General features: G+C 53.1%; 1 protein-coding gene across 1 annotated transcript; it reads right to left on the reverse strand.

Annotated features, from left to right (window-relative positions):
- Positions 1–4,263: 4,263 nt before the first annotated feature.
- On the reverse strand, positions 4,264–55,757 carry HS3ST4 (heparan sulfate-glucosamine 3-sulfotransferase 4; the record flags this gene model as incomplete). The annotated part of the gene is made up of 2 exons (XM_084216616.1): positions 4,264–4,900; positions 55,123–55,757. 2 exons carry the CDS (start codon positions 55,755–55,757, stop codon positions 4,264–4,266), a joined length of 1,272 nt encoding a protein of 423 aa, XP_084072742.1.
- Positions 55,758–71,186: the final 15,429 nt, after the last annotated feature.

The following is a 71,186-nucleotide window of genomic DNA, read 5'->3' on the forward strand; positions in this document are numbered from 1 at the left end:
CAGGCACTGTCCGGGGCTGTGGGCACTGCCGGGGGCTGTGGGCACTGCCGGGGGCACAGGCACTGCCCGGGGCACAGGCACTGCCCGGGGCTGTGGGCACTGCCGGGGGCACAGGCACTGCCGGGGCTGTGGGCACTGCCGAGGGCAGGGTGTGGGCACTGCCGGGGGCACAGGCACTGCCCGGGGCTGTGGGCACTGCCGGGGGCACAGGCACTGCCCGGGGCACAGGCACTGCCGGGGGCACAGGCACTGCCCGGGGCACAGGCACTGCCGGGGCTGTGGGCACTGCCGAGGGCAGGGTGCCTGCCCGGGGGCAGATCCCACCCCACACTGCAGCGGGAGGCACCGGGGCAGCAGAGGAGCGACCCAGGGCCCGCTCGGAGCAGGGATGGAGGCGATGCAGGAGACGGCTGGAGCAGCGGAAGATGCGAGTCGCTGCCCCGGGGGACAGGAGGACACCGGCGCGGTGCCGAACCGCGGCACTGCTGCTGCCGGGGCAGCTCCTCAGGACATCGGCTCCTGTTCACAGGCGTTTCCTTCAAAGGCTGAATTGCATCGCACCGACACTCAAAGATTAGGAACCTGAGGTGTAATTGATCTTTTTATGGCTTTTTAAATATCTGGTGAGAGGGGGCTGCTTTCCAAACAGCAGAATCTGCACCAAAATGATCTTGATTTGAATAAGTATTCCATCCTTGTTTGGTAAATATACCCAGTGTTAATGGTGCTTAATGGTGCCTGTAATTGGTGTCTAAAGTTATTTAAAAGTAAATTTACTAGAAAATAATTAGCAATTTTATAGTTCACTACTTCCTAATTTTGTCGATAAAAGTTTTTCTGTGGTTTTTATCAGATGACACAATAGGACCATGCTGTGAAATAACCCTTTTTCAAACAAGCAGGAAATTGTGCGCACAAAATAAGATTAAAAAATTTTCCTCCAAATTTCTTACCCTGACAGCCAGCCCTCCCTCATCCCTCTCCTTTTATTAGCCACTGATTTATCCTTAATCAGGAGCAAGTGAACTCTCCCAGGTATTGCTGGGGGATTTGTTCTTTGTGACCTTGGGAGGTGCACCCCAAACTGAGAGGTCGGTGAGGAATGCTCTCCCCCACACGAGGACTTGCAGGCAGGCCCAGGTGCTCCTGGTCCTGGTCCTGGTCCTGGTCCTGGTCCTGGTCCTGGTCCTGGTCCTGGTCCTGGTCCTGGTCCTGGTCCTCATCCTGGTCCTGGCTGCAGCAGGAGCCTTGCCCAGCCCTTTTGGCTGTGGGGCCATGGCCTGTGGGGCGAGTCACAGCAGCCAGCTGGGCTGGGGTCACGGCAGCACTGTCCTGCTGTGGCTCCTGCTCACGGGGTGTTGGTGCTGCTGGGGGCCCAAGAGAAATGGAGCCGAGAAATGCAGCTGCTACAATGATTTATTGTTTAGTGCTGGGGGTTCCAGGGTTCAGTTCAGGACAGTCACATCATTCAGGTACAGAGACACTGACGGACAGAGACGCACTGGGGAGGCAGTGATAGCACAGCAATAAGATTCAGAACAGACCCACTCTCCATTTCCAGCCTCTGAACCAGAAAGTACCAGCTTTTCCAGAACAATGAATCACTCAGTCTGTGTATAAAATTAAATATAATTTATGCTTTGCTAATTGAAACCAAATACAAAATTCAATTTCCTGTGTATTCTAATGCTGACATTTGAATAGTTTTTTTTAAAAAAAGTGTTATTAACCTGACTCTCATTTGGCAGGCCTCTCTCTGGCCAGATAGAAAATAATCCCCCCATCCAGCCCCAGCTGCAGTGGGGCACGCATGGGGCGCATTTCCAAAGAGCAAAACAAAACACCACCACCCTCCAGCCCACGGCAGTCCCCACGCCCCCAGCCCAGGGGGACTGGTGTGCCCCTGCTCCCTCCCAGCCCCGCAGCACTGGCAGCACCCCAGCTGCACCTGGGGACAGGGCTGTGGGGCTGCAGGGTGCTGTCCCACCTTGCTGAGGGGCTGGGGTCCATGGAGCAGGCACTCAGGGCAGAGGAGCAGGGTCTCCTCTCCCAGTGGGCGCCCATCAGCTCCTGCCGGGCTGGAGATGGCGTCTGGTATAAAAAATAAACCTCTGAATATATGGCAGAAATGACAGGAGTGAGTGTGGGGGCAGGGTGAGGGGCACAGCAGGCACAGAGGGTCCCCAGCCCCCCCAGGAGCCCCCAGCCCCAGAGCTGAGCCCCTCTGCCAGGCAGGCAGAGCCAGTGCCAGCGCCCAGCCCAGCCACGCACCGTGCTGGGGAGCCGTGCTCCAGAGATAGGCAGAGATTCCAGATGGGGACACTGGGCCTGCAGCCCCCTGTCCTCCATGCAGCATCTTGCACCAAATCATGGAACAACAGGATTCATCTAGGACCTGTTCTGATATTTTAATAATGTGTGAAACATCATAAGATTATTCTTATTATATACTTCCGATTTTCCTGTAGTAATTTGGGAGTTTGCGGGTTTGTGAAAACTGTGCTATGTCAGGAGCTGTTTTTAAATCCAATCAGGCTGATGGGGACTGATGTGGTGTCAGCAGGGACCTCACAGTGTCCCTCCAGCACGGGCCATGCAGTAAATGGTCCAAATGGCTTCAGCTCTTCTCATCCAGTCCAAGGCATGGGCACCCTTTCGTGGCACAGTGAGCCACACAACAGGCCCTGGAACCCTGAGCAGGGTCAGCTTGTCACCCAATGAATGCAACAGTGTTTTGATCTGATGAGCTGGAGCTGTAGGGAGTTCTTTCACCTCAACCAGAACTGAGTCCTGGTCCTCCCACAGCAACCCCTTCCTGCACCTCTGCTCCAGACCTGCACAATGCAAGGGGGCTCTCATGTGGCTGCACCCCAAGCTGGAGGCAGCCTCAGCCCTCACCAGAGCAAAGAGAGCTGCCAGCAGAATCTGAGTGCCCTGAGAAATCACCATGTGAGGGACTGTTTCAGCAGCTCTGCATTTCACCTTTGCTCCCCCTCTGCCTGGCTTCCCACAGCAGTGGAGGTGGAACTGTGCAGTTCTGTGAAAGCTCTGCTCTTGCCTGCTGGGCCCAGCAAACAGCTCTCATGACACTGGGGGATCGAGTGGGAATAGGTTTATTCTATAGTTTCTACCAGGATTTGCAAATTTGGGTGACTCGGTCATTTCCATTAGAAAGCACAGGTTTTGTGCACTGAGCAGTGCTTGCCCTGGGAATTGATTGCTCTTTTGTAATTCTGAAGTAAGATGAAGGCTGCTTCCCTGTTCTGCGACCCCAGCTGTCCACTGCAAGCAGCAGGGATTGCATTTTCAAGGTGCAAACAAACGGCAGTGCCAGGGGTCCTGACTGTCAGACCCCGTGCCAGGGCTGCCCCAGCCCTCCACCCCTCGGTCCCCACTGGCAACACTGGCTCCAAACCATGGAGCAGGGCATGGCACAGCCTGGCCAGGAGGAGCTGCGTGGGCACCACTGTGCCTTGGCAGCCTGGCTGGGCAGCGGGAGCCTGGCTCACTCCTGGGGAGCCTGGGGTGTTCTTTCAGCTTCCAGGAGGGGGGAGACCTGGGGGGATCCCAGTTCTGATCTCACTGAGCATCTCAGCAAAGAAGGAACAACTCTCTTCCAACAGTGGAGGTGCACCCATCAGTCAGAGGAGAATTGAGACCAGGTGTCTGTGGCACTTGGTAAATTCTAGTTTTAGTGCAAGAAGTAATTGAAACGTTTGGTGCAAATGAAGTTCCTGTACATAGTTCCTTTGCAGCATAACTGGCTTTATTCCTTCCACGCATGAAGACCAGTGTGCATGTGAGTACACAAGGCCTGAATTTACCAGATCTGATGCTGCTGTTTGGGCAAAACTAAAGTGCAGGGAAGGAGAAAGCAAATCTATGGGTTTGTCCCAGTGCTGGGTTTTGGGAGCCACCCTCTTGCTGTGGCAGGAGGTCTGGACCTGCCTGCCTGGCTGCAAGGGGGACACCAGCAGCGAAACATTGACACAAAGTGCCCCTCACCCTGAGGAGCTCCCCCTGCCTCCTCCTCCTCCTCCCCCCACCTGCCCCTGACCCCCAGCGCCGTGGGGAGAGCCCGAGTGCAGCCCGAGGTGACAGCCACGACAGTTCCACTGCACATGTGGGGCGGCTTCTGCTGCAGCCCTGGCAACACAAGAGCCTGTTACACACAGGGCTGAGCCTCTGGCCCCAAGAGTTTTGGGTCTCAAATGATGATTCACATCCCAAAAACAAAAAATATTTTTTCCTGATTTTGTGGTTCTACTTATCACTTTCTTCCTGCTCCCACTGGAAATCTTGGCCTGTCATTTGGTAAAACATGACATTGAAGGGTTTGTAAAACTTCCGCAGTCTGTGGATGACGTCTGGGTCTATCTTGGGGTGAGTTCGACCCTTGGACTTGCCCAAACACCGGGGAGCACTGCTGTCCTCTGGCTTCTTTAGACAGGGAAACCCCTTTGTTTTATTAAAATAAAAATGCTTCTCTGTCACAATCCTCTTGAGGCCTAAGAAGTCCTGGACCTTGGCCATTTCCCCAGCTGGGTCAGTGATGAGCCTCTCACCACTGACAAACAGGATCTGGGAGAGGGGAAAATACTGGAGCCAGTTTTCCAAGTGCAGGGCATAAATCCCAATGCGGATAGCGCTCCAGGAGGCATCAATCAGCCCCAGGGTCCGGTTCTTGAAGGCCAGCACCTCGAAGGTGGGGATCTCTGGCTTTTTGGAGAGGGTCTGGGTGTAGTCCGAGATGGCGCGGGTGACGGGGTTGCGCACCACCACGATCAGCTTGGTGTCCTTGGCCATGGAGTGGATGCGCCGCGGGGCCTCGTTGGTCACAAAGTAGCTGGGGGTCTTCTCCATGGTGATCTGCCCCTCCAGGGTCTTGGGCATGACGTTCCTGTGTAAAAGCAGAGGAGGGGTTAGCGAGGGGCCAGGCAGGTGTGATGGGACGTGCACCTGGAGCAGGCGTGATGGGACACGCAGGACGAGAGATGCTGTCACTCCTGCGTCACTCCTGCGTGACCCCCAGACTCAAGTCCTGCTGGCTTTGTTTTTTCTCAGCCCCTGGCCATGGTGGGCACCCAAAATGTAAGTCAGCCTTGGTGACACATTCTGCAGACAATTTGCCATAGGCGTGTGTAGACCAAAGCTAATTGACACTAAACCTGCACAATACCTGGCTGTTCAGAAGCCATCTGCTCCCATTTGCTCAATTAAGCCTATTCACTCCAGAGCGTGTACGGAGCACCGCAGTTCGGATTACACAGGACCTTTTTGTTATGATGACATGCTTTTAAATGTCTCAGCTAATAAAACTTAATACAGAATAAGATCCCTTGCTTCTAGTACAATAATTAAATTTATTTACTATCTTGTGTGTGAGAAAGAATGACTTTTCTTTTATCTCTAATTCACATGCTCTGTCAATAATTAATTGCTGCTGGGTTTTGAGCTTCCTGTGCAAGCACTTTTATTAGCCAAAAGGAATTTGCCTACTGGATAAATTAGCATGTAGCAAGATTTTCCTGGATAGCGTATTACCATATTGTAAAATGAAACTGCAGTGAGATAGCAGTTATGTCTAAGAAAATGAAGAGGTAAATTCTTGTCCCAGTGCCACCAGTTAAGGATTATCGTAGCCAGCCAGAGGGTTTTAAGTGATCACAGAATCACAGAATAAGCTGAATTGGAAGGGACCCACAAGATGTCCCCTGCAGGAGTGTCACAGCCTCATTCACACCTGTTGTGCTGCCAGATGGCACGGGGGCTGGAGGCTGTGCCACGGGCAGGGGCCTGCCTGCTGCCCACCCCGTGGCCCTGGCCATGGGCAGCCCCAGCCTGCCTCAGTGCCAAGGACAGGAACGGGGTGGCTGCCCTGGGGAAGCACCCACGGCTCTGGGCAGATCTCCTGTGTCAGAATGGAGGATGGCAATGCCCATGGCCTTGCAGGATTATCCCTTTGTACTGCAGCTATTTTTAGTACAAACATATGGTGAGGAAATAACGTGGATAGGCTTGAAATGGCTCTGTGAGAGCACCTTGGGCAGCGACAGCCACAGTAATGCTGATGTCAAACTGCTGGGCCCCAGGAAGACCCATTTCAAGAATAACACAGCTGAAGCCTGGAGCAGAAGGAGATGATAGGCACAGCCTGCTAGATGTGCCTGTCAGTGTCACCTCGTATTTGACTGCTAAAGGCATCATCTGGCTTTAACGCCTCTGTAATTTGTGTATTCACCGCTGGTGCCATCCAGCCCACGAGGCTTGTTCTGCTGAGAACAGGGGTGGTGAGGGGTCTCCTGCCAAGGCAAGAGTGAGGGTGGGTTTGCTGCTGCCACAGGGCTGCCAGTGCCCTCAGCATTTTGGGTGAAGCGGCTGGCGTTCCTTGGCTGCCCCTGTCCTGTTGCAGAACCTTTCCTGTTGAACAGTCCTGTCGAAGTACCAGCAATGCAGCCTGCAGGGCTGCAGCACTCCTTGTCTCAGGGTCAGCATGCTGCTGGCCAGGCTCCATTGGGAAGCCCATCCCCGTGGCATCAGGTCCCACTGGAGCTGCCTTCCCAGTGGCAAGGTGCCTGCAAGCCTGTCTTCTGTCCAGAGCACTCTGGTGCTTCATGCATGCCTTGCATCAACCACTTGAATAACAGTGACATGAAGGGAGCAAGGATTAGTCAGAATGATGTATCTTGAGGTATTTATTTCTTTAAGATAAAAAATTAAGAGAAAAATTAAGAGGGATAGGAGCACTTGGGGACTGCAGATGCTGCAGAATTACAGACCAGCTTCCTTGGGGCATCCAGTACCTGAATTTAACAGCCCTGTGGGAAGGAAGCAGCTTTTATGGCTATGCACATCACAGCAAGACCCATAGATGATCAGAGATGAGCCCTTGGGTGCCCATGGCTGTTCTGGGGGGGGTAGGGGGGAGAGGGAGGTGCAGCCACCAGCAGCGCTGCTCCATGCCCACTCTCACAGCCCATGGCTGTCAGCTGGTGGGGGAGGATAGGGAGTGACCCACCTGCAGCAAGGACAACAGCCACCACGGTGTCCACTCCCCACAGCAGCACCAGATGCCCCAGGGCTTTTGGTTTGGTTTGTATAAAACAAACACACTGGGGGTTTATAAAAGAAGCATGAACAAACATGTTAATTACAACTGCCCCTTCAGATGAGGTTCCCATAATAAACAAGAGCCAAGAAATTGCAGAGCTAATAATCTGGAAGCATTGCCACATTTAAGGACTGTGTTTAACTCCCTGCACAATAAAGACAAATAGATGGATGGGATGGCCCTGAGGAGAGAAAACGGTGAAGCAGTGATCAAGGAAAAGAGGTGGAGAAGCAGATTCAGCATTTGCTGTAGAGTTTTAAGCATAAAGCTGGAAGCCAGAGTTTGTCCTCAGGACACCCTGGCCCTGCAAAGCCCAGAACAACTATGGCTCTGGGACATACATACAGAAAGGCTTTATCCCAAACTCTGCTGTGTTTCAGAATCCCCCCACGTGCTGCCCTGCTGGGACAGGAGCCAAGCTGCACTGTGCAGGTGAAGGAGGCTTACCCTGCAGCCCTAGGGCCGGGTGCCCTGCGTGCAGCCAGCGGCACGCGATAACTGCTGCCAAACAGAGAGCAGGGCACTGCGCGGCCGGCTCCTGCTGCTGGGAATAACAAGGGTGTTAAAGCTGGAGCAGCCGAGCCTCTGGCACGGCAGGAATGCTCCTCAGAGCAGTTAACCTTCACAGAGCTGCTGCCATGTGCTCTGCCCTAATTGCGTGTGTGCAGACGGAATTCTAACCAGCTCTGTGTGCTCAGGCAGAGCAGCGCTCCGCATCGCTCCCCTGCAGCGGCTGCTGCAGAGCAGTTTGCAGCATGGGGCTAGGGCTTTGCTCCCTCTGGAACACATTTTGGCTTTCCCTGCAGTGTTCGTGTCCCTTTTGAGGCCAGTCTGGCTGCTGAAGATGCACGGCCAGGGAACGACTGCACCTGACAAGTGTTGGAACGGGACATGTCTACTCATGGCTCTGCCACTGGTGTCTCCCCACCTGCACCTCTTCTCTCTTCATCACTGCTCACCTGAAAAAGGGGAGCAGTGACAGCAATCCACTGGCAGGAGCTCTGCTGACACGGGCATGAACAAACCCTCTGCTCCCTCACGGGACGGGCGTCATCCCCTTGTGCTGTTGGTGCAGCATCACTACACTGTGCAATGCCAAAACTAAGCTGTCATGCTGGCCTTGCACCCAGGAATTACCTCGTCCTCCAAGCAGATGATCCAATCTATATTATTGAGCATTTGCTTGGGCTTTGGATATTTCTCTCCTTTCCTATTCATTCCCCAGTGCTCCTCAGAGGCTGAGGAGGGGCAGAGTGCTCTGTGCACCCCCGGCCCCCCTGAGCTGCCCAGGGGCTTGCTGCTCTCACTCCAGGTTTTTGCCCTGTGCACAGAAGGCCCCCAACCAGGGCGGGCGGCAGGCAGGACAGCTGGCTCCTCATTGGGAAAATGTGCTCTAGTAATTGCTCCTAACTGCTGGTTTCAAACAAGCTCTTTATTTTCAAAGGATACATTTTATAAATTTGCGAATTTGCATGTTGCCAAAATCCCCTTGTGGTTTATTTAAATCCAGATTATCTTGTTTATTCCTTCAGTCACAGCTGTCATTTATCTCTGTGTAGGCAGCTTGTTCACCATGTTGCAGGTTTCCTGCAATCCCACTCAAAAGGAGTCTTTGTTAACTGTATTTTCATGTTCTCAACAAGAGAAAAAACTTCATAGCAACTCCCAGGGCTTGGAGAATCACAGAGGAGGACAAGGATTTGCACAGCTGCCATGGAAAGAGGAAATGGCCAGGTGCTGCAAGTGTCACCTGCCCACAGAGCTCTTCTCTGCTGCTCCTTGGGGTGGAGCAAACAGCTGCTTTTGTCTTCTGAAAAGACAAACATGAATCCTTTTTCTTTTTATTATTAACACATTCTGGTATAATTGCTTGAGCTGTCAGCTGTGACCTGCCAGTAATTCAGCAGGCGTGGGACTTTCAAGGGGAGAGCAGCATTGCAACTGAGCCCGCAGTAAGCATTAAAAGCAGAACCCATTTGCTATAAGCCCCCGAGTCAAATCTCTTGTTGAATTTGTTCAAACATAAATTTACAGCTGAATTTACATAGGTTTAATGTTTTATAATCTTTTCAGTCTGTGAATCTATATTCAAGAGTGAGTGCATTAGCTCAGAAATATTGTGCTTAACGCTGAAAATAATTTTAATCTCTCCAAAGTCCAATCCTTTGCACATCACTAAACCTCAGAAGCCAATCCCTTCTAATAAGAGACACAAAACTTGCATCTGTCGCTGCCTAATAGATTCACATTGCTCTAATTCAAACAGCTCACATATGTCTAAACACAAATTATAAAGCCCTTTCAGAGAAGTGGGTGCCAGTTCAGACTGGGGGCCAAAGGAATACAAACTACCCCCAGGAGACTCACTGGAAGAGTTTAATGGTTAGGAATCTGGTGGCTGGGAGAAGGGGGTGAGCCACCACTCTCTGTGACTTGCATTCTGCTTTTGCAGGGCTTGTAACCCCAAATTAGTGGCTGCCGGTACCACTGGTTTCCCTCTCCAAAACAAGGAGCTTTCCCTCTTCCCAGAGTTTCCAAAGCCATTCACTGTCCCTGCAGAACACTCTTGTGAGGGGCAGTTTGGGGTTGCAAGGACATGTCCTTGCTCTGTGCCAGCCATGTCCCTGCTGAGTTTCCCCCCAGGCCGTGCAGGATGTGGGAGCCCAGCATGCTATAGCCGGGGTGGGAGCAGCCCCGGACCCCAGTTCAGCCAGGGAACACGGAGCAGCTGGGGCTTGGGAGTGTCCCAGGGTCCCTCAGCAGGGCCAGCCCTTCTCCCAGTGCGTCCAGGGCTGCCTGGAGCCGTCCGTCCGTCCGTCCGTCCGTCCGCAGCAGGGCCGCATGGAGTGCGGTCCCGGGTTGCCATACCAACGCAGGTGCTAAGGCGTGTTGACTAGCTGGGAGCTGAGCTGATCAGAGAATGGCAGCTTGGGGTTGCCATGGCAACCGAGATGCCAAATTGGAATCCGTGTCAATAGCAAAGGTATCCGGGAGGCGGCAGGCGCGCAGGGGGCAGCGCCTGGCGGGGCATCCCCCTGCACCGGCTGCCGTGCCGGCTGCTCCTGCCCGCTCGGGCGGCTGGGGACCCCACGGCAGCTCGGCTGCATCTCAGCCAGCGCCCCCAGGACCTCCATCCCGTGGGGCACCGCTGCCTGCTCCCTCCCTCCCTGTGCCCTGTCCGCCGTCCTGTGCGGAGGGGTCGGGGCTGCCCCCGCGGCAATCCGCCAGGGCTCGGCTCCGCAGCGGGCGCTCGGTGCCTGCAGGGAGGCTGCACCGCTGCAGCCGCACCCCCAGGCCCTGAGGAAAGCGCCTTCGGAGCACAGCCGACTTCTAATGTGATTTTTCACAATATCGCCTAGTCTAGAGTCCAACAATCCCAATGAAAGGGCTTCTGTGTCTCCACAAAATGCAAAATCTTTAACGACTCATTGGCATGTGCTTAAGTTGGCCTGGATAAGAAGTTACTCCTGAGAACCTGCTATTGATTCTGTCAAGGATTCAAAGGTTTTATAGGTATCGCTCAAGATCTCTTTAGTACTCGTACCTTCTTAATGGCTCTCATCACCAATGGAACTGGAAACATCCCCCAGCACCCTGGGAACAGCTGTCTCTGCGCCAGGAGTCGGAGCCACGCTGCTGCCCAGGAGTGTGGCTGCCCTCCAGATGGCCGGGCAAGCCTCCTTGGCAACCTGAGAGGCTCCTCCGGGGTCTTGTAGAAGATGGGGCAGATACCGGGGTTGGGAAAGGGGCAGGGGGGGCAAACTGCGCCCAGGAAGTCTCCTCTCCACCTACCACTATGCAACAAAATCAGTGGGCAGGTGGCTGAATAGCAGACAAAAATATAAATACGCTCTGATTTCACTGGGACCATCTGGCTCAGGCATGATAGGTGGGTAGGAATGCTATAATCATGGAGCAGAGTACTAAGCTGATCCATTAAAGTCTTTTAGCAGAAGCAACTATGGTACCTATATTAATCTGGCAATGCTTTGTGAACAGACATCACAAGGTTAGATCCATTCAGCTGCAATTAAAACCAGCCCTCACTGATCAGGCTAGCTGGGAGAGCTGCTGCAGCATTGTGCTCCCCAAGGCTCTCATGAGTATAGGCTATTGATACATGTGCAATGTAATCTGAAATTATCAACCTAATGCTAAAGCTTGCTTTCTTCTGTTCTTTCCTCAAGTGGAACTCCTCTGGGACATGGCTGATGCCTTGTGCCCAAATCCTTTGCCTGCACAGATCTCACACAAATTGGATAGGCTCAGGTTAGTGCTTGGGGTTCCTGATGGGGAAGTGCCTGACATTGTTTGACCAGAGATAAATTTGGCCCAATCTCTCCAATTTTAGTGCAAGATTTATTGTTGGTCAGCGGTCAGCCATGGAACAGGTTGTGAAAAAGGTTGGAAATGCATATTTCTAGCCCCTCTGGTGTCAAAATTATTTTGGCAAAGTCTCACTACCATTCCCTACAGAAGGCCATGGTCCTATTCACTGGGAATCTCTTATCATCGTCTGCTGGATTTAGTTACTGTATTAGTCGTAGTTACAGCAAAGCACTGGAATGAGGACTCAAGGGCAGGCAGGGGTGAGGCCTGCCTCCTCTTACTGAGGATGTTCAAGTCCAGCTAGCCTGCTCCAGCCCAGATTTCCCTTCAACACAGGGTTTTAAGCCCTCTCAGTGCCAGCTCACTCACTTTCCACTGGTTCTTCTTGCCCCATGCCAGTGCTCGGCTTTGGGGCAGAGCTACATGAAATGCTGATGCACATGCAATATCTGCAGGACAGAAACCTCACTGAAACATGCAGTCCAGTGCCCCTTGCTGGCAGCAGCCACCCCACACATTCCCTTCCCACCCCCTTGGGATTCCCAGCTGGGAGATCAATACCAGCACGCAGCAGGACGAGCCCCCAGCGCTGCCGTGTTCCTCCTGCCCCAAGCAGAGCACCAGGAGCCCACACGGACACCCGTGCAGGAGGGCTCCCACCCAGCCCAGCCCTGACAAATGATGCCCGTGGGAGTTTCGAGACTGTCAATAACAGATGCTGTTGGCATTGCAGCCTGCAGTACCTGGAGCAGCCAGCTGGATGTGGGAAAGCTACAACCCACGGGGAGAGCTCTGTGCACACCGTGCAGCTGACACCTAACACTGATCAGACTCAACTGGGCAGTCAAATCACTCCAGTTTCCCAAAGATGGGATGGGATGGGCCCTTACAAAGAAGACCAGGGAAGTAAAATATTAAAATATAGTGGTTTGGAGCTGCATATCCTGAGGAGTCCTTTTTCATCTTCTGGGAAATTTAATTCTACCAGGAAAAACACCCTGGTGATAATGGCTGCCTAAGTGAAAGCACCACAGCTGTATCATACTAAAAGCTTTTCAGGGAAAAGAGTAAATAAATTCTATTCTTCAGATGTATCTGGATGTTATCCTAACGCAGTGCCAGAGTAATAGGTAAGCCATCAACAGCTAAAAGGCTGGGAATTGTTATGGAGGAGCAATGCTGCCAAAGAGGCTGAAAACAGCAGTAATCGTTCACACCCTGTGCTGAGCTCCAGCACCGCTGGCAGCCGGGGATGGGAGAGGCACTCCTGCCCTCCTTCCAGAGGGACCAGCATAAAAAGGCTGGACACAAAACCATCATTAAAGCTGTCAGAGGAGCCCCGGGCAGGTCAGAGGTGATGGCCAGGAGCATGACCCTCTGCACCTCCACACCTGCATTTTCCTGTTCCTTTTCTAGCTGTCAATGAGATGGATCCATGCAAGCCATCAGTGCTGCAGGCAGAGCAGCTGAAGGGGCAGGTGGGCAGGTCACGGGCTCTCAGCAGTTGCTGGAGCTAGCAAAGCCAGCTCCAAATCCCTCCACAGAGACACCGAGTGGTGAGGTCTTCCCAACGGCATTAGCCTCTCAGCTGTCCAAATCACAACATCCCACTTTTTAATCTACAGAGGACCAGTGTTTGCATCCAGCTTCCGGAGCCCAGCAGATGCCCTGGGCAGAGCCCCAGTGCTCCCCTTCCTATTGCAGGCAGCAATGCACACCAGTGCCCCAGCCCCTTCTCTGCCTCCTCGCCATGCAAGTGGGAAACACGTCAGTTCCAGCATCAGACAAATCCTGCAGTGGCCAAGGCATCTCCCAAAACAACTGCCAAGGACTACACAGATCCAAGACTTGTCCGTTCCCACCCCAGAGCTCCTGCCCCTGGAGGGAGCGATGCCAGCCAGGCTGCTGAGGGCACACTTATTTATTATTTGCTTCTGTTGATTATTTTTGGGTTTAAGTTCATTTATTATGTATGCAAGAATGGTAATACACTGGCATCTGAATGTCTTTTAGGCATACAATATCCTTATTATTCAAAGTGGTTTTTCCTCCATAATTGAATGGTTTACCTTATTATTACACTATGTTAATGACCCAGCATTTCCATTTTTCTATAGGATGCTTAATTGTAAGCAAAGTGCAATCAGAATCAGAGATGCCATCTGTAATTGACAGCATCATAATAACAGCCAGAATTGCAGGAATGAGGTACCAAAATAAGTAACAGTGGAGAGAAAGCTGCCCTGAAACCCCTCAGGAAGCTGATCTGGGCTGGGACAGAGCTCGCCCACACAGGATCCTCTCCCCAAACTCTGACAGTTTGGGCATTAACAGAGATAGAGCGCTATTGATATCAGTTTGTACATTTAATCAGTTTTTTTGCAGTTTTCAGCGAGATGTGAACTACATCCCTGTCCAAGGCATTTGGTTCAAATCAGCTGAGACAGAGAATAATCAAGATTTATGATTCTCATTCTGACTCGGATCACACAGTCAGTGCAAACGGTACTGCAGAGCTTCCTCCCTGAGCCCCAGTGACATCCTCTGCTGGCCCTCACACAGTGATTTAACGTCCATCCCAGGGACTGTCACAATGCCCCTGCAGCTCCAGATAATGGTGACTCCAGGTTCTCTCTACTGTCCCCAGGGGTGGCACTTGAGGGGCACCGCAACCCAGTTTGGGGCTGGTTGGCAGGAATCAGTAAACCAGCACTTTGCAAAATAAAAGGGGATTCATCTTGCTGTGCCTCCCAGCACAGCCTGGAGCAGCCTGGAGCAGGAGCAGCCTGTGGCATGTCTGACCTCTCTTACCCAGAGCATCCCTGCTGAGGAAGCACACCATGGGCTCCCACAGGTGAATCATACCTATCCCTGCAAGAGTCGGGGGCCCAGGAGCAAAGTGAGCACTGCAACTGCACAGGAAGGGCCAGGGATAGCTCAGGGGGCAGCTCCCAGCAGCAGCAAGGGCTGTCAGCACATCCTACAGGCACTTCCATTTCCAGGGGCTCAGCAGCAGCCAGGGAGCCAGAGCTCTCCAAGAGCTCAGCTGGGAAGTGAATGTTTAGATAAAAATTAAATGATCCAAAACCAACTCTAATAAAACCAGCCAGGTGATGGGAACAGAGCAATGGTGAGGCAATTTTCAAGTCATTTTGAAGGCAGCCGTGCTGTGTGTTGCTGGCTGGCCAGGGTGTGTTGTCGCTGGCTCCTGGGATGCTCTGGTGGGCTCCTGCCCAGACATCTGCTCCCATCAGTAGAGGATGGACGTGAGCCCAGGCCAGGCAGCCCGGCCACAACCGCGGAGGAGGGTCCTGGCACATCCCCACTGCCCGGCAGACCTGGGAGTTCCCCCTCTGGGCAGCACAGCCCCACATCTCAGCCCATAACCCCAGGTCACAGCTCTCCAGCCTGTGTCCATGGGAAGAGAGTGTTGTGGTCCTGCTGCTCCACGCAGGAATGGGGCCATGGGAGCTCCATCTGGCAGAGGGCTGGGACAGGCAGCACAGGCTCCTCTGCCTCCTGCCCTGCTCACAGTGAGGGCAGGAGCACCAAGGCAGGAGGGCTGCCCTGCTGGTCCTGCTGCCTACACAGGGGCCCAGCTGCATTCTGTCTCAGCAGGGTTTGCTCAGCCACCTTTCCCCACACGCTGTGTGCAGCAGCACTCAGGGTTAGCCGGGGCTCTCTGTTAATTCACACATGTAGTGTAACATCCAAGTGAGTAAAAAAGCAGCTGATGCCACTCCAGTCAATAGAGTAAACAATTCCTGGTTTGGATAAACAGAATTACTAGTGTTGAAGAGCTCTGGGCAGCACTGCACAGTCTGATTAGTGTAAATGCTAAACACAAACCAATTAACACTCTCTAAGTCTGCTTATCTCATGTCACTTAGTGCTAAAATAAAGGCTAACACTAAACACACACATTGATTTAGCCATTAAATCTAGCATCACTCAAAACAGCTCATTATATCACCGAGAAACAAATAAAGTCACCTGAATTTTCAGAAGATGCTGTATTATGAACAATGACTCAATTGCTCCATCCTGCACTAGGGAGTCACTGTTCATAGTCAGAAGAGACTGATACAGCTTCACCCACAAACCAAGGCTGGGCCACAAGCAGAGGTGACAGGTGACATCCCTGCAGCCCCTGAGGCAGTGCTGCTGTGGAAGCCCCTGGGGCTGGCCTGGTGCTGTGCCACCAGCTGCAGTGCCCGGGCACAAACATCACCACCACTAACAACAATTGCTTGGCCAGTGCCAGCCATGAATCCCAGGCATCCTTCAGCTCTGCTAAGGAAGAGGAAAGACTCCCCACGATCCCAGCAGACCCCACCAGATGCCAATGCCATTTTCAAGAGCAAAACCAGCACTGATATAACATCCACCTTAGTCCCTGAAGAACAAAAGCTACTTTGGGTTTGATATGGGCTTTATTTGGGCTTTTCTTCAATTAGAAATTATTGAAAGCTGGTATGAAGGAAGCTGATGATAGGAATAGCCTGTCTGGGGGTATCCTGCCCTAACAAGCACTGCTAGCAGGCAGGGAAGGGTGTGTGGATGTTAGCAGGCAGTGTGAGATGTTTACATTCCTAATTACAAGGGCTAATTCTTCGCTTTGGCCAGGTATCCCTTCTGCAGACAAGGTTAATGGGATGTGAGAGACCACAGCTGCCACAGCACCAAGTGAGGAGGACAGGCAGGAGACAGCAGCATTAATCAGCAAGGAGCCATGCAAAAATGGTTATCTCAAGCTGTTTGGAGGCACAGAGTAAAAATAAATCTCCCTGAGTTTAATATTCTGCCAGTCAGCTCCTTTTTGTAGGTGGAATCTATTAAAAATTATCTTTCTGCTAAAATGCTAAAGTGTTTCTGACATTTAACAGCTTGCTTCGAGCAAAAAGGTGCAATAAATACATAGGAGAGCTAATTGGCACCAGAACAGCCAACATCCACCCAGCACGAGCAAGCAGTGCTGTGTCAGCCCCTGAGGCCTCTGGCAGACCCCAGCATCTCCCCTGAGAAGGGTGCCCCTGCTCCCATGTGCCCTACTCACCTGGGGGAGCTGGGGAGGTTCCCACCATGATCCAGCACCTGCAGATGGAGCGGCTGGAGCCGAGGGTCTGGGGGACACCTGCTGCAATCTGGTCCTACCCAAGTCTCCACTTCGAGGTACTTGGTTGCTGCAAGATGCAGAAGGAGCTGTTTGGCAATGTGGTCTCAATAAAAATTAATGCTTTAACAAGAAGCCAAATAGCTACAGCTAATGTTCTTCTGAATGAGATCTAAATTTTATTCATAAGCATCAGTGTCAGGACTAAAATAACAGTTTTATGGACACTATGAGCATAAACAGCTCTGCTGATTCAAAAACAGAAACTGCATTTCTGAATGAATCAACGTGTTCATTTGGAACAAAAGCACTGTTCCAAACACATGCCTCAAATAAAAGAGAAAGCCAGAGAGTGTTCTCCTGGTGAGTCTGCTTCCAAGGAATGCACTGCAGAGGGGAAGGGAGATGAGGGAACGGTGATTGGGAATGTGCTAAGGAGAAGGAGCAGGGCACACTCAGGGACTCCTGGGACTGGCTGGAGGTGGGGTGGGATGGTGTTTCCACCTCATCTGCATGTGGAAAAGAATCACAGGTGAGAAAGAAGAGTGCTACACTCCTGCAGAAATCCCTGCTCAGCTCCAGCATTCAGGACTGGATGGCTCTGGCAAATGGTTGAAATGGCCTTTGTTTATTTGAGGTCAATGCCTCGGAAAAGGGCAAGAGCCATACGGCTAACAAGTAATTGATAAGAGATTTTTAGAAAAGTGCCTCTTGGAGAGTGGGCTCAGGCAGATAGAAATCAGGTAGCCCATGTGTGGCATGCATGTGTGGGCAGGGGGACGGCCACGCTGGCCAGAGACTCCAGAGCATGGCTGAAATGGGGGTGGAAACACATTGTATATTCAGGGAGGAGTTTGTTGTCAGGCTGCTAGTGGAGCCTCTGGACAATTTGTTTACTCTACAAAGCCAATTAAGGGTCATGTAAGAGGGATGCACCAGCTTCAGCATCCCCATTCCCACACTCCTTCTGCAAATGGGAGCAGGACCAAGAGGACTGAGCACGTCCAGTCAGCACTGAAACATCCCAGTATCATGATCCTTGCCCAGGCTCCTGAGATGAGGCAAGCCCAGTCCCCTGCACTGGGCAGCCCCCACTCTCCCAACAATCCTGTGAGCTCGGGTTCTGCAGGGAGTCTCTGTGTGGGAGAGCCTGGCTTTGCTGCTGCAGTGCTTCCCATAACTGGGGCAATATATCTGTGGCCACAAATGAAAGATCAATATTTATTTAACAGACACACTACCCTTTAGAGGCCCCTAATTGTAAATTAATCATCATTAACTGGCAGTAATTGAACACGCTGAAAGCTGTGATCGCAGCTATCCCCCACAGCAGGGTTTGGCTCCAGCAGAGGGGAGTGGGATGGAGCTAAGAGCTGGCAGGGGGACCCACAGTGGGCCCTGCAGGGGTGCGCAGGGACTGCTGCAGCCAGAGGTTTGCTCAGCCCACAGCCACCCAGCACTGGGGGGACAGAGTTGCGTGGGCTGGGGGCCCTCCCAAAACGAGGGGCAAACACTGGAGCAGGCAGGAGCCTCTCTGCTGCAGCAGCCCCACAGCCCTCAGCAGGACACACTGGGGAGCTTTGGCCCCAGCCTCAGCTCCAGCTGGAAAGGCAGCGTGCTTCAGGCCAGACAAGCCCCCTGGCCTGTGTGTCCAGCACAGGGGGCTGAGGAGGGAAATGAGAGGGGTGCCAGGCCCATCAAAGGGAAGGCAGACATGGCTCTGCTCTGCCTGCCGGGGGAAGCACCTGTCCAGCACCCGTCAGCACCTGCACAGAATTCTGATGCTGCCCATCTGCTCAGTGCATGCTGCCTGCCCGAGGCGCAGCTGGTGGCGGACTCTAAGCCCAGGGCATCCCTTCCCTTTGGGAGGGAGAAGCTGCGGTTTGTTTCTTTGTGGATTTCACAGGAATGCAGACCAGCATGCAGGCACCAGCTCGTCCTCGCCGGCTCTCAGAGCCATGGGGCATGAGCCTGCCCACAGGCTGCTGCCAGAGAGATCCAGGGGGACACGAGGAGATGCACAGTCACCAGCACAAGTGTTTCGGAGAGCGCTGCTTTTCAGACACCCTTGAGCGCTGGAGGGCTTTGGAGATGCTGGTGTACTCTCTAGTCTGGGGCTTTGGGAGGCTCTACCTTGTTTCTGGTGTCACCGTGATTAAGAAACAAAATCTAACATCGTCCTTGGTGTGAGCACAGGCGAGTGCCCTGGCCGCAGCGCCAGCGGGCTGTGTGGGGCGAGCTGGCAGAAGGAAATGCAAATTCTCTTTCTGTAAGGACGACAGTGGCACGAATGCTGACTTTATTAAAATGCAGAATTATTTCAGGGCCCTTTGTTTAGCTCAGAGCCCGGAGGTAATTTATGCGCAAGGATGGAGCAGCGAGGGCTGTGCTCAGCTGCCTGGCATTGCCAGCAGTTCTTGGCTGTGCTTCTGGTGTGAAGGCTTTCTAACTCTGGAGGGAAGGTCTGGGAAGCCACAGTCGCACTGCTTGTTCTTGCTGAAGAATTCTTCCTGTCCTCACAGCTCCTGTGTACAGCTGCTGTGGATGGAGGCTTTAACACAGAGACTAATTAAGTGCTCACTGATCAAGTCAGCTAGTCTTTTGTGCAGAGACATTCCCTCTCTGCCTGCCCTCCTCCTGCTGCCCAGAACAGCCTGACTGGGCTGGGCCCTGGGGTCTGCTGTGCCCACGCGCCATTCCCAAGAGCTGCTGAGGGCATCCTCCCGTGCTCCCCACGGCTGCCCTGGAGACAAGGCAGGGCCACTGCCACACTGAAGCCTGGCCAAGGAACCTTTTGAGCCATGGGCAGTGAGGAGGGGCCCCTCTCTCTGCCCCACCGTGGCTGTGAGCTGTGGCCACCAAACACGCTATCATCTCTGCCCTGCCCCAAGTACCCTCAGGTGGGGCATTTCACTGACTTTGCAGCCCATTCATTCTCTTTGGATTTGGAGACTCTCAAGGCAATCTGAGCTTCTGCAAATTCTCATCAAAACTTGGGACTCAGCTGGCATTTCCGCTGCTTTGGCCTCTGTATCAAAGGGATGTATGGGGGATTTGGCAGAAGAAATTCCAGAACCTGGCGCAGAGATGACAATTAGTTTCTTATGAATAAATACTACAACTTGAAAGGATGAGGTTCAGAACTCCAGGGTGGCTGGAGCTATCCTGGTCCCATAAACAGCTGTGGGGGTCCTGCAAAGGTACAGGGAGAGCATAAAGCAGGGCTTTCCCACAAGCAGTAGAAGGCAAACAGAGGAGGGGTCTCAAGGTCCCTGAACAGCAGCAGTAAGCTCACTCGCTCATCACCACGGTCCTGGGAGAGGGTTGTGGTGGCTCGGTTGGAGCTGGCTGAAAGCTCAGACTACTGCATTTCAGATGAACAGGTTCAGCCAGGTGCTGGAGCAAAGCAGCACAGCCCAGGGGCACAGAGGGATGCCGGGATCTGTCCTGGCAGCAGCTGGGGACTGCTGCAGCAGCACAGGGTGCAGGAACTAATGCCAGGCCCTTCACCTCTGCCAACCACCACTGCAAAGGCAAACAGAGGCTGCTGGAGCTTGTTGGCAGGGAGGTTTATTGAAATGAAACCTTTGCAGCAGGTTATGTGCTCTTGTTTTGAAGAGTTTAAACCATGTCCAAGATCAGGCTAGTTTAAATCCTTGACTTCCACTACTGCCCAGGAAGCCTCATCTAGGCTGATTCACGTTTTCATCTGCATACTAATGCTGGGCTTTAATCAGCAAGGAAACCTTCCAGCACGTTGCTTCAAAGGTAAATGTCTGCAGTGGAAGGCACACAGGGAGGAAACCCCTGCCAGTTTTTTTCCCCCTCTCCCATGCCCCATACACCAGATTTGCTGTATCTCAGCTGGCAGGACACGGGGGCTCTACTGCCTAACCCCATGCACGGCTGGCATTAGGCTGAGCACTGCTGGGGCTGTGCTTGGGGAATATTACTGTGTTTGACACAAGGTCTGGCTTCACTGAGCCAGGTTTATCACCTGGTAAAGCTGCTGTGCCCAGACATCACAGGCAGGGCAGAGGGCCTGCTATTAGCAGGGGAAGGAGCTGAGGAATAAATCCATGACTTCTGTTTTTGTGCAGGTGGAGTGCAGATCTCCGTTGCAGGAGATGCGTGCAGTCTGTGTGGCTCCTCAGTGCCACCCGCCCCTCACACACGGATCCCAGCAGCTGGTCACACCCGCAGGCTGGCAGGAGGAGGGATGGAGCGCCGGGAGCGCGCAGCCATGAGAGCCTGGAGCAGCCACCCTTCTGGAGGGGGATACTATTCTTAGGCGGGTATTTGGAGGCAGTTCAGAGGAACCAGCCTTGTCACACTTTTAAATTCCTCTCTCTGCAGTGGCACAGTGACAGAAGCCTTCCCGTATGGTACCGTGGGAGGGAAAGCTTCCGCCCGCCATTGCCTGTGGCGGATGCCACCCGGCGCGCTGGGCACCTGCCATCACGGGGCTGGCACCCTGACTGCACCGGCTGCCAGGGCAGCCACAACCCCAACCAGGGCAGCAATGGGAGCAGGCTCCCCACAGCGGGTGGGTTCCTGACCACAGAGCACCAATTCATGGCACTCAAACACCCGGTCTCAACCCCCAAGCGTCCTGCTTCCCTAAACCTCTTCACTTCTCATTCCTCACAAGGTGATCTCCTTGCTACACATGCCACCAATTACTATGCAAAATAATCATTTTAATGTCCACATCCATTAGCAAAGAGACAGTGGAATCTCTGTCAATCACCAGCAAGGGTCCCGGCACTGGGACCACAAGCACAACCTGCAGAGACGCTGGGCTAGCAGCACGGGGACTGCATGGCTGGGAAGGAGCTGAAGAAGCCCCAGGTTACATGGAAGGGAAAAGGGCACAGCCTCATGCAGGAAACAGTTCTGTAACGTGAGTGGCCCCATTCCAGCTGACAGTGGCACCGTGTGCCACCAGCCTGCCCTGTCCTGCCACAGGCAGCCACTGTGGCACACCACACCCCAGTGCCACTCTCGCACTGTCACTGCAGGGCAGCACCACGTCACGCCTGCCCCGGCCCGAGCTCCTGCCTGCCCTGGTTCCTGGCTGCCAGGGACAACATCAACAGGTCTGGTTCCAACAGCAAGCACTGCATTTCCACAGACTTTCCTAGAGGAAATGTTTCTCCTCTGTACTTGAAGGTTTCTTGAAAGTTTCCAGCAAAGAGGTGTTGCAGATAAGCAGGGCTGGGGTCAGCCATCCTGCACGAGAGGCAGCCGTGCAGCGCCACTGCAGCACACAGAGGTGGGAGAACATTAATCACCGCTGCTGAGCTCCTTTCCTGCCGTTGTGTCACAGCCTTAATTGCGCTTGTTAAGTGGAATGTCTTCCTGGCACTAGCTCGGGGCCATGGTTCGTTCAGGTAAGGCAGATGCAGATCAATGCTGCGTGACAGGTGATGCACTCCGATGCACTCCCAGCAAATGCTGCATGGCCTGTGCCCCTCAGAGTGCTTCCACCCAGCGAGGAGGGCATCCTCCCAGAGCCCAGTGGCCCCAGTGTCACAGGTGCACTGTGAGGAGGGATGTCTCTGGCACGGGTGTGCGCTGCCCCGCCAGCACTGCTCTCCCTGCACAGCTTCTGCCAGGAGGGCACCAGCCTTCCAGGGAAACCTGCTCACACTGCCAGGAGCAACAACCCCAGCCTAGTCTCAGCTGCTGCTCCTGTGTCACCCCCATGCCCTCGAGGGGCTCTACCACACAGGACACTTGGCATCTCTGCCTTTCATGGTTGTGCTGAGCACAGAACAAAACTGAAGCAGACCCAACATTCTCAGCATCACAAGTAATCCCATTAGATGTTTCTGTGACATCTGACTGGTCATGAACACCTTGCTTTAAGGCAGACCCAGCTCTTCTGGCTCCATAAGGGGATGCTCAGTCTGAATCTATCACGGCTGCCCACAGGCAGGTGCCCACACTGCATCCCACCTGCATGGGCTCGAGATTAGGGAGAGGGCCAAGAGCTGCAGCCAGTCTGAGCACACATGCTGGCTGGGGCCAAGTCACTTCTCCCACTGTCACCTGGGACTTTTCCAGACTCTCCATATTTGCTGTGCCTTTTGCAGCTTGAAGGGACAGGCCATGCTTCTTTGGAGGCAGCAGGACAAGTTTCCTGCCTGAGACAGAGCTCAGGGCAGCATGGTCTCCAACAGCTCTGATCTCCTTAAAAGCCTCAGCCCACGTAGATGCATTTCCCACCAAATGCATCTCTGGATGAGGAGTGCTTGGGGACCAGCAGTGATGGATGAAGGTTGCGGCTGCCCTGAGCAACCTCAGGGTTGTATGGAGAGACATCTCCTTCCTGTCAGGGGAGAAAAAAGCTATAATCTGCTCTAACTGGTGCTGTGATTTTCTTATCCATCACAGTGGCAGCTTTTTTATACCCACCCAGGGCCCAGTGCTGCGGGGAAGTGGGGCAGCTGCAGCAAAGCGGTGCAAGTGCCTGATGGGCTGGAGCCACAGGACCAGCAGGATGAGCCTTGCTGACCAAAGTCAAAGGCAGGTGCCCAGGGAGAGAGTGTGCAGCACTAGCCCTGTGCACTCCCAGGGCAGCTGGAGACCCAGGTGGGTTTTGAGAGCAAAAGAGAAGATTTGGGGAGTTGCCATGGCAACAGCATCACTTATGTCAGGGTATGCCAGAGCGGCATTGTCTCTGAATTCAAAACCCTCCTTCAAATTAGCTCCAGAGCATACCATACTGCCTTTGGAAACATGTAATGTGCTCCTGTCAATCTATAAAGACTTGTTTGTCAAATGGTTGGTGGCTCTTCCCTGCCTGAACAGCATGCTCCAGTGCAGCCCAGCCCCTGTGTGGCACAGAGCCTGCTGCACGCTGAGCCCCTCAGCTGGCGGAGCATCCAGCCCTGCAGGGCTCTGCGAGGAGCCAACCCTCTGCCCGTGGAGGCTCTGCCCTGCACGGCCCCATTACCCGTCATGCCTCCTACACATCCCCTCAATATTTACAGACATCAATCCTCAGCATACCACAAGGAAGGTTCAGCTTTACCAATCAGACTCGTAAACAACCTTGCAGTAGCCCTCAGCTCTGACACAGACATTTTAACGTGGCACTGTCATGCACCCAGCTATGGCTGAGTCAGCAGCTGCCGGGTGGGCCTGCTGTTCACGGGTTGAGGCACGACCACCAGCCCTGGGGGGGGGGTGTAGCTCCCAGCTCCTCTTCTCACTGGACAGACCCTTGAAGAGCTGCGAGGTTTCAACTGCCTGAGCTTGGGACTCCCAGCCAAGCCTCAGCTCAGGCGGTGTCAGCAGGAGGGAGTGAGAGAAGTCCATGAGGCTCTCTCCAGCCCGGGCAGAACAGTAACTTTTTATATGTCAATTAGCTTCCTGTCAACCAGCTAATGCTGAAGTAAGGTAATTACCTTGTCACTTACAGAACTCCCACTCTCCTGGAGAAGGCAAACCTTCCTCCTGCCTGCTTGGCACCAGCAATACCCAGACTGAGCAGCTGGTGCCTGTGGGGATGGTGGCCAGTGTGATTCCATTGCTCTGGCCACTGGCTGCCTGGGCACAGCACCAGCACTGGGACAGGAAGGTGCTGAGCCCCTGGCTTCCACACCCAGCTCCATGCTGAGTCTGGGCTCCCTTTTCCTCAGCTTCTCTCCAGATGCTTCTCCAGACCTTCCCAAGGGCTGCTGGGTCAGGAGAAGGAGGGATGTCCTGGGTGCTGTCAGGTGCCAGCAGGATGCAGCACCTTATCCCAGTCAGCAGTACCTGGTGAGCTCTCCTTTGGTGTTTGGTGAATGCTGCTGTTTCCAGGCTGCTCCCTGCAGCCACAGCTTGGCAGAGCCACCACAGTAACAGTCCCACAGTAGTTCAGGAGCTACATCTCCAGAGACAGACACTCCCCTCACGGTGCGCTGCCTTGCCTTGCCTTTGACTCGCCATGTCTGTGGCCAAGCAGCATCTCACAGGTGTGTCTGAATAGGAAATATCCATTAAAAATAAAGCAAAATAAAAAGGTTCCATTGTAATCCTATTAATGCATCTCCACACAGGTCGGTATCTCCTGAAGAACACTTCCCATTAGAGAAATCAATTTAGTATTCGGCTTTCTTCCTGTGGTGCATATTGAAGTGGGATTTGACAATGATGGAAAACAGATTTGTGTTAAATACTGCCAATAATGTCTCATAGCTCAAGGTTACAGCTTCTGGTGAGCGACAGACGCTCGTAATCCAACGCATGGAAAATACTGCACTCCACTATCAATTATCTGGAGTTATTAGGTTTTAAAATAAACTGCACATCCGGACTTCAGGCCACATGTTTATTTTACATTTCCCTTGCAGCTGCTTCAGCCTGTTTGGGGCTTTCTGGTCTATCTGAGGGCTCTGTGCACAGCTGGCTTCGGCTCCAGCTCCAGCCTGGAGTCCCAAATCCCCTCAGGGTGCAATGCCGGCATCCTTTTTGCCCAGGATTTCAGACCTGGATAGAGCTCCAGACTCCAGAGAGGCTTACAGCAGAACGGAATTTCTTGATCCTCTTCTTTTAACAAATTGGGGTTTTCAGATTCACCAGTTAAGTGGGGAATTTTGAACAAGTGTTTTCCTTCCTCAGGTTCTTCAGGAGCCCACAGCAAAGCAGTTGCTTTGTATCCTGAATCACCACTTTGATGCTTGACAAAAGCTTTTTTCTCTTTGATAAACAGAAATGAAGCCAAACATTAATGGATCCTTTCCTTCCACTCTAGAAGGCTGGGGAGCCTTGCAGGGGGTCAGAAGACCTTTTGGAGCCTCTTTTTACTTTGAGGCTGCCAAAGTCTCAGGCAAGGAGGGGAACTGAGCTCCTACAAGCTGCTCCATGGAGGAGATGCCTGGGCAGCAGCAGGGAGCCACCCTGATCTCCAGGCTCAGGTGCCAGCATTGCCCAGCTGGCACCCTGGGCTGCACAGGGAGTTCAGCCTCAGCAGGGCAACGGGAAAACTGGGATGACTGGGAAATGTACACTGGACTGGATTTCAGCTCCTGCCTGGGGATGCGCAGCGTTATGTGTCCGTGGAGGAGGAACTGCCACGTGCTGGGAAGCAAAAACAACACCCAGAGCTGAGGAAACAGAGAGAACTGATGGATTCAACGACAGGTAAGGAGTGCCAAATGCACACACACCTGGACCGCGGGACCAAGGAACCTGGACGCCCAGGCACTCACTGTTGAGCATCTTCCCTGTGGGTTTTTACCCTAATTTGCCGGTCAGGAAGAACCCATATAGAAACCCTGCCCTGTTTTTGGGTTACACTGTGGAAGCAGCATTCCCTGGGACAAGGAGCCTGCAGAAGGGGACACAAGGGTGACCAGAAAGCTGGAGTCAGCCCAGGGGATCATCAACTGTGACACAGTCAGACCACAGAAACATCTGCTGGACCTAGAGAACCCAGGGAACAGAGAATGTCCCTCACCCCTTCATTAAGCAATTAGACCTACAGACATCTCTCTTCTATTAAGTGTCCCCACATCAATGGCAATGGCCTGCAAATATTCTAGTGGCATAAACAGAGTTATTAATCAGGTGCTGTAACGGCAAGAAATTAACATAAGGAAAACGCAGACTGAATATTGGAGAAAGTTTTCTGGAAGCAAAACATGTTAGTCAGGGAATTGCCATTCCAGGAAAAGGGGGAAAATTCCACAGCATGAGATGGATCGGAGATCCCTGGCAAATATCCCAGAGGGAATGCACAAATGCTGGCTAGTGAGATGAGCAGGATGACCCAATATGTGACTTGCTCTTCCTGACATAAATCATTGAATTCTAATGACGATTCACTGCTCTGGGTAAAGGGGCCTTCATTCACACAGTCTAATGCCCTGCCACAGGCTGTGCTTTGCACCAGGACAATTATTTCTTTGCAGCAGGTTATCCTCTTGCAGCAGAACAACTGTGGAGACTCCACTGTCCTGCACCATGGTGCCTGTATCCCTGGGGCGCCAGAGTCCCCTGCTCCCAGGTGTGCTCTAATCCAAAGGATTGGGATGTATTCAGCTGCTGCCAGCTGCTCCCTCCCTCCAAGCTTCTGGAAGGCCATGTCCTGCCTGGCTTTACACTGGAGGCTGAACACAGTGAAAACACTGGCTGGTTTCACAGCACATGCCAGGAACTTGGTGTAGTAACAAGTGTGACAAGTGCAACTTGTGCAGCTGCACGGATGGCAAGGTTACCTGTCCCTGCCATCAAGGGGAGCAGCTGCTCGTAGGACGCCCCCTGAACGCTGACAGACCATTTGCTCTGCGCGTCCTGCTGCAAACAGATGTCTCCGTGCAGCAAAGCAGCCACCCGAATGCTAAAGCAGCTTGTTCTGCCTCTCCATAAAGATGTCATATTTGTTCCCAGAAGTTAATCTTTAAAGATTTTTAGAGCGATCAATAACCAGTGGAAGTGTGCAGAGCCGGCTGGACCAGCGGCTGGGGACAGCACCAGTGCAGCAGGCACGCATGCTGAGCCCCATGTCCAAGGGTGGTGGGGACAGCACCAGTGCAGCAGGCACGCATGCTGAGCCCCATGTCCAAGGGTGGTGGGGACAGCACCAGTGCAGCAGGCACGCATGCTGAGCCCCATGCCCAAGGGTGGTGGGGACAGCACCAGTGCAGCAGGCACGCATGCTGAGCCCCATGCCCAAGGGTGGTGACTGTCCCCATAGCTCGGGACTGGGGGCACCCAGCATTGAAGGGCTCCAGGGGCTGGGATGCTGAGCCCTGTGGCACTGGGGGCTCTTGACACTGAGCCCTGGAGCCATCTGAGGACCTGGACAGAACTGAACCAGGCCAGCATCGGTGGGGGTTCCCAGGACACACCAAGTCATGCTGCCACAGACTGCTGCTGGGGGTGCACAGAACCCCACCAGCAGCAAGACTCCATCCTGTCTATTCTGAGCCATAGGCTGTGACTGCATGCAGATGGCTGCAGGGAGCAAGGGGAAGTTTAGCCTTGAGCTGGCAGGCAGATTAGCAAGGAGAGGAGTGCTCAAAGCCAAGAAACTGGGAAGCCATTTGCAGCAGGCACAGAGCACGATGCTGGGCTGTGCTGCTGGCGGGGACAGCGTGTGCTGAACGGAATGAGCCGGCTCTGCGGAGCACGGCGTGCATCCCGGCCCACGGGGGCTGCGGGGAAACTGGGCGTCTGTACACAGACACAGGTAATGTCCTGCTGTCCTCACAGAGCTCTTCCACACCCTTCCTTGGGCCCCTGGTCCAGCACCGTGCTGGCTCCAGGAGCCAGGGTGGATGTGAGCACTGGGGGCTCCTTCAGACATCGCTTCCACATGCTCTAAGAGAGGCAGGATAGGAGCGCTTCAGGAAAGCACCCCAGGTCCCAGCAAACCCGCTTCCCCCATCTGAGAAAAATTTCCATATTCATGAGCCTTATCACTCCCCTCAAGCTGCTGTGTGAATGCAGCAATTCAAAAAGCAGCACCACACAAAGACATATTTTGAGGCCATTGGGGAATCAGCAATAGTTTCTCAGACTCCCTTGCTCTGCACCTGTCCTGCTGGATTTGAGCTGTGTTCCAGCCCCGCTGGTGCCCAGGCAGTGACTCAGTCCCAAAAAGGCTGGCACAGGTCAGAAGTCCCTCTCAGCACTGTCCATCACATGGCAGCAGCAGGGTCAGTCCTGGCACTGCCCGTGGACTGGGCTGCTGCTCCCAGCTGCTGGAGGGTGGGAGGGGGCCCTGGTGATGTGATGGAGTCAGTGAGTGCTGCTGCCTGAGGTGGAGCTGGGTAAGCCTCTGGGCTGCCAGATCAGTGCTATGGCCAGCTACAAGCCCCTGCCACCAGTCAGCCTGTGGCTGGCTCCCAGGCTGGGCTGGCCACGAAGCCTCTGCTGCCGCTGCTTTCAGCCCTGCCCACTGTTGTGATTGGCATTTTATTAAGGAGAGCCATTATCATTTGCAGAACCATTCCAGACTTTGTCAGTGCTTATCCTTGTCTGCCTCCACAAAGCTCGTTGAGCTTTTATCTCCTGAAGTCTAGATTACAGTAATGCCTCGATGCTTGCCAGGAGGGCTGATTACCAGCCCTCAGCCCCACGGGCAGCACAGATCGTGCCCACTGTGCCCACCACCAACCCAGCACCTTGCTGGGGCTGCTCCCGGTGGGTGTCCCTCCTGGGCAGGCCTGGAAAGCAGAGTGCTCTGGGTTGGCACCATGACCTAGCCCAGCCCAGTCTCTGCTCCCTGTCCCCCCAGCTGCAAGGGGCTCAGCACTGCTGTCACCCAGGCTTTGCCCCTGGCACAGGAGCCCCGGGTGCTGCCTTCCCAACAGCCCCAGCAGGGCAACTTCTCCAACAGTGTGCTGCCCCTGCTCACCACTCTGCAGGCTGCCATCACACCTGGCTGTGTGGAAACGCTTTGGCATTCCTGGGGCACAACACACTCCGTGCATGGGGTAAAGCTGCCACCAACCTCCTCCTCCCTCCTCCCAGGAAAGGTCCAAAATGCCACTTGCATGTTCAGGCAGTGACCACAGTCTGGAGCAATGCTCCCAGACCATCTTGTGGGACTGAGCCATGGGTGGCAGCAGCAGGGGAAAGGGGAGCAGGGCAGCTGCCAATGAGACTGCCACTCCTGGCTCCTCAGCACAAGGAGTGCCACCATCTCCCCTTCCCAACGCATGCCAGCTCCTGCTGCTCTACCTGCGCCATTCTGCTGCAGGCTAAATTAATTATTTCTAATAAACCCATGTTTAAATTACCAACCCAGCCAGGGGCCAGCTGATTTGAGGGCTTCTCACTCTGTTAGCCTTATTGCAGTCAGCACTGGCCCAGGCAAAGGCCTCACCTGCATCCCCAGAATCAGCTGGGATGAGGCCCTGCAGCCCCCCTTCCTCTACTGGGTGAGACCTCAGCTGTGTCCCCCGAGCCCGAGGACAGCCAAAGAGACTCACCACATGCCCAGCCACATGCCTCAGAGCTGGGAGAGAAGGAACAAACACCTCCTCGAATCTGTGCCAGTGATGGAGAAGATGTCACAGGCAACAGGACATGGGGCAAGCCAGCTCAGCGCCTGCAGCTTCTGTTTTGGGGAAAGAGCAGCGATAATACACAGCAAGGACCCCAAGTGTATTTATAGCCAGAGCTGCTTCATGAGCAGGTGTCTGAAACAGGCAGGTGCAGTCAGCAGGACTGCAGAGGCAGCTGTGGGGAAGAGGCTGAAGCACCCAGGCAGGATTTACCCCTGGGTGTTGCAGCTTTACGGTCCTGAGCCCAGGGAGGTGCAGCACAAACCCTCACAGGCAGCAGGTGCATTCCAGCACGCTGCAGTCACTGTCTGGGCTCTGAGCTCGGCTGGCTCCCCCCACAACTTATCTCAACTCTTCCCAGATGGCTTTTATCTTTAAACTACTGTACAGCAATACAAAAAGACAACAATAATTTAAGATCCTCTTTGACTGCAGGCTAATACCAATTCACTCCGCTTGCCGTGGGATGGCACTTTCCCTTTTTTATATAGCCTCTGTGATTTTTCTAGCGTATGCAGATAATCTCAAGCTCCTCATAAATGCAGCCATAAACTTTCCTCCCTCTGCCCCCTCGGAAGTGCATAAAACCAGCGGGATAACCAGCATCATCCTGGGAGGCCTCTGAGGAGGCAACAGCTCAAACAGGGCTCAGGAGCTGGGTAGATCTCATGGGGAGCTCCCAGAGCTGGCATGGTCACTCACCCCGTGCCAGCCTGGGCAGAGAGGAAAGGGCAAAGCACAGAGCAAGGGAGCTGTATCTCTGCACATTTAGAGTCTCTCCACATCCACAGTGTCTGCCTCGAAGGTGTCCCTGGGCAAGGCTCCTGGCCAGGGTGTGCTGGGGAGTGGGACCTCTGGGCAAAGAGGACTGCCAGCCTGAAATCAGCTCCTGGTCCCTCTCAGAGCCTGCCCAGCTCACACCAACACCTCTTGGCGCCTGTCTGGAAGGAATTCCTGCCTTCAGACAAGCCAGGAATGGTTCTTTTCCCCTGAAAAGATTTTAAAATATAAAATGCTCTTCCTGTGTGGATGAAAGACCAACATCTTATCATCTCTCAGTAAATTATTTGGCATCTATGGAAATGCAGCCTTCCAAGAATTCAGCCCTATTAGTTTTGGGGTTTTTTACATGCTAGGCCTGAAGTAATTAAGTCTTCACATTCTGACTCATTTTCCAGCCTGTTCACCAGCGCAGCTGAGAGAAGGTGTTCTGTCAACAGTGGAACTTTTCCCCCAAACACTTTAAAATCCGAAGGTTCATCAAAATCAACTTTAGTTTGCAAACTGTTTAGGTTTTGACTTAGCAGCTTTTTCTTTTTTTGTGGCAAAAAGAACGGTTAAGAAAAGCTCCCAGGCATCTCTGCTGCAGATTCTGGGAGAGCAAAGGGGGCTGGCACGGAGCTCTGATTCTCAGCCAATTTCTCCAGCACCAGATTATAAGCATCCTTCTTCTTCTTGCTGGAGTGCAGACAAAAACTGCATGTTCTCATGAAAGCCTCCAGCCATAAAGACAACAAAATGGTGTGTTGTTTAACAGAGCATGGCTGTGGCTCTGTGTCCCTGGGGTTTGACATGGGCAGCTTGGGCCCTTGCTGGCCCCCCTGCACTCAGACACCCCTAGTGCGGGGTACATCCCTGGCTGAGCAGGGGGAAGGTGCCACCATGGACACCAGGGTGCATCACCCCCAGACAGGAAGAAGCCTTTCCAAGAATTACTTGCAAAGGGGGCAAATTACTGGAAGCCCCTTTCCTGGCAGCAGAAACCTCCTGCCTCTCTGCTGGCTGCTCTTTCTCAGCTCCTTGCCAAGAGTGAGAATGAGCACCTGCATTTCCCCTTGGCCTCTGACAGTGAAACCACCTGGAGAAACATCTCACACTGCTGGAAAGGTGCTGCCACACCTGGCTCCAAGGTGCCCAGTCAGGTTTGACAAGAAGACTTCAGGCTTTGTAGGTTCTCTCTCTTAGGCCAGACCTGCCCATCCCTGTCCTGGGGCAGCCCAGGCTGCTGGTGCAGTGCTGAGTGTGCTGCTCCATCAACAAACCTTCCCAGTCTGCTCCCCACCAAGAAGCAGCATCGAGTTTTTCCAGGAGTCATCTCACTCCAGGTGCCTCCATCCTGCAGATGACAAATCACTGCCTGAACGGACAGGCTGCACAGCATGTCTCTAGCTGAGTTGAGATTTCACCCAGAACCACATCCCCAAGAGTTATTACCAGTTTCATTAGATTAATGATTGCAGAACCACCAGCAGCATCGCAGATGAGGCGTTAACGTTTGCATTCCCATACAGTAACACCAGTTGCATGGTTTTGCTTAAATCAGGGCAAGAGACCAACTGGAGACTGACACAGTGAGGTGTGATTTCTTGCTGGCTCCAGCAGCAAGAAGACAGATTTATGATGCTTAAAAAGCACCAACTGGACTGGGAGACAGAAATCTTGGTCTGTGCATAATGACACACAGGACTTTAACCCCAGTGGCACACAGGACTTTAACCCCCTGTATGCTATAAACTTCCTCATCTACTGTCTCATTAGCCTGGCAGTAGAACCCCCACTAATACAGTGGGGTAAGGAAAAGAAACTAGAAAACATCCATTCACTGCCTAAACTGTCATCTGTGCTGCTAATAGTCATGGGCAAAGCACATGGTGGGCCTGCTGAGATAAAAGGGAGCTAAGAGATTGTTTGTACCATTAATACATCTCGTGATAAATGATGTGTGAAGTTTTACTGCAAGGTCTTGAGGAGGCTGTGAGCCTGGAACACCAGCTGAGGGAATGCCAGCTTGGGAGAAGGATTGAGAGGCAAATCTGGGGAGGCTGGGGAAGGGTCAGGAGCAGCCTGAGCCATCTCTTCCAGCTCCATGTGATATCCCAAAGGCGGATGCAGGGCACTGAGATTCCAGATCTGATGGAGGCTGGATGAGAGAGACTGGGGCATCACACCCATACCAAGAAGCTGGAATTGAAGATGCCTGTGACAGGTGAAACACTGAGGCAGCCATGTCCAATCCTGGTGGCTAAATGTGCTCCTAGGGGGATTTCTTGCTTTACCACTCAATATTTTACTATGCTGTGACCCAGTACTGCATTCAATAAAGCAATTTTTCAACCTGAAAACGATGCTTTATCCTCAGCCCGAAGCTGCTGAGGACTGTGCCCTGGTACCCAGTGAGCTGGAGTGAGCCAGGCTCTGTGCCTCTGGCCACAGTCCATGTTTGAGCCTCTCAGCACCACTCCTGGAACAAATCCCTGGGTCCCTGGGAAGCTGTCACCCACCCACATCTGCTCTCCCTGCCCCATCCATCAGGACCAAACCCTGCTATGCGGATCCTGATGCCAGGGGCAGATCTGTGACTGGGGGCACTGCGAGCCACGCTTCCCCACTTTGAGATTCCCAAAGCAGAGGATTGATGCCATGACTATCTCAGAAATGCCACACAAACATGAAAACTGAGCAAATGATAAAATGTAGATGAATTTTCAAGAGCAGAGAGACTGAATAAGAAAAACCATGGCGTCAAACCACACAGTTTATGCACAGGAAAGATATATCTTGACAAGAACTAATATTTTTTGTGGTGCAAATAATTCAGTAGTAACAGATTTGCACATTTAAAAATATGGTATTAGGAACAAAGTCCTGATTTCCCCTCCTTCTCATCCGAGTCCCTGACATATACAATCTCCTCACCCTGCCCTCAGTGCTGCCTCATATTCCAACACCCTCCTCTTCCCTGACCTTCTCCTTCCTCCCCACAGGAGCTGCCACATTGGAATGGGGCTGGGGCTGCAGCTCTCCAATGTGGAGAGGCAGCACCTTCTCCCACAGCCTGATGGGCAGCGCCCTGGGTGGACTTTGGGTGCAGAAGAGCCTGTCCCACAGTCCCCAGATCACAGCAGGGGCTGCCCCAGCCCCGCTCCGTGTGCCAGGGCTGCTCTCTCAGCACAGGATGCTCCTCAGCCTGAGCGATTCACACTTCTGTGGGTGCTGTTCGTGGAGGCAGTTTGGGACCGCCCCAGGGGAAGGTGACACACTGAGGGAGTGTGAAAACAGTGGCCACGATGGTGGGTCCAGCCCCAGAGGGATGGGGAGCTGGGAGCCCCAGGTCATCCCGGACTCTGCCACAAGGCCAGCAGGATGTCTTTTAGCCAGGGCTCCCTGTGCTGCCTGTGCCAGACCATCTGTCAGCGCTCCCCATCTCTCCCTGCCACAGCCAGAGATTTGCACAATCAAGCCCATTTAACTGATGCTGGAATCTTCCTACCTGGTGTGAGGCTCTAAGCCTTATCTGCATTTAGGAATTGTGCTAAGCCAGCAGATCTCCTGCGTATTTGCTCTTTGAAAGCCCACTCTGAGGAGTTCTGGCAGGAGGGCCACATAAAGGGAAAGCCCCACAGCTCCAGCCCACAGATAAAGCTCTGTACCATACAAGACATTTTGATATTTTATGCCAGCATTTGGCGCTGCTCCAGAAGAGCTCTGAGTTATCTTAAGCTCCATAAATGCAGAGCTAAAGCATTAGCAGGGGAATTGCTCCTAAGTCAAGGGTTAGAGGCGCACAGCAAAATGGGTTCTTAGGGGGTGCTGTCCCCCTGGCTTTGGGGGATAAGTCTGTATTTACCACCCCCTCCCCTAACCTGGGCAAACTGCTCCCCAATGCTAAGCTGAAGGGTTTTACTGAAACACTCCAGCAAAACGATTCCTCCTGGCTCCTAAGTACATAAAAGCATCAAAAACTAAAAATGTATTCTACACTATGGTGATTAATTAGGATGATAGATGAGGACAAAAATCTGGTTCCATTGCAGCTGCAGGAACTGGTGTGAGTGGAGGAACCCGGGGAGGTCAGAACACAGGGGTCACACTCGTGCACTGCAAAGAAGGGCAGGACACGACCCTGGCCCCCCAAACATGCCAGAGGCTCTTTGCCCACCCTGGCATGGGCAAGGCAATCGCGTCTCCATCCCTGCCCACCCTGGGCTGCCCATTTTGCAGGAGCGGATGGTGGGAGCTGAGGAGCTAAAATAGATGGTCTTGAAATAATCTTGAAGGAGAGAATCAAGGCAGCTGCTCAAAGGCTTGTGCCAGCCTGGAGCTGAATCTCGCTCCAGGAAAGGTGCTGCAGCAAAGGGGACCCTGCGTCTGATCAGGGAGCTCAGTCAAGAGCTGTAGCATTGAAACAGACACAGCAAAGGAACTGGGAAACAGAAAACAGGAAAGAGGAAATGGCTTCTAAACAGTGGAAATGTTCTGCTATGGAGGAGGATGGGGCCTGGAGAGGGAGGATTAGCCAGCTATAAATACAAGCAGTGCTGAGTTAAAAGGCTAATTAGAATAGCAAAAAGAAATACAGCAGTACATTTCAGAGATGATTCTGACTAACAAAGAGGTTTTCAAATCTGTTTGCAGAAGTGAATATGAAAGAGAAAATTGGATTCCTATGAAATTATTTCAAAAATTGGAGGAGGAAAAAGATAATGGCAGATCTCTTCAACAGCCAGTCAAGCTCCTGACATCTTCATCTGCTGCAAAGGCAAAGAGTAAGGCGACAGGTCTCAGTTTTCATGTCTCGGGAGGAAAAAAGAGCTGGTGACAAAGAACGGTTTGCGCAGAGACGGGGCACAAATTTTGATGCCAGACATTCTCCCTGAGGCAGCCTGGAAAGAAGTGACCACTCTAACTGCTTCAGGCTGAACTCAGAGGCTGCAGCTCTCCCCTCCCTGAGGGCTGGGAACTGTGTGGCCCTGTGCCAAAACACATGGAGGGGACATTGCCACCCACCACAGCCCTTACTGCCCCTGGCCAGGGAGGGTGATGGGGCCCAAGGTCACCCTGGCTTCAGGTCATGGGGTGATGGAGCCAGCCTCTGGGGTTTGCAGAGCAAACCCCACTCTGTGGCAGCAAACCGCTGAGCCCTCAGTGATTAATCACCTCCAGCCTCAGCATATGCCAGAGATGGCTTTAGCTTCCCCCAAAAGCTGGAACAGATGGTCCTCAAGTTCTTAACCCAATAAATGTACACAGACACACAGAGACACACGTACATACATATAGATATATAAAAATACACCCTCTACCCCACCTCATCCTGCAGGCATGCAAGGCTGGGCTGAGCCACGCCTGCCTCCTCCCGTGACAGAAGGATTTAATGCTCTGTTTTTTCCAAGTCTCTGGGACACAGCAACGTTCCAGCACTAAAAGAGCTTGGACCTAGCCTGAGAGAGAGCTTGTCCCACACATCTGCTGTCCAGAAGCAGCATGAAAAAAGGAGACTGACACCAGAGCAAAGGCTAGTTTGGATTCACATCCTTCATCTGGGCTCCCAGTAGTTTGGGCTGTAGTGCAGGGGTGTCACCAGAGACCTTGGTAGCTGGAGGAGAGGGACTGACATCACCAGAGCTCATGGTGAGGTAAACAGCCAAGGATAAATGGGATGACTTTTATTCTTCATCTGTTCATGACAGCACTGGTGGCTGCTGTGACCAGAGCCACAGGTCACAATGACATCAGGCCATTAACAGGACAAAGAGTGACAACTGGGATCATGCAAGAAGCAGGGATGGGGAAGGGGGGAAGAGGTGCTCAGAGGGAGCAGACAAAGAGTGCTGCTGTCTCCTCCCTGGCAGACAGCACAAGCTGGCTCTCTGTGACCCTGTCTGTGGCTCTGGGCAAACAGGGACAGCACAGTGGCTGTGGAAAGGGCTGGCTGGCTGATAGCTCTCTGAAATTAAACAAATTGCATTGCCTAGTAAATCCTAACAGCAGCTACAATACCTTTGCTCTTCTCCAAAGATGCTGAGTGGCTTTATGAGCATTAATTAACTCCGACTCACACAACAAACCTGAGGCAGGTACAATTAGATCTGCGGAGAGGGAAGTCCATAGCCCCAGGTCCCACAGCCTGGCAGTGTGTGGGGGTGTGGGGGTCCCTACAGGACCGGCTCCCTCCCCAGGGTGCAATTACAGCCCAGGAGATCCCACTCCCAGGACTCCCCTCTAATTAACCATCCCATCTCCCTGTGCACTCACATCCATATTTATCATGATTTCCTATAACAGATAAAAGGCAAAACCATAGAAGCTTTGCTAATAAACAGCCATGGGCAGCAGCCCTTCATCCTGGCCAGACCCAGCAGAGTCCCTCTGTCCTCATGCCATGACCCCCCCGTTTCTGTGCTCCCACCCGACACACCCAGCCCACACAGCCCACGGGGCTCTGCAGCTCCATGTCAGTCTGTCCCTCACCTGGGTGTGCTGGGCCCCAGGCAGCCCTGGGGCGTGGGACATGGCATGAGGCTTCCAGGCACTCCGTGGCCTTGGCTCTGTGTCCCTGTCCTCTGCCCCCTGAGATCTACGAGACCCCATTCACTACAGTGCCTGCACTCCAGACAGTGCTCCCTGGGGTGTGGAGCAAGGAAAGGAGAAGCAGAAAAATCCACAGACACACGCTTAAATAAAATATTTTAAAGTGAATTTCCCATGAGGTGTCAGCAGCTCTTTAATATTGTGCTGCTTTTCCTAGCCAATCATGTTGTCACTCCAGCTGGTGGGAGAGTGATTGCCAGCTGCCTGTGGGAAAAGGATGACAGGAATGTCTCCTCTTGCCTGGGAGACCTACACCGGCTCATCCTCCTGCACCACTCGACTCCACAAACAAATGGCTTCTTGCAGCTGGAGCAGAGAGGCAGCAAGAGGGTCAGCAGGAAGGTGTGCCACCATGGATCCCTGCCCTGTCCCCAGCGGGGAATGGAGTGGCAGGTCCCAGCACGGGGCACACAGCGTTCATCTCAGGAACGAGGAGCTGGTCTGACAGGTGTGAAACAGAATGGAGCCTTTTGCATCCACTCAGCCCTGACCCACTGGCCAGCTGGGCCACTGCCCCAGCCCTGGAGATCTTGCTGTCCCTCCAGCAGCCAGTGGGATGCAAAGCCATACAGCTTTGTCCTTTGCCAGTCCCCACTGGGTGCCTGGCAGGCCCCTGTCCTGGTCCTCAGGCTGAGGGCATTTAAGATTGGAGAAATGCTGTAGGAATTAGGGAGCAATACTGTCCTGTGTCCCTGACCTGTGGGATGGCATGACACTGGACTAGGTGCCCTGCCTTCTCCTCTGCTCCAGTCTCTGCTGCCACCCCAGAGCAGAGCTGTGGTATGGAGTGGGGACAGCTGCTGTGAATGTCCCTGTAACAGCGGGCGTCACCTCCACTGCGCACAAGAGCTCTGTGCCCTGTGGCAAAGCCAATGCAGCTGAGCTGCACAAGCACATCAGGGCAAAGCTGGCCAGCTGCAACTTACAGCTTCTGTGAATGGGGAAGAAATAGTTATTTCCCCTAATTACAACTTAAATGGCAAATAAACGCCTGTCCACTATGATAATTGCAATGTCACTGGGTGATTAGTGCCTGCTCTGCACTCCGAGAACCTGCAGCACATCTGCAAACCCCAATAACCTGCTCCCTGAGTGCCCCAGCTCCAGACAGCCCTTCTGTCCCTGGGCAGAGGGGCCAGAGCAGGGCTGCAGTGGGGTCTGGCTGACAGAGCTGCTTTGCAGCTTGCCAGGAGCCATGGCTATGCCCAGCTCCCAGCTCCCAGCCCAGCCCCAGAGGCAGCTCTGCATGCCCAGGGTGATCCCAGGGGCTCCCTGAAGCTGCTCTCACCCCAGCCAAGCACTTATCAACGCCAGGCTGAACATCAGCACCCATCTCCAGCTGCTCTCAGGTGCCAGGGCCAGCACCGTGCTCCTCCCAGGGCTTCCTGTGGGCTTGCCATGGTTACCTGTACCCATGACACAGCGTGGGAGGGCGTCCTGGCCCACCCCACCCACCAGGCAGCCACAGGGCTGAGCTGCACATCCTTGGCTGCTGCCACTCCTGAGGGGCAGCCACTGGGGAGAGGGACAGGCTTTTAGGTTTAGCTTTATATGTATAAAAGGGTCTCAAGCAGTGACAGTTTAGAACTACAGTTTAGAAAACAACAAAAGGAAATTCTACAGAAAAACAGAGCATTTAGTCTCACACCCACCCCCATTTTTTTTCCTTATTCTAAATAAATAATCTTTTAAGCACTAAAAAACTCCCCAGTGCTGCTGATACAAAATGCATTGTAACCTTGAATTATATGTAGCAGGTCTGGCTTTCATTATTTATTAGCAAGATCAATTAGAATATTCTGTTTGCAGAAGAATATAATCCAATATGTACTTCAAGCACTAACAGCTAAATATATGCTTATTTAAAAATCAATCTAAAAGTCAAGGTTTCCTTTGTAAATCCTTACTACAGATTAAAAAAAAAAAAGCTTTGAGTGTTACCACCTGCTGAATGGTGTAGTCTCAAGGAGACAGTTATACATTTTAAAATATCTCAAATGGGAATTGATTGTGCCAGGCAAACAATTGCTGAACCCCCACCACGGAGGGCTCATGGCCTGCGTGACGGCTGAGCAGCTCCCACGGGCAAGCACCCTGGGACCACAGCCCAGCCGCTCCGCAGGGAAATGGGAGCAAGCCCCGAGCCGGGAGGGAGAGCCAGCACCCCCCTGCCAGCCGGGAAGGGCACGGAGAGTGTGCCAGCCGTGCTGAGTGACTCACACCGGCTCCCAGCATCCCAGCACAGACTTGTTTTTCACTGACTTCCCCGGGCTGACATGGAGCCAAGGCATCCGCCTGCCAGCCCAGCTCAGGATCCGCAGTGTCCTCGCCTTTCTCCCCCGAATCACAGGTTTCTAAGATTAATTGTTATGTATAATTTATTGACCTCAGCCACGACCTTGGCCAATTTCCTTTCTCTGCGCTGTGGCAACGGCAGCAGCAGGCTCTGGCAGGGCAAGGGAGCACCAGCAGCACAGGGTGGGCAGTTCTCCTGGCGCCAGGTGTGCCAAGGCGCTGCCCCACAGCCCTGGAGATGCCCCAGCCCCTCTGCTTCCACTCTGTCCCACCCTGCAGAGCCCTTTTCCCAGCTGTGCCTGCGCCCGCTTTAATCTCCCCCCTGCTGCCAGCCAGGCGCGGGCTGCTCAGCCAGCTTCCCGCTTCTCCTTCTTCCTTAAGCCCTTTCTCTTTCGTCTTCCATTTTTAAATCTTATCTCCAGGTAAAGAGGGTATTTGATGGGATCAAAAAGTGACCTTTAACAAGGGTAGCAGAGCTTCAAACAATATCCCTGCAAGTTCATGCACACTCAAGTGTTAAAGGGAACAGTTCTCTGATCTCCTGTTTCTCAGTGGAAAAGTCGTTTCACAAAGATTTCTGCCAAAAGCTGGTGCAGCAGACTGAGGAAACTTTCTTAAAACCCAGCACCTAGAATTTGGCACAGGCTGTCCTTAGCTTCTGATAAACCAATCCTTCAAAATCTTTTTGTCTCAGTCTCTGCCAGCAAGTGCTCCAGCCACACCACCCTGCACCTGGGTGGAAGAAGGGTTGGAACGGGACGATCTTCAACGTCCTTTCCAACTCAAATCTTTCTGTGAATCTCTGGAGTGTTTGTTTCTCTGCCCAAGTTCCCTATCTCTTGCCAGTTTCCTGGATCTGACAGATTCCCAACTATCCCCCATCTTTCACTCAGCTGAATAAAATCCCTGAAATGCCTCTTAGGTAAGGCATTCCAGCCATGGAGGGAGGTCAGACAGAAGCAATCAGAGCGATCAGACAGTGATTAGTGGGCTGAAAATACAGCCAGAGCACAGTGGACAGACACCCTGAGGCTTCCCAAGGCCTCCTCAACAGCACCATGTCCTGCTCCAGCCTGAGGTCCTCCCAGCCATGCTGGGAGAGGTGCAGGGAGGACCAGCAGCATGAGCTGGCAGCTGGCATATCCCTTCCTGAGAAAACCAGGCTGTTTGATCTACGATCCAGGGGTCACTCCGGTCTTGGTTGAGACCAAGACTTACAGACCTCCCCATAGCACCTTGCAGATAAATTCCAAGTAGGAAAAGAACAACCAAAGCTTAAGGATGATGTAGGCACATAACAGTTTGCCTCCTGAGCTTCCACTGTGCCATGAGGCCAATGGGTTGCAGTGTCACGTTCCCCTGGGACCTTGGCAGACCAGAAGGGAGCAGTGGGGGCCAGAGGCCATGTTATGCCAGATCAGGACAGTCCCACACGCTCCAGCAGCAGCGCAGATCCAGTGCTGGCAGTGACATGACCCCCATGCCACCAGGAGGACAAGGGGACACCTGTGGGGTCCCCCATCTGTAGTGGAGCTTGCTGGTGCCCCCACAAGTGGCAGGGTGCCCGGAGTGGACAGACGGGAGTGGTGGGTGGGTGGCAATGACAGCAGCGTTAATCATTTCCGTGGCACCGCGCACCAAGGCGGCAGGCACAGCCCGCAGCAGGCACAGCCCGCAGCCGAGGGCTGCACCCGGGAACGGGGCACGGTGAGCCTCTCCTGCCCGCTAGGCAGTGAACGGGGCACGGTGAGCCTCTCCTGCCCGCCCAGCCGGGAACGGGGCACGGTGAGCCTCTCCTGCCCGCCCAGCCGGGAACGGGGCACGGTGAGCCTCTCCTGCCCGCTCGGCAGTGAACGGGGCACCGTGAGTCTCTCCTGCCCGCTCGGCAGGGAACGGGGCACGGCGAGCCTCTCCTGCCCGCTAGGCAGTGAACGGGGCACGGTGAGCCTCTCCTGCCCGCCCAGCCGGGAACGGGGCACGGCGAGCCTCTCCTGCCTGCCCAGCCGGGAATGGAGCACGGCGAGCCTCTCCTGCCCGCTCGGCAGTGAACGGGGCGCCGTGAGCCTCTCCTGCCCGCCCAGCCCGGAACGGGGCACCGTGAGCCTCTCCTGCCCGCTCGGCCCGGAACGGGGCACCGTGAGCCTCTCCTGCCCGCTCGGCAGTGAACGGGGCACGGCGAGCCTCTCCTGCCCGCTCGGCACAGCCAACACCGCGGCTCTGCTGGCCCAGAGCGGTCCCCTCGCTGTCCCCTGTTTCCCACCGTGCCCTCTGGGGAGAGGGGCGGGAGGCACCAGCTCCGGGTGCTCCTGGATGGGATATCCAGACAGAGCTGCTCTCCCACCTCCAGCTGCCCACACACACATCCCTACAGGGGGATGGCAACCCGCCCCCACAGGCCAGCAGCCAAGGGGTTAAAGTGCCTTGTTACTGCTTCTGTAGCCGGGCTGCACTTATTTGCAGCCGGAATTCCCCAGGAGCCAGGGCTTTTACTAGTGGCTCTGCTGTAGAACCATGTCATTATAGATTGCAAGTTCCTTAAAGGTCAGATAACACAACACAATTGAATCATATTAGTGAGCATAGCGAGCTGATATTTTCCTAGGAAAACCCATAAAGCAGATTGTTTGCTGCAGAGAAACACTGTTGTATAGCAAAGCCGGTGTAATCGTCTGCACAAACAAACAAGTGGTTTATGAGAAAACCCTCCCATGCTGCAGATCCTTGGGGCGGGAGCCAGCAGGACCAAGCGCTGGGCACCTGGGGCGGGTTGGACTTCAGCTTGGGTCAGAGGACTGAAATACATTGCAAAAGACAAGTAGGGAAAAAAACAATTTCCAAGTGTATTGTTGAGAGACAAATACTCGATTTTTCATTTAATGTCTGGATGCAGGTAGCGGTTAATCCAAGACAGTGCTATTAAAGAAATGCAGAATTGATTGTGAGGATGATTGAAGATTTCTGAACAGCACAATTTCCATGGCCATGATGACCCCACCTTTTTTTTTTTTCCTAATTTGCCTGTAATCTATTTGGGCAAATCCTTTTATCACATTTATTTCCTTTCCAAGTTCCAACAGTGTGATTAATTACGGAACTTTGCAGTCCTACTTACCCTACTGATGCTCTAATTTACTTCCTTTTAAAATGGTTTTCCATCCCTGATAGACACCTTTCCTTGTTCAGCTCCTTTACTTTGTCCCTCTGAAATCTGCTGTCACTAACCCATCACACTGGCAGCCACCCATCCTGCCTGAATCTGCAGTTCCATCTGGAGGCAGCCAGCACCAGCGGCTGCTCGCTTTCCAGAAGGGTGTGGGCCTTTCTGTGGGGAAAGGCACAAACCTCTTTTTCCAAAAATTTGGGCGCTCGTCAGACCCCAGGGTCTGCAGCCCCTCCACCAGCCTGGAAATTCTAGATTTAACTTCAGAATGAAAAAGCAACTGGAATCAGCACAAACACTTTAACCTTCCCCAATCACAGAAAGAGGAGGAAAAGTAATTAAAAAAATAATTTTGAATACACAAAGCCACATCTCCTCTCGTTGACCTTCAACACCTGCGTCAGCTGTCGGGGGCAGCAGAGCAGGAACACCACTGGCTCCCGCTCCGACCTGTGTGGGTCTCCTCTGCTGCGTTTCATCATGTCCCAGCCAAACAGGGGTGAAACACAGGCAGAAAAACAATTAGATTTAAATCTTGTTTCCTCTTTCTATCTTGCCTTTTTCTTTTCTCTACTTAGGTGCTCCTCAGTGCACTAATAGGATTTGTGTTCAGCACAGTGCGTAACGAATGATTTATGGGTCTGTCTGCACTACACACTCCCAATGCCATTGCAGCCCCCTGAAAGGGCACTCCAAGAGTAGCCAGACGAGAGTGTTCTGGCACTATGTGTGATTCTTTGTACACATTTCCCACATGATCCCTGCTATCCTGGCTCTCACAGTGCCTCTGTGCTTTCCTCGCACTGCACTTGGCTCTGTTTAGGGAGGAAAGGGGACCAAGACCCTTGGCCAGCTTCATCCCCTGCTGCCACGCACCAGCCACACTGCTTCCACAAAGCAGCCTGCTGGTTTAACTGCTGTTCCAGCTCAGATTGACTTGTCCATCTAAGCCAAACAGGGGCCCAATTCCCTTGTTTCATTACCAACAGGTAATGCAAAGGCCATGTGAGAACTGACCAGACCCACAACTCGAGCATGGTTAGGAGCCCAGAACACTGAAGACTGCAGTGACTCGGGTCAAAGTCCCACCAAAGGTCTCTGGGGCTGGTCAGATTTTCCTGGTGGCTCTGAATGTGGCTCTGCCAGTGCAGCTCCTGCAGCTCTGCACCAGCAATGCCCTTCATTAATTCTTAATGCTGCCCCAAGTACATCTCATGTCCTCCAGGGTCTGGCAGCCCCTGTGAGCTGGGGCACAGAGCACAGCTTCCTACCTTCCTTCCACATATAACAAGAAGCCAAATGAAATAATGAAAGAAACTCATTTTAATGCCACAGAGGGAATTGTTTTATTGCTAAAGCAGCAAATAGAACTAATTGAATCCACTGGAAAAAAAAAAGGCGCAAAGGAATGGAAAGGGTAGGTGTGGAACACAGACAAAAAGGGCGAGCTGGAGCCTGAATATTCATGGACCGAGAAACCGCAAACCCTTGAATGCAAAATATCTTCATAACTGATCATATGCCAATGGCAATGCATGCACAGCTTGGAGACAGGCTTGGAATGTTTGCATTTACAAGAGTTTTTTAAGTAATATTACGGAACAAATTCTCTGGTTCATTAAGCTGCTTTGCACCTCCCTGCTAAAGGAGAACATCCTGGGAGTGAGCACCAGGTCTGGCACAGGCTCCCACCAAGGCTGAGCACAGGGCAGGTGGCAGTGCACAGCTCTGGGACAGTTGTGGTGTCCCCAGTGCCAGGCGGGGGGGCAGGCAGCTGCCAGCCTGCTCTGGGGGCTATCGAGGCAGCTCTGACCTCAGCCCCTGCCATGGGCTGAGGCACTGCACGGCTGGGCTGCCAAGCTGGGGCACCCCAAATCACCTCCCCTTTCACACCCGGCCAGTTACACCTGCCACAAGCTTTTAAACTCAGTTTTCAGTGAATTTCAATTTTCAGTGGCAACATATATATCAATATGGGGGTTACATTTTAATTAAGGCAACACTCATGTTCTTCATTCAATACTAAGTCATCCAGCAAGGAACACTAAGGATATCAATCCCATTAATGAAGAAGGAGATATGTAACCTGCGCTGCATGCTCCAGCACAGAGGCACCAGTACAAGATGACTCTCATACAAAGAGCAAGGTGAGAAAGCTGGGTTAGAAATGCAGTTTATACTCCCGAGGGCCATACAATGTTCCTCTGGCACCACAGGCCCTGAATCTGCACCCAGAAGGCGCTCAAAACACCAGTCCTGCCTCAATCTATTTTCCCACCCCGAGAGAAAGCCCAAGGCATGACACAGCTGCTGGGTGTGCTGGTGGGTGCATGCAGTGCCTGGGTCCCTCCTGGACACTGACAGCCCCATGTGGGAGGGGAGGGGCTGCAGCTGAGACCCTCCCCAACAGCAGCAGCAGCGCTGCAGGAGGAGGGTGTCTCCCCAGCCTTGGGGTAACTGGGGGCTCAGCTCTCCCCAGGCTCACTGGAAGACAGACACCCTGGTGAAATCCACGTCTGTGCAAAGCCCTCCCTTTGTCCCTACACCAGTACAGCAAATCCTTACCCTCTGGGCATAGCAAAGAGCTTCAGCCTCACCTCTGCCTGCAACACACTCCAAGCATTAGAAAAAGTTAATAGGGGTCACGGGGGCAGCTGCACTGGGCAAAGCCATGCCAGAGCACCCGGGGGAAGGACCCTGAAGGGGCAGCAGGAGACAGACCCGCCACAGTGCCGTGGGACCCTCACCAGCCAGAGCCCCCAGATCCATCACCCGCTGACAGCCAGCAGCTCTGAACTTACACACTAATGACCGAGCTCCTTACACGGCCTGGCCCTGGGAAAGCACTTCTTCACCACTGCCTACTGCAAAAAAATGGCTGAGGAGTTCCTGATGGTTTTCCAAAGGAACCCATCTGCAGCAGAGACGCGGATCGCCTCCCACTGAGACGACCGTATCCCAAGACGAGAGTGCTTCAGAGTATTATGTGGGAACAGAGTAATAATAAAACACCTTGCTGTAACTTTAGCAGCAGTGGCTCTAGCAGAAAAGCCTGTAATGATCTAATAACACATTTCCCTTGCTGCCACTCCAGCCTTGTGAAATCCAGGGTAGTTTAAGCCATAAATCCATCCCAGCTCTTCCTTTGTCATTAATTGTTAGGCTATTTGTATCGCACATTTCACATACCAAATAGACTCCAATTTCATGGTGGGATAGACTGCAGAAATGCTTCTTTTAATCTTTTTTAATTTTAAAGTGGTACCAAACTTAAATATTTTCTAATGGAGTGTATGCTTTACTCACATCCAATAGTATCACTACAATTTAGGAGCAATAAAAGTCAAGCTCCCGTCTGTACAATAAGCTTGCAGCTCTATTTCCAAAGTTCAATCAGTTAACCTAGGAGAGCAATAACTTCCCTACAATGAGTAACAGTGCGGAATAATATTTAGATAGAGATAAACCCTTTTTGCATAGGAAATTGCATTATGATTTGCTGGGTCTATGAAATTCTCAGCAAGATGCTTTAGTTTACCAATGAAGTTGTTGCCTCAGGCATTTTCACAGTGTTTTGATTTTTTGGGGAGGGTCTAGATGATTTTGAGCTGAGTTAGGAGCCCTTAACATTACAGATCCCAGGGTGCGCAGCAGACCCAGCGCCAGAGGGGCTGCAGCCTCTTCCCCACACTGACAGTGCAGGATGAGCAGCCCAAACAGCAGCTGCCCCATCTCAGGGGCTGTGCAGCCCTCGAGTCTCTGGCCCCCCACACTGCACCAGCCCCTTGGGGTTTGCCCTGCCAGAGCCAGCTCCCAGGAGGTCACGCATACGGCTACCACAGCGATTGCAGCGGGTGCCTGGGTGCCCTGGATTGTGCTCATTTGGCCAGACACCCATTTCTCTGGAGGAGCCATTAACAAAGACCAAGAGCAGGAACACTGCTGAGTGCCATCCCTTCATGGCCAGTCCCCTGGCAGATGTAATGTCCTCTTTTCTGTGGCACAGCTCAGCACCAGCACCACCCATGGCTCCAACACCTCCTTCATGCTGTGAAATCACCATCCCCACCACACAGCTGGTGCCCCAGAGCCCCTCTAGATCAAGCCTGACTGTGGATTTGCCTTTCTGTGCAGGGTGAACAGCTCATGTAGAGGAGGCAGAGCCCTTTCCTAGGGTATCCTGAGCCCTTTCCTGATGTACCAGTGTTCCTCAGTGCACCCTCTGGCTCTGCAAGCTCCAGTGCCACAGAGCATGATGTAGAGGTGGCGATTGGTAATTCAGGAATTAAAAGGGTATAAATACAGAGCCCTAAAATGAACTTGAAGTTTGTGAGTGCTGACAGTGCAGGCGAGGGGCACTGTGGGATCGATGCTGGTGCTCCCTGGGGAACAGACCAAGGAGGGATGAAACAACAGCCAGTTAAAGACCTCCAGCAGCAACGACTTTAGGATCCATAGGTCTGCCACCAGCATCTCTTGAGTCAGCACTTCAGATGGAAAACGGTCAGTTTGTTGTTGAACAAGCAGGACCAGCGCCGAGTAATTGACAGTTTGTCACCTGCACAGGTGATGCAGCACCTTCCACCCAGGGCTGAGTTGGGAGGTGACCCCTTCCCACATGTCTGGGGCTCAGGGGTGGGCAGCAGCTGAGCCTCCCGGGGCACAGAAGTACCTGGAGGAGCCTCAAAGCCTCTGGGGCTGGTGCACGGCCCCGTGCTGGCTCCACACGGGCTGGGTAGGTTTGTTCACCCAGACTGGGTGGTGGCAGCTCCTGCTGGGGCTGTGCTATCCAGCCATGGTTTAACACCCAGGCTGATGCTGACCTTGGCTTCCCACGAGCGTGCTCACGGCTCAGCTTAATTATATGAGTGTTCATCAAAAGCAAATACAGAGAGGGCAGAGCTGGGGCTGAAATAAAGTTATTTGCAGATGTGGATGAACACTAATACTAAATATACTACTGTACCCATCTCAATGCAAGATGAAAGGAAACACACTCTAAAACAAAGGAGAACTGCACATCTGGGCTATCACAGCGGTGCTGCTCTGCTCGGATCCAAAATAATTACTGCTAATAAAGGAGGGGGCCAAGCCCAGTCCAGCCTGGCTCTGAAGGGAATGGAAATCAGATTTTGGCTTGAAATGTGTTATAGCAATCTCTGTAATACAAAATAAAGTCTGGCAGATGGAGTTATTTTTATCCAGAGCTAGTTCTGTTTAGTAGGTCGGTGGCTATAACTGATGTCCCTTTGCTATTTCCTCTTCCCCCAGGTCCCCCTGCCTCAGTTTCCCCAGGCACTGACAAGATTGGAGCAGACAACTCCAGTATATTTTGGGAGGATCCTACTTAGCTGTAAAAATCAATTGTGAATTTTGCATCCACCCCCAGCATTTGGCCTGTTTATATTGCCAAATATATTCTGTAAAGAAGTACCGTACTTCACAGGAGAGCTTGTCAAGGTAAATACCTTAATTTACATAAAATGTGACTAGCAATTGAAATGTTAAAGCCATAAAGAGCAAGTTTATGATCCATCCTTGATGCCTGGATGTATAATGTGACAAGGGGGGAAATACTGTGCCTTGCAACATTTACTAAATTGGTGTGTTGACACTGGGGAGGGAAATGGGAAACTTTCAAAAAAAAATGTTGGAGGGTTTTTCTGAGGGCTGTTTTTCGGCTTTTTTCTTCTCCCTTTTCATAAGTATGGATTTTTCCCCAGCCTTCTACAGAGAGCTTTCAACACTCCCCTTCAGCTTGGAAACTGCAGCTACCTAAATAACAAATGGGGGGAGCAGTGCCCATGTGCCATCATGGAGCAGAGGCTGGGCAGCAGCCTGGCCATGCCCAGGGAGGGGAGCTGCTCTTGGCAGGGTCAGGGCCCAGTCCTGCCCAGCCACTCGCCCATGCCCCTGATAGATACCTTTGATCTAAACAGGAATTTCTCACTGTGATTAAACAGACTCTTGTAATTCTGGGGTTTCCTTTAAACTTTTTCAAATATAGGGGAAACCAATTTCAACCTCATACAACCCTGAATAATACTTATTTAAAAGTGTATTAAAAGCCTAGAATGAACTCCTGCTCACATGCACACAGCAGTGAAATTACAGTATCCACACTGGATGCTCTGGAAAGTTTGATCATGCAGGTTCCTCACCTGGACTCCATACAAATGTTTCAGCCGTTCATTTATACCCTCACACCCTTCGCAATTCATTGAAACCACTTCAAGCAAAAATCATTCGAAAGAAATTACCTCTGTGCATCACACTCTGAGCAGTGAGAAATGTCCCACATGAACCAGCCCAGCCCCCAAAGTAATAAAATTTCTGCTGAAGTGCATGAAATAATGACTCAGAGAAAAAGAGTCCCCATGAAAAGAAGAGGTAAAAGAAACCCATGAAAAGAAAAAGACTCTGACCTTTGTCAATACAAGGTGTCACAAATTTGGGTTGGAATTTTGACTTTGAAAACCTAAAGCCTTTGCCCATAACTTTCTTTGAGAAGCTGTTGTTCCTTCTCTGCCAGCCCGGGCGTGGCACAGAGCAGAGGGAGCCTTGCTAGCCAGGGAGCAAGCAGGGGTCAGGTGCATCATTTAAACCAGGGAACGTGACCACCCAGCACTTCCCCTTTTGCTTCTCCAAGGGGCTATTTTTCCCCAGGCCTGTTTTTGAGATTTCTGTAACTCTACATGCACAAGCAGTAGTGCACTCACAAAGAGAGCAAAGCTCACAAACTTTGACATCCCAGACAACACTTAAACCATTAGCAGCAAAGCACCAGCGTGTTTACAAAGTGGGTTAGTGAGCAAAATCCTAGAGAAAGGATTCTTGAGACTACAGTGCAACAGTTCAATGATTTCAGAGCTGGTGACATGTGCTGGTTTCCTACATGCTCCAAGGGATTTTCCAGCAGTCTTTGGGAAAGGCATCCCCAACATATGTGTGGCTGGTGCGCTGAGCCCTGTGTCCATAACCCTCCCAAGAGAGCTGTGTGGCTGCTCCTGTTCCCAGGCTCCTAACACACACCGCGATCAGAGTGGGAGCAGAGCAGAACCCCAGCTGGGCTTGGTGGGATGTCACCCTGGTCACCCTGGTCACCCACCCGTCTGAGGGAACGGGGCTGGACACCTCCCTGCCACGCAGAGGGGGGCTGGTGCCTGGGGGCTGCCAAGGGCCACAGAGAGCACCCTGCTGCCTCCCCCCCCTTGCTTCCACCTTTCTCTCAGCACTTTGTGCCCAACAGTCAACCACAAATACGTTCCACATGGAGGCAGAAGCAGTGACAAGCTCTGCGGGAAGGGGTGCTCCAGAGCCCTCCTGACAGTGTGCTGGCCCTGGCACTGCTCTCACTCTCTTTGCAGGAAGAGCCAGAGCAGCGCATAGGGGCTGCAGGTGCTGAGAGCAGCTGCCATTCCCATGGCTACAACCACCATCAGGTGATAAAACACTGCAAATGGACACAATTCATTCCTTCATCCCATTCCTTGAGCTAAAACAGAGCAGAAAGGAGGGAGACAACTGCTGCCCAAGCAAGGTGCAGGGTAGGTTCCCCTGGCACAGCACACAAGGGTAGGGGCAGAGCCAGGAGACCCTGAGCTCTGGCACACAGCAGATTCACTGCAGTAGCTGCAGGATGCAGAAGAAAATCCAGGCCTGCTGCTGGATGGGTCCCCAGGATGGGTGAAACATGGGAGCCAACCAGCACAAAGCCTGAGCCCTGCTCACAGTCCCCAGCCCAGAGCTGACCCAGATGACAGCAAAGTCCAATACACTGGATCCACAGAGGAGAGAGGCAGCTGAGTCACTGCATTTCAGCAAAAGCCAACTCACAGCAGGGCCCAGAAACAAAATCAATACACTTTCCCTAAGTTACCAGAAGTGCAGTGGGTACAACACTCTGGGAAGGCCTTTTGCAGAGAAGCACAGCAGTTCCCAGGCTCTAAAGCTGTGCCTGTGGGCAAGAGCAGACCCCAATCCATCCTTCCATTGTAGGTGTTCCCACAGTGCCGTCAGCACAGGCTCACAGTGCTGATGGGAAGGGTTTGATTTCCTGAATGCCCTGAGCTGATCAGAACAGCACAGGCATTAGCCAGCAACACAATTACAGCTCACAGCAAGGTACAGCTCACAGCGAGGTGACACTGTGTGGGATGAGGCTGAAATGGCCCCAAGCTATTGCTGCCCAACAGCTGTTAGGGGACATTGAACAAGGGTCCCCACACGCATCCCTGGCCACAATTCCTGCCAGCAGCCATGGCAGCAAAAGCCAAGGTTGGATCGTCCCTGGGCATGCAGGGCTGGCCCCACTGCCCCAGCCACCAGGTCAGCACAGGAAGGAGGGTGAGATGGCCCCATGGGGAGCAGAGCCGTGGCAGAAATAACAACACACCACAGCCACCTCCCCCATACAGACGAGCTGAGTGCCCACAGGGATGGGATGGGAGTGCAGCTCCGGAGCCACAGCCAGCGGCTGCACGGAACCGCTCACTCGTGAGCACGTGTTTATTACTGAGAGAAGAGCTCCCTGTCATGGCATTATTCATTATTTGTATGAGGCCAGCAGCTCACCAAATAACACACAGCCCTGACTGCTCGGGAGAACACTCCAAAAAACCCAGACAAGCAGTGCAAATAGCATTAGACATGCAAGCCACTCCGCTGCCTGTCATGGTGACTGCTCCTGCAGCGGGGCCACTCCACGCACACAGCTACACCCGCCCAAGTGCTCAGCACTGGAGACCCAGGGCAAAGAGGGGAATGCAATCCAATCACAGATATTGCTGCAGCCTCTCCATGAGGGTTCCTCTGAGGAGGAAGCAAGGAGTAAAAGCAATGTGCACGTACACACAGAATTTAACTCTTCCAATTAGCAAAACTTAAAACTCAATTTCAACTCACCACTATCAGGTGTTCTTTTTGTGTTATGGAAATCATATTTGTGTTAAAACTGCAAGTTTGTTTTCAAAATTATGTAACAAGTCCCCAGTTTTTCTGCTAAAGGTAGGATGCCAAGATAGCTTTGAAAGTGTAACATGACAGAACTGAACCCCCTCACCATGCTGAGCCTGCAGGCAGCTGGGGATGGTGGCTGGTGGCTGGGAGCACTGGGCTGTTCCACTCAGCTCAGAAAACCTCAAGGGTGCCCAAGTGATGGGGTCTCCTTTGCTGGTCATTTGCACCAGCAGAAAGACACAACTAGAGCCCCCCCATGCCAGGGCTTGGAGTTCCCACTTCCTTCACACAGCCACCTGCAGCATTTCCCTTGCGAAGCCCCCAGAGCAGTCACAGCAGCATCTGACACCCCGAGGCGCTGGATGCGCACAGGTGACCCCGGCGCACCAGTGCCGGTGCAGGGCAGCGTGGCCCCTGCACAGTGCCAAGCAGGACCCCCTCCCCTCCTCCTCCAGTCACACAGAGCCCTGGCACCACGCCGACTGCAGGGCTCCCCTGCACACCCCTGCCCACCTCCCTGCGTTCTCTCCTCTCTGTGACCGAAGCAAGGCCCCTAGCACCACAAGGAGACAAACCTGTCCAGGTGTTGGACATTGCAGGCAGTCTGCAGTTCCCATCATCCACAACATCCCTACACAATTGTGTGCCCTTGATCCACGCCCAGGCAGGGAACTCAGACACGTCCCAAATGCTGTGCCTGGGCTTGTAATGAGCATTTATGGATGTAATCTCCACTCCCTGGTCTCAGAGGCCTCTCTGTCATTTTGCCATCCTTTCTGTGCTCTGAGAAAGGCTCTCAGTGCTTTTCCAAAGGCAGGATAGCTCAGGGCAGAGCTCCTGGCACGGGATATGCCCACTGAGGCATGAGCATCACACTGGAGAGAGCAAATGCCTGCAGTCCAGCCTGGCCGTGGGGAACATGTGGAGATCACTGTGCCTGAGCACGTGAGAGAGCAGGGGGACACTTGGACACTGGCTAAAAATCAGCAGCAGCTCCTGCAGGAAAGCTGGCATATCCTGGGGAAGGAAGGAGCAAGTTAAAGACAACGACTGAGAAAGGAACAGCAGAGGAAGACTGGTTCTTGTTTAAGGAAAGCTGTACCATGGAACTTGTCCTTCAGACAGCCCAGCATTAGGACAGACAGAATCATAAACTGCAACCACACAAACAATCCTGGCAGCATAATAGGAAATAACCAAAACTAATCTTGGCCCAGTTTGCACCGGTTTGTGCGTGCAAAAACCTCTGTTTGCAATTGCCACATGAACTGAGCTAAAGACATAGAGACAGAATACAAACCTTCAGCCTTCCCTACAGGTTCCCAGGAAAAAACAGAGCAGGCAGTGCGGAACTGCCATCCTGACATGCCTCCCTGTCCCCAGCAGCACAGAGTTGGCATCCCCTGGCCCAGTGCTTGAAGCAAACTCCAGCCACTGAGAGAGATCCTGGACCAGACATCCAGAGCGTTTAGGGCTTTTCAATCTCAAGGCAGCAAAGACACAGGTAATGCAGCATGGAGTACACACAAAGAAATGGCAATGCCCTGGTGTCGTCTCCATTTTACAGGAGAAACCAAGGTGGAGAAGACATTTCCCTTTCCTCCAGCTCCTCAAGGCTGGGAGATAATCTGGTGACTGAAAAACTAAGCAAGGAACCCTGAAGGTCTGCCATTCCCTTTTTTCATTATGTAAAAAAAAAAAAATTGACCATGTTAAAAGCTCACAGTGTATAATGCAGAAGTCACCATAAGGAGATTACTTCAATAGTTGCTTCTTTGCTAAAAAAACATTGACATTTCTGCGGACTCCAAAATCTCCAATTACTCTACCTGGGACACAGCTGTAAGCTGTCAGCCCCGCTAGTGCACTCAGTCAGGTAATCTCACAGAAGGTCAGGAAGAAGCAGCTGCTGGGATGGACAGTGAGCTTTCCCATTCTGTTTTTGGTTTGTGTTTGTATGGCACTGAAAGCCAGTCCATGACGACAGCCTGGCACCAGCACAGCACCAGGGAAGTTGTGGCTGCTGCTGAGGCACAGATCACCAGCAATGTCCTGCCCCTGCAAGGCTGAGCGCTTTGAAGGAGGGGGGAGAAGCACGTGTTTGGGTTGGGCAGCTGTGACGATAACTGCAGGTCAGGCAGCCAGGGCTGGCACAGCACAGAGCACCAGTCATTTCTTTACCCATCCCACAGCCTGCTCTGCCCAGACCCTCATACACCAAGGGTGCCCTAACCTGTTCTCCCACCTCTCCCGCCCAAGCAGCAGAGCTCCAGGGCTTGAAATGAGCAGCATACACCAGAGAGCTGCTGCAAGGATAGAAAATACCAAACTGCATTCTGCAAATGAAAACCTGTGTGTGCCTCTTACTCCACGAGAGGAGTTACACCCACTCACTAGCCCTTTTCTAGTAGCATAACTTTAAAGATGAAAAAGCAGCTGCTCATCATATTCAGTGCTTGATCTTCTTCTGCCTGTTTTGAATAAAACCAAACTTTTTTTATGTGCCACTTTCTATCCTCTTCTAGCCAGTTTTCTAAACTTATTTTTCAAGGTTAAGCCTTTCCTCCAAGAAAATTCAATACAATAAAATACTGCGTCTTAAATTATATCTATAAACACAATAAACATAGCCAGTCCTTTAGCTCTTCACCCCATCAGAGCAGCAAACCAAAAACACTCTCAGGGACAACCTCACTTTCTCAGTGCTGTTGTCCACTTTCCTGAAATCCCTCCAGAAAATCCCACAGCATTTCATCAGAGCCAAGTGGATGCCACACCAAGTGTTAGGAAGACTTTCTTTCCACAATCCCCACAGAAGACTGCCTGGAGTTTCTCACCTTTAAATACCCCTGATATGTACTTTATTTTAATAACGAGGGACCAGATAATCCAGGCAGTAACTTCCCTGCTGCCTCTCATTTTTAGCTTCATTTGCAGAGCAACTAAGCAGCTGCCATACTAACCACAACAAGAACTTTGCCAGCTCAGCCACAGACCACTTTTTATCAAGAACCAGTATGGTTTGCTTTGAACCATGAACTACAGAGCTACTGGGAGTTTCTAAGTTCTACTGATGCGCTGCATACTGCGAAATTTTTAAAGAGACAGAAAAACACTGAGCCATCACAATCCATTGATTTCCTACACCTGTCAAGACATTTAACACTTCCTTACTGCAGTCCAGTGTTTTCTAATAACCAGGACTTTTAGCATAAAATTCCTTTAAAATGTTACCCAGTGCCACTCAACAGTATTTAGAGACTTCTTCACGAACAGAATTAGACCTTGTCAACGGAAAAAAACTTCCTAATGGGGAACTTGTTGAATAAAGAGTAAACCTTATTTGTGAAGCAAAACCCGTGCTCGCATGAAGGCGGCATCCTTCAGCCCTAGCAGCACCTGGAACAACTTGCAATCTTGTTTATTTCAGTAGTTATTAATTACCGACCAATTTAGGTGTATTTTACACCAACTGCAGCTGAACTGCTACGGTATGCTCACACACTCCGAGCAAGCGAGAGGGATGTTATCAGAGATCTCCTGCTTTCCCACCAGAACAGCGCGTTTTCCATCGCCGCCGCTGCCAGGCGCGGCCCCCGCGACCCGCCTGCCCGGCCCCGCGGGGGTCCCGGAGCTCGCGCCTTTGCCCCGGCTCCCACCGGGGACAACCGGGGACCCCCGGGACCGCGCCGGAGCTTCCCCCGCCCCGCACGGACACGCATTCCTCCCTCCCTCCCCCCTACGGCCGCGGATCGCGCCCGCAGCCCTCCGCCCTCACCTGTACCACTCCAGCCCCTTCTCGTAGTTCCTGTCGAAGAAGTGGGGCTCGGTGCCCACGGCCCGCACGTCGGGGTGCGCCCGGATGGCCTCCAGCAGCGCCCGCGTCCCCCCCTTCTTCACCCCGATGATGAGGGCTTGCGGCAGCCGCTTCTCCCCGTAGTCCGGCGTGGTGCTGCTGCTGCCGCCGCGGCTGCCCGGGCTGCCGGCCCGGCTCAGCTCCTCGTCCGTGGTGCTCGACTCCTGCGGGTCCCTCTCGAAGGCTCCGCTCTGCGCCGTGATCACCTCCCCGGGGGCCAGCTGCAGCCAGGTGTCCGCCGCCCCTTCCCGGCTGCCGTTGGAGGCCCGCGGCGGAGCGGCTGAGGGGGCCGGGGCGCCGGGGCTGCCCGCGGGGCTGCCGGGGGAGCGCGGGACCACCGTGACGGGGAAGGCGGTGGGGGAGCGCGGGGCCCCGGGGGCCGCCGAGCCGGGGAGCGCGGCGGGGGAGCGCAGGGCGGCCGGGCCGGTGCCCCCCATCAGGCTGTAGCACAGGTAGGTGAGGCACAGGGAGAGGCTGCACATGCAGAGGAGCTTCCGCGCCGGGGGCCCCTTAGAGCCGCGCCCGCCCGGCACCCCCGGCTGGGCGGGGGGGGACATGGCTGCTCCCCGCTCCTCGCCCCGGGCACCGGGCGCACATGGTGTCAGCCGCCGCCCGGCCGCCCCAGCCGCATGGGGCGCCGCTGCCCGCCCGCCCCGCCGCCGCCGGTCGGGGGGGGCCCCGCATGGCACGGTCGCCGCCGGCCCCCGCCGGGTACCGGGGCGCTGGGGCTCCGCGCGGCCGCGCTCCGGTGCCACCGGCTCCGCACTGTTGCCGCCCGAGTTCCTGCCGCGAAACTTTGTGCCGGGTGGGAGGCGGGAGCGCGTTCCCGGCGCGGGGAGGGCCCGGCCCGCCCCCGCCGCCGCCGCCGCCGCCGAGAGCGCGGGGAGCGCGCCGGGCCGGGCCGGGCCGGGCAGCGGCGGCGGCGGCGCGGACAGCGGCCGGGCAGCACCGCGGACAGCGGCCGGGCAGCACCGCGGACAGCGGCCGGGGAGCCCGGAGAGCCCCGGGCCGGGCAGGCCCAGCTGCCGCAGCCCCGCCGGCCCACCCTGCTCGCCGCGGACAGCCCTCGGCTGCCCCACCTGCCTGCCCCACCTGCTGCCCAGACCCACCCGCCGTGCCGCATCCGCTCGTGTGAGCACTCGGCGCAGGGCCCCAGAAACAGGACCAGCGTCAGCCGTACCCTACAAATCCTCCTTCTTTCCCCTGCAGAAATCACCGTGCCGCAGCTCCTTGGCCCCATGTTCTGGCCTGCTCCCCTCCACCTCCCCCAAAGTCTATTCTGTCCCCAGCCCACGGCTCCTGCACAGACCCTGCAGCTGTCAAGAGACGGATCCTCTGGGACAGCCCCACTCAGCAGGGCCCTGGTCCCTTGGTTCTGGCCTTATTGGGATCTGGGACAGTTTCTTAGGGCAGCCTGCTTTCTCCTGGGATCCTGAGGAGAGGTGGCAGACCGTGGGCAGGGGCAGGCAGGAACTTAATTTGGAGCATGGAGGTTCATAGTTTGGGCGCCAGGAGCTGCACTAGTAGATGAGGCCAATTACACCCTTGCACGATGCTCTTCCAGGAACTCTGTCCCCAGCCTTGGTGGAGCAGGTTGGGGCTGACAGCCTCCCTCCTCACAGTTTTCTGGAGCAGCCATCACCTCTTTCCAGCTCCATGTTTTGTCACTTCCCACCTCCAGTTCTCAGGTTTCGCATTAGGATATTGTGAGGGGAAGGAATGCATTATTGTCTCTCAGCTTTCTCCCCAGAATCTTGAATCTCTCCATCATGAATGTTGTCCTGGGACATTGGGTCATGTCACAGCCCTTGGCATCCTGCCCCACAGCAGAACAATGCTGGCAGTCCTATGAACAGAGATGAATTGAGGAACACAGCCATGTGCTAAAACCCTCAATGAGCAGCAATCTAACCTTGTGCACCTGCCAGCACTACCTGAGGGCAGCAGATCCCAGAAAGAGGCAGCCCCTGACCCCAGTGGCAAAAGTTGCAGAGCATCTCTATGTTCACACCTACGAGGGCCACAGCTGCACTCCTGAGCCAGCGCTGGGAGAATGCAGACTGTGCCTCCAGCCTCGTGCATCTGTGAATGCTGTGTAACTCATCCTGCCTGTGAGCAGGACGAGAATTTGGAGGCAGTGACACTTCTCCACTCACCAGTCTGGGGAACTACTCGATTGTACAGAGATGTTCTGGGTGAGGCTGGATGGGAGAGAGCTGGCAGAGCTTCCTCTTGCTCCCCCAGCTGATGAGCCATGGCCTAGGTTTTGCCGGGGAAGCCCTGGAATTGCCCAGGTTTTACAGAGGAAACCCATCTCCAAACCTTACTGTTGCATAGGGGACATAGAATCATGGAAAGTTTTGAATTGTGAGATTCTTCAAGGTCATACAGACCAACCCTTGCCATGGCCAGGGACATCTTCCACCATCCCAGGCTGCTCCAAGCCCTGTCTAGTTTGGCCTGGAACATTTCCAGGGATTCTGGGGCAGCTACAGCTGTTCTGGGCACCCTGTGCCAGGGCCTCACCACCCTCACAGGAAAGAATTTCTTCCATGTATCCAATCTAACCTTGTCCTCTCTAAGTGTGAAGCCATTTCCCTTTGTCCTGTGACTGCTTTCTTTGGCCTCCCTTTTCAGCTGACATATCTGTAGAGGCCCTTCTTGTTATTCTGTATGCCCCTTGACAAGCTCAGCTCCAGCCTTGGCCTTCCTCCTTCCATCCCTACACAACTGGGCAGTTTCCCTGTACTTTTCCCATGATACCTCTTCCTATTTCCACTGCCTGTGCATTTCCTACCTCTCCTCGAGTTTGAGCAGTGGGTCCCACCTCAGCCAGGTCAGATTTCTGCCTTCGATGCCTGATGTCTTGTGCCTGGGCATCATGAGCTCTTGTGCTCTATGAAAAGTGCCCTTAAAGACCTTCCAGCTCTGCTCCGCTCCTTGTCCCTGAGGGCAGCTTCCCAGGGGTCTCATTGACCAACTCCTTGAAGAACTGGCAGTTTGCTTTCCCAAAATTCAGAGCCCTGACTTTACTCTTTCCCTGGCCTAAATCCCTCAGGACTGCCAGCTCCACAGAGCAATGCACCTTTGGGGTCCCAGCTACGCTTGGTCTCATTGCAAAAGAAACATTTGGAAAAAGAAGTTAAGCGCCAATGTTAGGTAGCTACCCAGAGCTGAGAAATGTACTCATAAAAAAAGAGGAAAAGCACCAATGTTTCCCATAATGAACAAAAGCTCAATGCTGCTCTCAGCTGGACATGTGTTCTCCCTGTGTAGCTCCAGTTCCAATGGAGATAATTCCTTCATAATATATTTTTTATGGCACACATGAGACCTCTGAAATGCAGTGTCTTGTGTCCCGTAAATCATTTTCTGTAACTTGTGGATTCCTTTTCAGCTGCATTACAGTAATGTGAACGTTTGGGGACTAACTGGAGCTGACAGAAGCGCAGCCTCAGGTCCCCGCCCGGCACTGCAGGAGCAGCACAGCCGCCCCGGCAGCAGCGCAGGCCTCGGGCATCCCTCAGGCACTGACCAGGGGAGCACACTGCCTGTCCTCCACTGCCCGAGCCCACAGCAGGGCTGCTGCCACCTCTGAAATCAGGCTTCAACCTTGAGTGAGAATGCCAGGGGGTGCAGCGTGGGTCACACAGCAGGGCTGGGGACGGACAGACGGACGCTCCCAGGGGGCCCTGGCAGAGCAGGTTTGCTTGGCTGCTCTGCTCAGCACATGCACATGGCCCCTCGTGTAATTGTTCTGGTATGCATGGATTTACCTTGAGAGAGATGAATCCTTCTCATACATGGAGATACGTTTATTCCAAACTGGAGAACCCACAGAGAACCTGCTGGCAGCCACAAGCCCTGCTCTTGAGTTTCCCAATATCAAAAGACCCTAACTCAACCCAAGCCAAAGCCCAAACAGTTTTCAGTTTCAAAAATAAGATCAACCTCAAACTAGACTCTATTTAATGAAGTCACAGTGCTTTGGCCTTTCTGATACTGAGAACACACCCAAACTGCAGTGCTTAGCAGAATGTCCCAGCTTGACATCCCTGTGGCTCCAGCTCCCATGACGTGCTGCACAGGAGACCAACAGGATTTACAGCAAACCACACTGAACACAGAGACAATTTCTTCTTGGGCACCAGCTTCCAGCCCAGAGGAAATTTTATAACCGGGATGTGAAGCCCTCTAAAACAAATGGTTCATCCTTAAATGCCTGCTGCTGGGGTCTGGCTCCTGATTCATCACACAGTGTGTATTTCTCCTGCGTGGATGTCAAACGCATCCATGAGCAGATCTGAGTGTTATCCAATGCTGGCTAGTGCTGTTCAGCCATGAATGCAATAGGAGCTGATGGAGTGTAACACTTTATTTGACAGTTCTGCTCTTAAAGGCTTCTGTATTTACCCTGCATACCTGCCTCTCCACAGCACATCAATTAGCAATGGGAGCACTTCCAGGCAGGCAGCAGTGGCCAAGCTAGCAAGGCCAACTGAGAATTCCCTGGGTGGGTTGGTTGGGTAGATCACCTAGTTCATGCCCCACATTTTGGCGGGGATCAAGATCAGCTGATTTTGACAAAGGGAAAGGAATCTGGGCAACCATGGAGCAGCCACTCCTTGCACGCAGTTTTTTCTAATTTCAATCACTTGGAGTGACTTACGGCTGCCCCAGCTGGGCAATGTGCCTGTGGTGCTCTCATCTCCACAGGCACAGCAGTGCTGAGATTTGTCCCAGAATCCTGGTTATGGGGACATGTGACAGTAAGTCATGGTCAGCAGCTGAGAGCCCTTCCCTGCACCAGCTGCCATCTGACTGCACATGCTGATGACCAGCTCCAGTTAGAGCCGTGTTTGACACACAAGGGCTGGGAAGCCCTTTCAGAGGTGTTGCTGCCCCTCTGCAAAGGCTAGTGGCCTGGCTCATGGCAGGAAGCAGAACTCCACTCCAAGGCTGAGATGACTGAGTGCTGGCATGCTCACTGCTTAGACATGGGATTTTCTGCTCCAGTATTCTCACACCTTTGCTCCAGGAACAGAAACTGGGAGAGGAGCAGAGTCAGACTCTGAGGACATCTTCAGGCTGCAGAGCCCGTCTGAGGGGGGCCTGGGTATATTTGGCCAAGTGAGAAGGGAGCTGGAGAGCATGTCCCTGCTCTCTAAATGCTCAAGCAGATGAGCACCAAGAAAGGAGGAAAATGGCCTCAGATAATAGTCTGTACTGGCACAAAACCAAAGAGGTATGAGTTGGCACAAATAACTTTTGGCTGGAAATCAGATGGTTTCTAACAGTGGGAGAAATGTTGTTCTGGAACAGATTCCTGAGAGGAGTGTTGGGGGCAAAGTATGCAATTAGTTTTAAGATTGAGTTTGAAATGGACTTCATAACATCATTGCCAGCAATTGCAGGGAAATGGGATTTGATGGCCCAAGCTGTCCCTTCTAGTTCCATGCTCCTGTTGTCATTCACAAGCACCGATCAGAGCAGGAGCCCTCTAACAGGAAAGGGCTCTCTAATCTATCCAAGGCTTAACAAGATCCATTGAAGAGAATCTGGAATTAGACTCATTGGAGTGCAATGAAAAGGGTGTATTTTAACAGGGACAGTAATTTCCTTTTGTAATAATTTGTGAAGGAATATCACAGGACACTTCTCTTGGAAGGCTTTACACTGCAACTGGAATTCTTTGTAAGGAACTGGGCCCAACTGGGAGCCAGGATGTGGTCTCTGCAGGAGAGTCTCTGGCCTGAGAATCTCTACATGCCAGTATCCCAATTATTGCTTCTTCTAAGGACTAAATTCCAGAGATTACCACCTCAATTTCCTGACTTTTACAAACACTAGGAATATATTTTTCAGGAAACTTCAGAGACTAACCTCCCATAATTCCTCCTCATTATTTACTTGTCAACAGAAGCAATGAAACACCTTGAAAAGAAGTGGATTAATGCACACAGTGCTCTACATCCTTCAGGGAATGAATAAAGTTTGTAAATATATACTGAATAGCAAAAAAACAGTAAAACTGCAATGACATTTAAACTCCAGTCAAAGAAGGCACTCAAGATGTTTTGCAGTGGCATTCCACTCTGTCAAACCATTTTCCCATTCATAGAAACAGCTTCAGGTTTAGAATCATTGGTAATTCTGATGGTTTTTAGTATCAGCTCCAGTGATCTAAACGGCCCAGTCTGGGAACCTACATTCATTTCCTTGACCTAAAATTACAAAGGTGGAAGAAGACATCACTGGGCAAGCTGCTCAGGCACCAAACCCACTGTTTCACTGATGTGCTGTTCACAGTTGCTATAAAAAAAGGAACAGCTCTTGGACTTAGAAAAATGCATGTACCACAAATATGCTGTGGAACGTGATTTATCCAGGGTGTAGTCCTGAAAGTGGAGCCAGAGGGAAAGCCAGTCAGCCTGAGAGGTGTGTGCTAGCAGAGGTGAGATAAAGGGCACTCACAGGTGACACAGATGGTCCCTCAAGGTCCCACCAGCTCTTGAAGTTTGCCTTTGCACACTCAAAGGTGCTAAACATCCCTGGCTCCCACGGTTCCAGCAATCATAGTAGCACGGGGAATGCAGGAGCTTCAGGATCATTGGTTTCTTCTGTCACTGTTAGGACAAACAAGCCCTTAGGAAAGTCAAGAAAATACTGAAACCAGGAAATTTTCTGTACGTTGTTGAACAGCTGAAATACAGATCTGTTCCCTCTAAACCTCCCCTTGCAGTTCTGGGGCTCCCCCTCCTGACCCCAGCTTTTCCTTCAATCAGCCCAGATCCCAGCCAGTCTTTCCTCGGGGAGATGCAGATGGAGGCCCCCAGAGGCAGTGGCACCCTGCCCACCCTGAGCCCACCCCCGGGACACGGCCCTGGCAGCAGGCCTGCCCGGGCTCAGCCCCACCAGGCTCAGGGGGCTGCAGCTCAAGGTCTGCCTCCCGAGCAGCCTGCTCCCTCCCTGCAGGCTGGGGTCCCAGCCCGGTGCCCTCCCGGGTGCCCCGCTCTCCCTGAGCACTGCTCCCCCGTGGAAGGGCACTGCAGCCCCACCCCGTCTGGCAGCGGGTGAGTGGCTCGATCTGCACAGGATCAGAGATAATCTCCCGCTCTAATCTCGGCCCCTACAGAATGAGGACCAGGGCTTGCACGGGCAGCCCTTTGCTGACTGCACCTCAGGATGACATGCCAAGTCTGTGCTGAACACGGTGTAAGCTGGCTGTCTCCATCCTGGGCTAAACAGCGGCGATAGTCAGAAAAGGAAAGACAGCATCCACAGAGAAACTGTCTGAGAAACTGAGTGTACCATCGCTTGGCTACAGGGAGGGAAACTGAGGCAGGGAAGGAGACAGAGGCCACCTGTGATCACAGAGTGACTTTGATCCCAGTTTCAGAAGTCACGCTGTCTGATCGCAGCCCTGATCAGGGCATGACACCCAGGGCTGGAGGCCGATGGAGGCTGGCAGGGGTAGCAGAGGCTGACAAAGACTGGCCCAGGGGAAGAGGCTGGCAGAGGCTGCAGAAGCTGCACCACACAGAGAGCAGCCCCAGCTGTGTGGCTTCAGCTTCACATCCAGGGCTGCCTCCAGGGCAGCTGTGACTTAAGCGCGGCCCTGTCCTGCTGCTGCCATGGACTGCACAGTGTGGCTGCAGGGAGCTCGCTCTGAGCCATCAGAACACATGTAGCCAGTCAGCCAAGGACAAACATATAACAGGACAGCCAGGAGACCAGAACTCCCAGGCTGGGTGGCTTGGCTGCCCAAGGAGATGGGCCACATGCTGCACAGTCCATCCCCTGCTGCAGGACACCTCCTGTGCTTCCTCACGGGCCAGCGAGGACTGTCTGTGACCAGATGCCATTGCAGGTGTGCAGCTTCCCAGCCCCACCTCGGGCAGCTGGCTCACGCCCTGCTCTGAGCTGCTCATCATGCACTGTCGTAGCCTTCAGACAGGGAACGGCCAGTGCAGTCTCTGCAGCCATGTGTTCAAGGGGATTCAGCTCCCCCTGAGCACCAGCCAAGGTGCTTTTCTTCTCCCTTCCTTCTCCCTGGCATGGCCTTCTTGGGCCATGGAGCAAAGACAGTCACTACTGCCCTTTGCTGGAAACAGCAATGCCCAGTGTGAGTCCCTGTAAATCATCTGCTCTCTCTCATCCCTCCCCTTCCCTGTATGGTTCCTTCTCCCTCATCACCTGCCATTCAGCCAAGCCCTGCTGATTTCAGTAATGTAATCCCTGCTTATTAGATAGATCCTCCACCTACCTCATAATTTCTGTAGCTCTTCCGTGAGCTGCCTAATTTATCACTCTGCCTGGTAACAAGGTACCCAGTGTGCTACCACTAAGATTTATTCTTCAGGAACACCCATGCCACCTCCCTGGCAGGGATCTGCTCTCTTGGCTCCTGAGGGACTCTTTTTTTCAGGATTTTGAATTATTTCACTTGGGATTGAGTCTGAAAGCATTCCCTGGAGATGATATTTCCCATCCCATAGCTGCCAGAGATGGAGCAGTCCTGCTCTGGAGGACAGAACATTGAGGGATGATGAGAAGGACCAGGAAACAAAATGGGTGTTTGCCACATGTAGTTCTCTCTGATGAATCCTGCAACCTGAGCTTGTCCCCTGCTGTGAGAACACAGCAAATGTATTCAGTTTGTGATCCAGTCCAGTTGCAGGAGTGAGTTCCGGGTAGAACCAACTCATGTAAAAAACATTTGGCTTCATTTGGGAGCAGAAAACTCTTGCTGCGTGCCAAGGGACTGACTGGGCAAGCTGGTGTCAGTGCATGTCAGGCCAGGGTGCTACTTGCAGTTCCAGCCCACAGATCTCAGGGAACAGCCCTCGTGACCTCCTGCCACCTCCTCTCAGGGCTGTCAGGGTGACAGCCAGGCTGCACTTGCCCTCCCTGCCCTGCTGTGCTTCCCTGTACCTTCCTCTGTTCCCACGGCTGGGAACAGCAGGACTTGGCCTCGCTGGCAGCTGGCCACCGCCAGGGCTGTGGCAGCAGGACCAGAGAGCAGCCCCCAGCCCTCAACACCCCTCCGTGCCTCTGGTCCCTCTTCCAACAACTCTAGCAGATTGCCCAGCGTGGGCCAGGTTTGTCCTTGCTGTGGCACTCAGCCCCCAGGACCTCTCCAGTCCCCAGCATGCATTTTGGGGAGCTCCTAGGCTGGCTCCAAACTGGATCAGTGACCCAGAAGGAAAGACAGATGTGTCTGCCCAGAGTTCAGACAGGGCAGGGCAAGGGCACTGTGATGGAGGTGGAAATACTGTGCAGAGATCACTGGGCCCTTTCCTACCTGCCCTCCTTGTCCCTGTCCCATGACTGGCCAGCACTGTGCTGGGAACATCCTCTGCCCCTTCCTTGTTTCCCCCTTTCTAGCTCTGCCTCTTTCTTCTGCAGCTGAGCAATCCAACCACTCTTGGCCAGGTGCGGGTTTTCTTCCATGGTGTGAGAAGGGATAGCCCATAAACTTGAGAGAGTCTTGGGAACGTGTAAGGAAAGGAAAAGCTAAAAGCCCTCATGATGCCAAAGCAAGGGGCTCAGGGCCTGCAGTTGGCCACTGTGTGACTCAGAACCCACCATGCAGGGGGCTGGAAGCAGAGGGGATGCCTGATGCTCCCGAAACAAATTTCAGCTTCACCTGAGCAGAGCTTCTAAAAACTCTGCCATAAAGGTCAAATAGTCCTTCCCAGACCATGAGCCTTTCTTAGAGAAGAATCAACTATAGCTCTCATTATGGAAAACAGTCAAAATAATACAGTGATGCTCCCTCTGAGGGAAAATAGATAGTGCAAGTTATTCCTTCTTCCCATTCAGCGATATCAGTTTAGAAAAGCGAGGCTATTTACAGAGAGCATTTTGCTTCCAGTACTTCTGAAGTAAGTGAATTCTGAATTAGTTTAAGTGCAGGATAAATCAGCGAAATAGGAACATCTTTACACTCCAATAAGATGCTATTACTCATAAGCATATTGCTCTCCAGTTTGTGGGCTAAAACTACCAGTGCATGACAGGACACCAAGGGCATGAAATGCAGGGGATCCATGAAAATTAGCACAGCACCTTTGGTGTGAAGAGGTAATTTAGGATATTGATTGGTGATGATGGCAGCCCAGTGCTGAGATGCTGACCTGATCCTGTAATCCCAGATGCTCCAGACAGCCATGAAAACCCCAAAACTCCTTCTAAAAGCAATCTGTATTTCTTCAGATTTCAGATCAGAGGCTGAAGCAAGAACATGGAATTAAATGTTATGCAGCTGTTCAGGACACTGAGGCCCCATGACTCATTTGCCACATCCATCACACTGGCAAGGAAGGAGCCCAGGCAGGAGCAGAGCCCCAGCCAGGCACACAGCACACATGGCAGGTGACAGGGGGTCTGCAGTGAGTGTGACCCAGGCTGGAGCACGGTGCACAGGGTGGCAACAGCACAGAGGTGAAAAGAAAGTGAGGAGCTGAGGCTGCTACAGAGGAAGATGGAGCACCAGCACAGGATGTTTGAAAAAAATATATTTTTTTCTTTTTACCTCTGTGACCCCCCTGGCTGGGGGACACCCACAACTGGGCACAAGGAAATGGCACAGGTAGGCCCGTGCCCTGTTCCCCACTGCATGGGTTGTTTGTCCTGCGGCACAACACTGGGCAGGCCCTGCTCCTGGCAGCACAGCATGGAGCTCCAGCATTTCCAGTGTCACTGTGCAGGATACAAATAGGATATGCACTCAGAAAGACAAACCTGGAGGGCTCCAGGGATGACTGGACATGATGGATTGGGCTTCATGGATGCGATCAGCTATTGAGCAGGACCTTCAGCACACGCAGTCACTTCCAGCCCTCGGGATGTCTCTCCAGGGAAAGAATCTCCTTGGGCTGCAAGTTCAGGCAGAAGCTGGTCAGAGGAACGATGCTGAGTCTTCATCATCCATAGTCCCAGCTGGCTCCAAGCACGACAATAAAAGGATGAAGACCAGGAAGGGCTCTGTAATTTCCACCATCTCTCTCCCCCCTCCCCTTGCAATGGGGAAGGAGGCTGAAGTTCCTGAGGCAGCTCCAAGCATTGGGTCAGTTACCCAGCCAGGTCATCACAGCACCACGCACTGAGGTACATTGTGCTGACATTTCCCATGGGATCCCATCTGCTTTCCCACTGCCAGGTGACCTTCCCACGGGCTGGTGTCTGGGCCCTGCACTTCCAGCTCTGCAGCAGAGGTGTCAGAATCCTTTCTGGGAAATGGAACGCAGCCATGCGCTGGATGCAGAGAGGCACTGAGAGTCTCTCCCTGATCCCTTGACATCTTTCACCCTACTTCTCACAAGCTGCTTGGATTCTGTGTCAAGAGGGTGATTCTGCAAATTACATCGGTTCTTGTCTCCTCTTGGTTGGCATGGCAACCTGGAGGATGGATGGCACAGCCTTGCTGTAGCTCTCAGGGATGCAGACACATCCCGGCTCCGCCGTGGCTGTGCTCCCGCTGATCAAGGCAGGCAGTGCCACCATCCCAAACAGAGCAGCTCTGTGGAAATGAGGGGCCCAGCTCCCAGGGTGCTCCTGAAATTGATTCCCACTGGTGGAAGGGCTGAGGCTGGCTCAGGTGAGGCAGGAACAAACTCAAGTGCAGGGCATGGCTGGCCAGGCCAGCAGCACTCCAGACCCAGTTGCCAGCATGGCCACATCCCAGCTCTTGGACCTCATAGTCCTGGGCAGGGATCCACTATTCCTGCTGTCTCAATAAATAAATTTAAGCATTTTCCAGCTCAGCAACCAGAGCCATTGCTGGGCTTGCATTTGTGTCTGATTAATGAGACAGTTGGTCATTTACACATCTCTTGGGGTCTCTTGTCTTTGCTGGGTAATTCTGAAGTTATGGCTGTTTACACAGAAGAGAATCACATCACCTTGCCAAGAGCACAGCTGGAGTGATCCACATGGAAATTGATCTTCAAGGACCTGAGGCAATGGCACCCCCATGGAGTTTCAGTGAGTGCTCATAATTTCCTGGAAAACAGCTTCTGCAGGTTGAAAGTTGCCCACCTAAATGTTGGGGACACTAGGGCCACTCCTGCCACAAGGATCTGAAATGCCTGAGACAGTTTGACTTCACCTTCCTTGGGAGAGGCACCAGAGAGAGCCAAGGGGACTGGGACTGGCCATCACAAAAACCCTGTATTGTGGATTCCTCCCAGCTGGGGATGGGAGGGTTGATTTCCAGGAGCAGACTGGCTGTCAGACCATTTGTGATAAATCTGTTTGCAAAATTATTATGTTAAAAGGTTTTAATTATTAGGGACATGTGAGGAAGACAGCTGGGTAATACAAATATAGCCTTCTGTTGTTCCCATCAGGCCTGATCAGTCCTTGGTTTTCTCACATCCCAGCATAAATCTGGAATAATCCTCCAGGTCAGAGGAATCAGGCTGCTGTCATGGCAAAACCCAGCCCGGGAAGAGTGTGCTGACACGGATGATTTGGGGGATGTTTTTACAAACCAGGACTTGTTCTTGAGTCTCAGACCTGGGATTAGTGCTGGCACTAAGTCCTGAAGATTCCTCTGTGTGTGACCTTGGAGCCGCTCCGCCTTTGAGAAGCAAACGCCGCAGCCCAGCTTCGCTGGCAGCCCCCCACTCCAGCCGGGGCTCCCAGAGGAACCTGGAGCCAGTTCAGGTCCTCAGTCCTGGCAGTCGAGAGCTGCTGTCCCACCTTGCTGCCGTGGATCCAGGCCTTTCCCAGGGTTGCAGAACTGTGCTGGGTGATGCTGAGCAGGCGATGACCTGGGGCAGGCTCCCTGTGCCCAGGAACACGGGGCCTGGCGCCAGCTGAGCACAGCTGCACAGGGTGCGACAGCACAGGTCCGGTGGGCAGCACTCCTGTGTGGAGAGGTGGGCAGGAGGCGCCTTGCAGGTAATTTACCACAAGATTCTACTGGACTACCCCGCTCCAACACTACTGCTATCCCCCAACAGCCCCCAGGGAAGTGGCTGAGCAAAGGCTGGGCAGACTTCTCTCTTGCTTTCCCTGCTTGGGTGGACCTGACATCAAACTTAGCCAGCAATGCGGGTTTGACACCTCCCTACTCTCTAGCCTAGCTCTCATGTGGCTCTCTGAAAAATAATTTGGATTCAATAAGTTCAGTTAACTGACAATTAATCAAAAACAATTTTGTGCAGGCTCCTTTTTCATTATAAAAACATTCTGATTTGTCTTTTCCTTTCTCAAAATTATCTTTCTGTGGTCATTTTCCTTTTCTCCCCTCTCCTTTCCTGCTGCTGATACTATCACCTTTCCTTACCTGGGCTGTCTGGGAGAACAAAAGCCTCAGAAACTCCTTAACCCCTGCACCTTCCCACAGGAGAGGCACAGGAAGTCCTCCCTGTGCTCATGGCACATGGTGTGTCCTCAGGAGAGACCCTGAAAATTCCTGCCAAGGCACCCAGGTAGTGTTTGCCACAGAGCAGCATCTCCCTGGCATGGAGAGCTCTGTGTGGGGCCACAGCTGGCAGCAGCTGGCAGTGCCCCGGGCTGGGCTCATGCCCGGCTGCCCCCAGACCCTTTGGGGGTGCCCTCCTGTGCCAGCAGGCTCTGAGCTCAGCCTCCCTGTGCTCACTGCTGGGCTTCTGCCCCGACAGGCACCTGCAGGGCTCAGCTGATCTGGAGGGGAGCTGTGGCACCGTGGCCAGCGGGGGAGGCACGCGTGGCACTGCCGTGTCCCCCAGGGCCAGCACAGACCGTGTGCCACAGTGCTCCTGAGTGCCAGGGCTGCCCCTCGGCCTGCCTGGGCAGGAGGAAATCCATCTCGCTGCTTATCGCTGTGCTGCTCAGGCTGATTTACTGTTATTGGCAGGCAGCAACCTTTGCCATTTATATTCGGTGCCAAGCCTCAATTTACAGTATACTTTCTGCTTCAGCTCACCCCAGCCTCTATCTCCACCTTCCACATTAATGCAGGATATGTGTGGAATTCATCTTGGAATTTATTTAAAAATCATCAGCCATCCTGGCTTTAATACATTCCCTCATCAAGGCAGCACAAAGCTCGATTTAAATGAAAATTGGGGAATTATGGATTGTCACCCAAGCCAGCACCTTCTGCTGTACTGGCAGGGTCCCCTTCGGCACAACCACAGCCAGGCACACAGGGAGCCACAGCCACTGACTGGGATAAAAGTAACATGCCTGGGGAAGTAAAATCTGTAACACTAGCTGCCCCAAGTTTCATCAGGACTTCAGGAAGAGTCTCCACTGTCACAGGCAGCAAAGCCAGCACCTCCTGGTGCCAGGGCCCTGCTCAGTTCCTGCCCTGGAGCTGGGAAGACGCTGCCCTGCCTTTGGCCTCAATCCAGTAGCAGCAATTGGTGGTGGCTGCTGCTTTCCTTGAAAGAGTGTGGAAAATGGGTTTACAGCTAAAAAAGGAATTAAAATACTGAAGCAATAGGCCAGCAGTGAGTAGCACATAATCCCTTCAGAATAAGCAGAGCTAAAGAGCTGAAAGCAAAAAAGAGCATAAATAGAAAATCTGCAATTGTTGTGCAGCTTTGCTTGCTGGGAGCTGTTCCAGCACCTGCACAGAGACCCTGGCTGGGGGCCAGATCCTGCACCCAGAACCTGGGCATAGGGGCCAGGGGCTCGGCCCATGCCTGTCAGGGATGCTCTGAGTGATGAGGAGCTCTGGGTGGCCTCAGGAGGGCCACAAGGGAGTTGAGTGTGCAGAGAAATGATCCACGTGGCCAGGAGGGCAGAGGACAGAAGGGGGTCCTGCAGAGGCCTCCAGGAGAGCCAGAGGCCCTCATGCAGCCTCAGAGGCAGGGCTGAGCAGGGGACAGCGTGGTGGACACAGTGGCTCTTACCCCAGCTGACAGATCCATCCCTTTTCCTGCAGTTAAACCAACAGCCTTGATGGTGCAATGTGTGCCCGGTGCTGGAGCCAGCACTGTGACATCCGCTGTGACACAGCACTGCTGTGGCACTGTGACATCCACTGCCCCACCAGGGCTCTGGGCATGAGACCCTGAGAGGCTGGGCCAGCAAGTGCTGAGCTCTGGGCCTGGGGCAGCTCAGTGAGGGGCTCTGGCTGGAAACTCAACTTGATGGGGATGTGAAGGTTCCAGAAGGCAGCTCCAGAAGCTGCCCACCAGCCAGGGAAAGGCTGGGGCCACATGTGCTCACTGCTGCAGGGAGGGGGCTTCTGCACAAAGTCAGGAACAAATGACAGATATTGCAGGAAAACCCTGTTTCCCACATTTGGCATCAATTTATATTCTTTTGGAGAGCCAACTATTGCTCCTTTGAGGAAGGGACAAAAGAAATATCATTGACAAGTTTTCATTACAATATTCTGTAAAACAAATGTGCCAGTGTATCAGAAAATACAGATGTTGCAGCTCTCATTTGGGATAACCTGATTATCCTTTTATTTCTAGCTTTGTTCAACATAAATTAGCTGGTAGTCTGTTCAGAGAGACAATGAGGGTCAGGCTAAACACCGGAATGTAGGGAGCATTCTCCAGGTCAGAGCCACACCAGGCTGCTCATCACACTGTGCCCAGGCCCTTTGCTCCCTTCCTGGAGCCCCTGAGAACGGTGCGGGAGTGCAGGTGCTGCTCCAGCGCTGCCAGAGGGTGCCAGGAGCGGGCCCGGCACGCCCCAGAACCTTTGTGGGATGCTCCTGGCGAGCCTTGCCTTGCCGCAGAGGAAGGCTCAGGGAAGGTTCTGCCAGCGCCGGGGCCGGCCCGCAGCGAGGCGCGGCTGCTGCGCTGCAGGTGCTGCCCCGCAGGTGAGCCAGGGCTGGCAGGGCTCCCCGCAGGGCTCCGACCTGCACCCCGCTCCAGATGAACGTTCAGACTGAGAACTGCTTCGCTTCTGGGGTCTGATCTCGGCCTAATTAACAACTGGATCCAGCGCAGTCTGTGCGCAGATTCAATGCCCCCATCCCCGTTATTAACACCACTCGCTTTTTAACAATAGAAAGTGAAGACATTTTC

The sequence above is a fragment of the Fringilla coelebs genome (genome assembly GCF_963513975.1).
Source record: "Fringilla coelebs genome assembly, chromosome: 16".
In the NCBI taxonomy this organism is placed as follows: domain Eukaryota; kingdom Metazoa; phylum Chordata; class Aves; order Passeriformes; family Fringillidae; genus Fringilla; species Fringilla coelebs.